Below are 72,089 nucleotides of genomic sequence, written 5' to 3'. Positions count from 1 at the left end.
CTGTATAACCCAGGGTATCTACACTAGTGTTGTGTTGTTCTTCGTACCCTATGCCATCCTGTCCCACGGAACCCAGGGCACCGGGGAACCCCTCGCTGACTACCAGACCTTTGCTGTTACCACGGCCACCGCCCTGGTGATCGTGGTCAGTGTGCAGGTGAGCGGGGGGAAGGACTGTAGTATCCACTTCCTGCAGGCAACATGTTTGAAGGTTTGCTACATATGATAAACTGGGTAGTTTGGGCCGTGTGTATATCAGACAATATACCACGGTATTACACAAAAAGACTTGTTTACTGTTCTAGTTATGTTGGTAACCAGTTTATAATAGCAATAAGGCACCTCAGGGGTTTGTGATAATGGCCAATATACCACGGCTAAGGGCTGTCTTATGCATGACGCAACGCAGAGTACAGGCTGGATACAGCTGTTAGTCATGGTATATCAGACCATATACCACAACCCCCCGAGGTGTCTTATTATTATTATATACGGTCTGATATACACCGGCCTTCTGTACAAACTGGGTGGTTAGAGCCCTGAATGCTGATTGGCTGACAGCCGTGGTATATCAGACCATATACCACAGGTATGATGAAACATGTATTTTTACTCTTCTAGTTACTCCGCATTGCTTCGTGCATAAGAACAGCTGTTAACCCTGGTATATTGGCCATGCATAGTACCACAGCCCCTCACGCCTTATTTCTTAAATCTCTCTGTGTGTGTGTGTGTGTGTGTGTGTGTGTGTGTGTGTGTGTGTGTGTGTGTGTGTGTGTGTGTGTGTGTGTGTGTCTGTGTGTGTGTGTGTGTGTGTGTGTGCGTGTGTCTGTGTGTGTGTGTGTGTGTGTGTGTGTGTGTGTGTGTGTGTGTGTGTGTCTGTGTGTGTGTGTGTGTGTGTGTGTGTGCGTGTGTCTGTGTGTGTGTGTGTGTGTGTGTGTGTGTGTGTGTGTGTGTGTGTGCGTGTGCGTGTGTGTGTGTGTGTGTGTGTGTGTGTGTGTGTGTGTGTGTGTGTGTGTGTGTGTGTGTGTGTGTCTCTGTGTGTGTGTGTGTGTGTGTGTGTGTGTGTGTGTGTGTGTGTGTGTGTGTGTGTGTGTGTGTGTGTGTGTGTGTGTGTGTGTGTGTGTGTGTGTGTGTGTGTGTGTGTGTGTGTGTGTGTGTGTGTGTGTGTGTGTGTGTCTGTGTGTGTGTGTGTGTGTGTGTGTGTCTGTGTGTGTGTGTGTGTGTCTGTGTGTCTGTGTGTGTGTGTGTGTGTGTGTGTGCGTGCGTGTGTGTGTGTGTGTGTGTGTGTGTGCAGATTGCTCTGGACACAGGCTACTGGACAGCCATCAACCATTTCTTTGTGTGGGGCTCTGTGGGCTCCTTCTTCACCATCATGTTGGCTATGCACAGCCAGACTCTATTCAGCATCTTTCCCAACCAGTTCCACTTCGTAGGCAGTGCCCAGAGCACACTGGTCCAGCCGCTGGTGTGGCTGACCATCGTCTTGGCCACAGTGATCTGCATCGTTCCAGTTCTGGCTTTCCGATTCCTCAAACTGGACCTGAAACCACAGCTCTCTGATACGGTGAGAACAATATGCTTCTGGCCACACTCACATCTCTCTGATACGGTGAGAACAATATGCTTCTGGCCACACTCACATCTCTCTGATACGGTGAGAACAATATGCTTCTGGCCACACTCACATCTCTCTGATACGGTGAGAACAATATGCTTCTGGTCACACTCACACACTTCACACACACTGTACATTCCTCCTTGATCCAACACATCCTAATCACTGATCCTACTCACTAACACATTGGATAGGTGAAAACAGAAGATAAACTCCAGATAGCATTCACCAATTGCCAGGCCGTCATTGTAAATAAGTATTTGTTGTTAGTTGACCTGTCTGGTAAAATAAAGGTCAAATAAAATAGTTATTCAGTCATGTGAAATCAGTGGAAGGGATGAAGAAAGGATGCTGGTTCATGACCACTTCTTTATGATCCTCTGTTCCTGTCTCAAAGTCTTTCAGTGCTCATCTACATCAATCTGGCCTTCAGTCTGACCTTCAGTCTGGCTTTCAGTCTGGCCTTTCAGTCTGGCCTTCAGTCAGACCTGTCTGACCTTCAGTCTGACCTTCAGTCTGACCTTCAGTCTGACCTTCAGTCTGGCCTTCAGTCTGGCCTTCACTCTGACCTTCAGTCTGGCCTTCAGTCTGACCTTCAGTCTGACCTTCAGTCTGGCCTTCAGTCTGGCCTTCACTCTGGCCTTCAGTCTGGCCTTCAGTCAGACCTTCAGTCTGACCTTCAGCTGACCTTCAGTCTGACCTTCAGTCTGACCTTCAGTCTGACCTTCAGCCCTTCAGTCTGGCCTTCAGTCTGGCCTTCACTCTGGCCTTCAGTCTGGCCTTCAGTCTGACCTTCAGTCTGGCCTTCACTCTGGCCTTCAGTCTGGCCTTCACTCTGGCCTTCAGTCTGTCAGCCATGACTCCTGTCTTCTCTCTATACTACTGTGATTCTGTCTGTTTGTCTCTTCATTGCTGTGACTGAAATCACACCAATGTCCCCTAACTCTACCAATGATTAACTGTTTGTGCGTATGCCAGCGCTCTCTGTATCCCATCACTTATCTTCTCTGTAAATATTGACTCTGAGTCTGTGAATATACCTTCATTCCCTCGAGAACAGCTGTCCCTATCACCTTATAATACGTGATTATCACTAGGGTTTAATATTGTCCGTAAACATTCTACACGTTCTACACATCCTTCCTGAGAAAATTGCAACCGTCCTGAAATACATCTGACATAATTATACCACAGATAGAACAATGAGACAGATATTTCACCGGATGTGTAAATGTGAAGCATCCGATTGCCATTCCCACTCACTACCAAATATGGTAGTGAGAGGAAGCCCAGTGGCTGACAGTGGGATAAGATGGAGGGAGATGGATTTTGGCCGACATTCTGCACATTTTCTCATCTGGGAAACATATGACCTCAATACAGTTTTCTGTCCCCAAAACTAAAATCTGTTATGAACAGAGTGGACTACATTTTGTAGATTTTAACCTTTGCCAAAGTTGTAAAAAAATTGCATTGTTTAGAAGGAATGCAAAGGCTAATTGAGTTATTGCACACGCTCACTCCACAAAGTAGGCGTTTCCTAATGGAAATATGCAGATGTATGCTAGAACGAGCTAATAGGATCTCGCTAGCTTGTGCTTGGCTCTGCCCACCATTTAGCTTGTTCTGCCCACTATGACTCATTTGTTTCATTTGGAAAGACAGGATGTGGTCTATTTTGGTTTAGTTATAAAAAATCTTTGATTATACCACTGTCAATTGAGAAACACGGACAGGAAACTAATGGTTTCTTGTTGTATTTGTCACAATTTACTCATCAAATCAAATTTTATTTGCACATACACATGGTTAGCAGATGTTAATGCGAGTGTAGCGAAATGCTTGTGCTTCTAGTTCCGACAATGCAGTAATAACCAACGAGTAATCTAACCTAACAATTTCACAACAACTACCTTATACACACAAGTGTAAAGGGATGAAAATTATGTACATAAAGATATATGAATGAGTGATGGTACAGAGCGGCATAGGCAAGATGCAGTAGATGGTATTGAGTACAGTATATACATATGAGATGAGTAATGTAGGGTATGTAAACAAAGTGGCATAGTTTAAAGTGGCTAGTGATACATGTATTACATAAAGATGCAGTAGATGATATAGAGTACAGTATATACATATACATATGAGATGAATAATGTAGGGTATGTAACATTATATTAGGTAGCATTGTTTAAAGTGGCTAGTGATATATTTTACATCATTTCCCATCAATTCCCATTATTAAAGTGGCTGGAGTTGAATCAGTATGTTGGCAGCAGCCACTCAATGTTAGTGGTGGCTGTTTAACAGTCTGATGGCCTTGAGATAGAAGATGTTTTTCAGTCTCTCTGTCCCTGCTTTGATGCACATGTATTGACCTCGCCTTCTGGATGAACAGGCAGTGGCTCGGGTAGTTGTTGTCCTTGATGATCTTTATGGCCTTCCTGTGACATCAGGTGGTCTAGGTGTCCTGGAGGACAGGTAGTTTGCCCCCGGTGATGCGTTGTGCAGACCTCACTACCCTCTGGGGAGCCTTACGGTTGTGGGCGGAGCAGTTGCCGTCCCAGGCGGTGATACAGCCCGACAGGATGCTCTCGATTGTGCATCTGTAAAAGTGTGAGTGCTTTTGGTGACAAGCTGAATTTCTTCAGCCTCCTGAGGTGCTGCTGCGCCTTCTTCACCACGCTGTCTGTGTGGGTGGACCAATTCAGTTTGTCCGTGATGTGTACGTCGAGGAACTTAAAACTTACTACCCTCTCCATTACTGTCCCGTCGATGTGGATAGGGGGTGCTCCCTCTGCTGTTTCCTGAAGTCCACGATCATCTCCTTTGTTTTGTTGACGTTGAGTGTGAGGTTATTTTCCTGACACCACACTCCGAGGGCCCTTACCTCCTCCCTGTAGGCCGTCTCGTCGTTGTTGGTAATCAAGCCTACCACTGTAGTGTCGTCTGCAAACTTGATGATTTGAGTTGGAGGCGTGCATGGCCAAGCAGTCGTGGGTGAACAGAGAGTACAGGAGAGGGCTCAGAACACACCCTTGTGGGGCCCCAGTGTTGAGGATCAGCGGGGTGGAGATGTTTTTACCTACCCTCACCACCTGAGGGCGGCCCGTCAGGAAGTCCAGTACCCAGTTGCACAGGGCGGGGTCGAAACCCAGGGTCTCAAGTTTGATGACGGGTTTGGAGGGTACTATGGTGTTAAATGCTGAGCTGTAGTCGATGAACAGCATTCTCACATAGGTATTCCTCTTGTCCAGATGGGTTAGGGCAGTGTGCAGTGAGGTTGTGATTGTGTCGTCTGTGGACCTATTGGGGCGGTAAGCAAATTGGAGTGTGTCTAGGGTTTCAGGTAGGGTGGAGGTGATATGGTCCTTGACTAGTCTCTCAAAGCACTTCATGATAACGGAAGTGAGTGCTACCGGGCGGTAGTCGTTTAGCTCAGTTACCTTAGCTTTCTTGGGAACAGGAACAATGGTGACCCTCTTGAAGCATGTGTGAACAGCAGACTGGAATAAGGATTGATTGAATATGTCCGTAAACACACCAGCCAGCTGGTCTGCGCATGCTCTGGGGATGGCGTCTGGGCCGGCAGCCTTGCGAGGGTTAACACGTTTAAATGTTTTACTCACCTCGGCTGCAATGAAGGAGAGACCGCAGGTTTTGGTAGCGGGCCGTGTCAGTGGCACTGTATTGTCCTCAAAGCGAGCAAAGAAGTTGTTTAGTCTGTCTGGGAGCAAGACATCCTGGTCCGCGAGACCTGAGCGCGGGAGCTTCCTGTTTTAGTCTCTGTCTATAGGCAGGGAGCAACAAAATGGATTCGTGGTCAGCTTTTCCGAAAGGAGGGCGGGGGAGGGCCTTATATGCGTCGTGGAAGTTAGAATAACAATGATACCGGGTTTTACCAGCCCTGGTTGCACTGTCGATATGCTGATAGAATTTAGGTAGTCTTGTTTTCAGATTAACCTTGTTAAAATCCCCAGCTACAATGAATGCAGCCTCAGGATATGTGGTTTCCAGTTTACATAGAGTCAAATAAAGTTAGTTCAGGGCCATCGATGTGTCTGCTTGGGTGGGAATATATGCGGCTGTGATTATAATCGAAGAGAATTCTCTTGGTAGATAATGAGGTCGACATTTGATTGTGAGGTATTCTAAGTCAGGTGAACAGGACTTGAGTTCCTGTATGTTGTTATGATCACACCACGTCTCGTTAATCATAAGGCATACCCCCCCGCCCCTCATCTTACCAGAAGATGCTTGCTTGTTTCTGTCGGCGCGATGCGTGAAGAAACCAGCTGGCTGTACCGACTCTGATAGCGTGTCTCAAGTGAGCCATGTTTCCGTGAAGCAAAGAACGTTACAGTCTCTGATGTCTCTCTGGAATGCTACCCTTGCTCGGATTTAATCAACCTTGTTGTCAAGAGACTGGTCATTGGCGAGTGGGATGCTCGGGAGCAGTGCGCGATGTGCCCATCTCCGGAGCCTGACCAGAAAACCGCTTCGTCGCCCCTGTTACGGCGTCGTTGTTTTGGTTCGCCGACTGGGATCCGATCCATTGTCCTGGGTGGTGGGCAAAACAGAGGATCCGCTTCGGGAAAGTCGTATTCCTGGTCGTAATGATGTTGAGTTGACGTTGCTCTTATATCCAGTAGTTCCTCCCGACTGTATGTAATAAAACCTAAGATTACCTGGGGTACCAATGTAAGAAATAATACGTAAAAAAAACAAAATACTGCATAGTTTCCTAGGAATGCGAATTGAGGCGGCTATCTCTGTCGGCGCCGGAAGTTGTCAACTCAAAGTTCTGTCAAAGTCACAACAAAATGTGTTGATGTAGCCTAAATGTAGCGTAAAATATGATATGGTTATTAGCCTACAGGCTAGTGAAAATGTTATTTGTTTTATCTTACCCATAACGTTGACTGAAAGATGCCTGCCAGCTTGTTGGCTCTTTTCACTCCCCCTGGACCTGGCTATCAGGCGGATTCAGAAGGTTGTGGTTTATGACCTGGACCTGGCTATCAGGGGGATTCAGAAGGTTGTGGTTTATGACCTGGACCTGGCTATCAGGGGGATTCAGAAGGTTGTGGTTAATGACCTGGACCTGGCTATCAGGGGGATTCAGAAGGTTGTGGTTTATGACCTGGACCTGGCTATCAGGGGGATTCAGAAGGTTGTGGTTTATGACCTGGACCTGGCTATCAGGGGGATTCAGAAGGTTGTGGTTTATGACCTGGACCTGGCTATCAGGGGGATTCAGAAGGTTGTGGTTTATGACCTGGACCTGGCTATCAGGGGATTCAGAAGGTTGTGGTTTATGACCTGGACCTGGCTATCAGGGGGATTCAGAAGGTTGTGGTTAATGACCTGGACCTGGCTATCAGGGGGATTCAGAAGGTTGTGGTTTATGACCTGGACCTGGCTATCAGGGGGATTCAGAAGGTTGGGTTTATGACCTGGACCTGGCTATCAGGGGGATTCAGAAGGTTGTGGTTTATGACCTGGACCTGGCTATCAGGGGGATTCAGAAGGTTGTGGTTTATGACCTGGACCTGGCTATCAGGGGGATTCAGAAGGTTGTGGTTTATGACCTGGACCTGGCTATCAGGGGGATTCAGAAGGTTGTGGTTTATGACCTGGACCTGGCTATCAGGGGGATTCAGAAGGTTGTGGTTTATGACCTGGACCTGGCTATCAGGGGGATTCAGAAGGTTGTGGTTTATGACCTGGACCTGGCTATCAGGGGGTTTCGAAGGTTGTGGTTTATGACCTGGACCTGGCTATCAGGGGGTTTCAGAAGGTTGTGGTTTATGACCTGGACCTGGCTATCAGGGGGATTCAGAAGGTTGTGGTTTATGACCTGGACCTGGCTATCAGGGGAATTCAGAAGGTTGTGGTTTATGACCTGGACCTGGCTATCAGGGGGTTTCAGAAGGTTGTGGTTTATGACCTGGACCTGGCTATCAGGGGGCCTGTCTACTCATTTTTGTTATTGTAACATCATGGAACAATGTTGCAAATGTCTATTTCGTCAAGAGCGTTTGTGGACACAATGTACCTACCATCTTGTTAACAGTGAGTATGGCTGGAGCTTTGTGAATGTGAGATGGAGATTGCCTTCAGTAACTGTGTCAACAGGCCGTGTGTAGCCTACACGTGATAGTCAGCAATGCAGTTTATGGAAGTCATGCATGTAAGTGATGTTTTCTATTGAGGACTATGTTGAGCAGGCCTATAAGCTAAATATGTTTGGCTGCTAGCGTTGTGATGACTGGTCTAATGTAGGTTGTGAAGCCAATGAGTCGTTATGTTCTGTTCATTTATGCAGCTATTGTTACGGCTTTCTTCCGTCGAAGGAGAGGCGGACCAAAATGCAGCGTGGTTATTTCGATACATCTTTTAATAAAAGATAAACACGAACAATACAAAACAATAAACACAACGTAAAAACCTAAACAGCCCTATCTGGTGCAAACAAACACAGAGACAGGAACAATCACCCACGAAACACTCAAAGAATATGGCTGCCTAAATATGGTTCCCAATCAGAGACAACGATAAACACCTGCCTCTGATTGAGAACCACTTCAGGCAACCATAGACTTTTCTAGACAACCCCACTATAACCACAATCCCAATACCTACAAAAAGCCCAAGACAAAACACACCACATAATTAACCCATGTCACATCCTGGCCTGACCAAAATAATAAAGAAAACACAAAATACTAAGACCAGGGTGTGACAGAACCCCCCCAAGGTGCGGACTCCTGGCCGCACACCTAAACCCATAGGGGAGGGTCCGGGTTAGCGTCTGTCCACGGTGGCGGCTCCGGCACGGGACGTGGACCCCACTCCAACAAAGTCTTAAGTCAACTTGCATCGCGTCCTTTGATTGGTGACCCTCACCGCCGACCTTGGCCTAGTAACCCTCACCAAGGGCCCCACTGGACTGAGGGGCAGCTCGGGACTGAGGGGTAGCTCGGGACTGAGGGGTAGCTCGGGACTGAGAGGAAGCTCAGCACTGAGAGGAAGCTCAGCACTAAGAGGAAGCTCAGCACTAAGAGGAAGCTCAGTACTGAGAGGAAGCTCAGGCAGGTTAATGGCACTGGCAGATCCAGGCTGACTGGTGGTTCTGGCAGATCCTGGCTGACTGGCGGCTCTGGCAGATCCTGGCAGACTGGCAGCACTGGCGGCTCCTTGCAGACTGGCAGCTCCTTGCAGACTGGCAGCTCTGGCGGCTCCTTGCAGACTGGCGGCTCCTTGCAGACTGGCGGCTCCTTGCAGACTGGCAGCTCCTTGCAGACTGGCAGCTCTGGCGGCTCCTTGCAGACTGGCACCTCTGGCGGCTCCTTGCAGCTCTGGCAGCTCCTTGCAGACTGGCAGCTCCTTGCAGACTGGCAGCTCTGGCGGCTCCTTGCAGACTGGCAGCTCCTTGCAGACTGGGACCTCTGGCGGCTCCTTGCAGCTCTGGCAGCTCCTTGCAGACTGGCAGCTCCTTGCAGACTGGCAGCTCTGGCGGCTCCTTGCAGACTGGCAGCTCCTTGCAGACTGGCAGCTCTGGCGGCTTTTCTAGACAACCCCACTATACCACAATCCCAATACCTACAAAAAGCCCAAGACAAAACACACCACATAATTAACCCATGTCACACCCTGGCCTGACCAAAATAATAAAGAAAACACAAAATACTTAGACCAGGGCGTGACAGCTATCGTGCATATTTAGTATTTTTGCATTAGTGCGGCATAATTTTTTTTGATTATTGGTCTACAGAACCCGTCAATATTTTTCTCCCAAAAAGGGAAAGGAGCTTGGTCAGGAAGTCCCAGGATACCGGTTACCAGTGTTAAACCCTACATATCCCTTTATACTAAGAAATAACACTCCTGTCTGTCCTCTCTACCCTCTACCTCTCCCTTTCCCCCCTCCCCATCTACCTCCCCTGCTCTCCCGCCCCCTCTACCTCCCCTGCTCTCACCCCTCCCTTGCCCTGACCCCTCTCCCCCCTCCAGGTGCGTTACACCCAGCTGGTGCGTCAGAAGACGAGGAAGCCAGCGGGTCGATGCATGGGAGGAGTCAGGGTCGGGGGCGTGCCTGAGGGTCGTCTGGGGGCGAGGGGCGGGTTCAGGAGGTCAGGATATGCCTTTGCCCACCAGGAGGGCTTTGGGGAGCTCATCACCTCTGGGAAGAACATGAGACTGTCCTCCCTGGCCCTGGCCAACTTTGCCTCCAGACACAGCTCCAGCTGGATAGACACCCTGCGCAAAAAGAAACACTCAAATACACATCCCCCGCAGAACGCCTCAGGAGAGAGCAGCCCGGCACCTAGCTATGTGTCGGGATCGGCTCCCCCCCTGTCTAATTCATCCTCTCTCCTGGGGGGGTCACAGGATACTCCCCTGGAGGAGGGAACACACACGCTGCCTGTCATACTCCCACAGGTGGCTTCTGGCCCTCCCACAAACACACCAGCGTTAGCTCCAGCCCATGTCCCCTCTGCTGACGCTCTCACTCCCACCTCTGTGAGGAGTCCTGGGGGAGACTTGGTTGGTGGCTGGAACCTTAGTCTGGGCGCTGTACAGGTGAGATACTGTCATCTTCTTTAATCTGTTTCTCACACACAACCTCACACACACACATAACCTCACACACACACACACAACCTCACACACACACAACCTCACACACAACCTGACACACACAACCTCACACAACAGTAACCGGGTATTCCACCTGTCCTGCAGGATGCTCTATTTGGTTGGAGGGGCATCGCCTATCGCACCAGCGGAACCAGCAGCCCGGGACCTCCCCCTGTTCCCAAGGAAACCAACCACACCATGTGAGACGGACAGACAGATGGACAGATGATAGAAAGAAGAAGGACAGGCTGTCATATCCCACTGGATTATCTTGGAATATGTGAAGAAATCCTGCATTTGGAAGTTTGGAATACTGAAGGTGGAATGTTTGGAATGGCACTCACCCTGGGTTAGGAAGAGATCCAAAGTGGCAGCCATTGTAGGCGGAAGGCATACACACCCATCAACACCCACTGGCATTTGTATGACACTGTCGTTGCAATAGTGTTGGTACATATATGTGTCCGTCTGAAAGATAGTGTGTGGTAGTTGTGATAGACGTGCTCAGACTACCCACAGCCCACTTCTCTGTCTTCTTCAACCAATGAGGCAGGCTGAAAGAAGCACTTCTTCATGCAAATGATGTAACCATCTGCTGAAGAGCTTGGTACCACAGGGTTCCGGACAGAAACCCCGCTCCAACAGCACCCCTGTGGTTCAGACATGACTATACTATTTATACAATGGATCATATGTCATAACATCATATCAGATTGGTTCAAAACAAAGTATTGAATTGAGTCTTTATGACAGAAGAGAGGTTCATTTGATCATCAGAAAGGTGGTGAATTGAGTCTTTATGACAGAAGAGAGGTTCATTTGATGGTCAGAAAGGTGGTGAATTGAGTCTTTATGACAGAAGAGAGGTTCATTTGATCATCAGAAAGGTGGGGAATTGAGATGAAATAGCAGAATGAGTGTTTTTTATGATCAGCTGCTGTTAGACATAGTACTCCATTACACCTGTCTGTATCCAGCTGTTAACCAATCATAAACATGTCTTTAATAGGCCAAGTAATGTTATCTACCTTCTCTAATAATGTATGACAGCGTGTAAACCAATGCAGTAGTGTAGAGCTGTCCCTCTAACCTGTACAGTCTGTATGAGGAATGTCTCTAGAACCTTATCAGTGGTCCTGGTCTTTGTATTCATGATTACATATTGCTGTGTCATCATGCCCAAAGGCTTAGTCAAACCAGACAGGCTGCACCATCCTACACTCTTATGGGTACATACTACTGTACATTCTCTATCCGTCTGCCTGACTGAAATGTTCACATACATAGTCCGTCTGTTGTTTTAGCCAATAACTTGGCAGGACACTGAGGGGTTCAGTCAGCCAACCAATGACTGAAGAATGCAGGATGTTGTCCTTGCTGGAATGTTGTAGTATATGTCATCATAAGTTCATGGGCAGAGTTTCTGTGTTCACTATAGTTCTCAGTGAGAACGCCATTTTAACCTTACAGGACACAGCAAGACTCCTCTTCGTCATGTTCTTCTTCATCCTCCTCCACTGCACCATATTGGTGACCTGCTGCTGGGCCCACAGACAGAACTACAGTTATATCTCTGACTCTGAGCCCCACCCGTACTGGGCTTAAGAGAGAGGAGATGGACTTCTAACAACAACCTGGGCCTCCATGTTGCTTTGGGGCGGACTGACTCTGAGGCGTTGTGAGAGACTATGGACAATAAGCCCTCTATGGCGTCCATGTTGCTTTGGGGCGGACGGAGGCTTGGGAGGGGTGGATCAGGGTTATTATTATTAAGCCTTAATAAATCCACAGTAATGATGATCAACCCAGTTCATCCCTCTACTAGGCATGTCATCATGTAACGCATTCCTTCTATACAGCAGGGGAAACAAACCCAGTCCTCCAGGGCCACTGGAATGATGCTCTCACTGTTGTACTCTACAGCATACAGCTTCTGGTTAGAAAGATGTAGGGTGAAACTAGGTGAGACAGCTGTTGTACTCTACAGCATACAGCTTCTGGTTAGAAAGATGTAGGGTGAAACTAGGTGAGACAGCTGTTGTACTCTACAGCATACAGCTTCTGGTTAGAAAGATGTAGGGTGAAACTAGGTGAGACAGCTGTTGTACTCTACAGCATACAGCTTCTGCTTCTGTTAGAAAGATGTAGGGTGAAACTAGGTGAGACAGCTGTTGTACTCTACAGCATACAGCTTCTGGTTAGAAAGATGTAGGGTGAAACTAGGTGAGACAGCTGTTGTACTCTACAGCATACAGCTTCTGGTTAGAAAGATGTAGGGTGAAACTAGGTGAGACAGCTGTTGTACTCTACAGCATACAGCTTCTGGTTAGAAAGATGTAGGGTGAAACTAGGTGAGACAGCTGTTGTACTCTACAGCATACAGATTCTGGTTAGAAAGATATAGGGTGAAACTAGGTGAGACAGCTGTTGTACTCTACAGCATACAGATTCTGGTTAGAAAGATATAGGGTGAAACTAGGTGAGACAGCTGTTGTACTCTACAGCATACAGCTTCTGGTTAGAAAGATATAGGGTGAAACTAGGTGAGACAGCTGTTGAACTCTACAGCAGTGGTATTCAAAGTCCAGGTTGTGAGTGAACTGCAGTTGGATCGCGGCAAAAGAAATATATATATTTTTCAAAAAATTAAGAGTACAGATTATAGTATGGGTCAACATAAAAACATTTTTGAGAAAGATAATTTGAAAAATAAAATGTATTTGTTTTCTTTTAATTTGATAAGAGATTAACATGTAATGAATTGAAGGTTATTTGTTGATGTAAAAATCTGAATTTATGTTATTTGTTTTGGGGTGGAATGGGGTCACAAAAAAATGTTGGGAAGAAAAATGGCTTCCCCGGAAATTGTTTCCGGAAAAAATGGGGTCCCAGCTGAACAAGTTTGAATACCACTGTTCTACAGCATACAGCCTCTGGTTAGAAAGATTATAGGGTGAAACCAGCACAACCAGTCTCTGCTGGACCTGTCTCTCCCTGCTGTAGAAGGCTCAAACCACCTGTAAGTCAGTGCAACACAATATCACACTCAATTTGTGCAAATATGTACAAAAAGTATTTCAGCAGATTTTGTGCGTTTTTATGTGGCTTAATTTGTGTGAAAATACAACATAAAATGCTCAAATATTGTTCCTACGTTTGCCCCCCAAAACTGTATTTTCCTATGAATTAAGTTGCACAAAAATGTGTCTTTTCACACGAATTAAGCCACACAAAAATTCACAAAAACACACAAAATATGCTTAAATACTTTTTGTACATATTTGCACGAGTTGAGTGTGAGATTGTGTTGCAACGTGTTATAAAGTGCTTGAATTGTGCCAGAACGCACTAGTACTGAGTATCGCACCTCAAATGTATTACTGTTTTGAGTTTTGGCACCTCTTACAGAGTTTTGCTTTAAAATATTGTGGCGTTCTGCCAGTGGCACATAATTATAAACAGTAGGGGCGCCCAAAATAAGTACTGTCACCTATTTCAGTCCACTTCAAGCACTGGTGTCATAGATAGATACAGCAGGTTGATGTTGCGTTTCAGTGAGAACGTTCAAGTTAAGAAAGTTACTCAAGTCTTTGTCAATCCAAAGAGGAAGTGTCAACTGAAATATAATTATTTACAGTTGACATCAAAGTATGATTTCGTTTGTAGTGTGAATGTACGGGGAATAATGTTTATAATAAGGGAAACAATCAATCTAACCTATTTATAGCACTTTTTACAGACGTTTGTCTCAATGTTCTTAACCGCAACCCGGGCCTTAACTCCATAACCTAAAGAACAAAACAAGGTGAACGTGGCCTTCGGAGAAGCAGGTTATTATTACTGACCATGTCATTAGGACCAGTCAAGATTACAACAAAATGTTTGCTCAATCTCCTGAAAAAGCAGTGTACTACGTAAACCTAGTGTTTGTTTTGTCACATACGCTCCCCAGCGCGCTGGCTCCACAAAAGTGCTTCTGGCCTTTCGCCCTTCAAACATGGACAGTTCTATCTGGAAAGGAGTTAGAAATCGGACATTGCGAAAGTACAGATAGTGTCGTGTCCATGTGTCAGAGAGTTCATGTTGTCTGACCAGAAGAAACTGAGATTTGGGGATATATTCTCTGTGTATCGCTGAATCGTTACATATTGCGGGATAAACTTGTAATGGTAATTTCCGATTGAGCCGACATGCAGCGTGTACGGTGAATACAGTCTCCGCTAAAGCGGGAACATTTACCTTGAATTTTCAATCACGCTGTAAAACTGAACGTCCGCGATACAGATTAAATAGAGTTTGTTGGGAGTGTGTGTCTGTGTGAGAGAGACTGGAGGTGGTCCATTTAGTTGATGCCTGGGGTGTAATTAGGCTATTAGGACACATTCATGTAGGTCCCTCCCCGTTACGTCGTTTGCAACGTTTCTGCAACAGATCTGGTGATGTCTTCGCTTCTGTTATTTTATTAAAACACAGAAGGTGGTCTGATCTATTTGAGTTATGTAAATCAACAGCTGCTCATAACGGCAGTCCAGACTCAGTCCAGCGGAGAGGTAGTCTGGAGAGCTTGTACGGGAACAGAGACAACTTGTATAACGTTTTTTTTCTGCGTTTCAAATGAGTGTTAATTGATGTCTGAAAGGGAGCAGCTTTATAATCTAGTCTACTGATACGGTGTGATTGGATTTACCGACACAAGAGAGATGTCTCGTATTAAAGAAGCGTAAAGATGCCATCGTGGATCAGGCTGGCGGTTCTCCTGTCTGCGCTGACAGTCCACTGCTTTCTGGACGGGACCTGTCCACGGAGAGGTAGGTTTATTTTATTACTGGATTATATCAAATATTTTCCAGAGATAGGGTACTAGGGGGTAACTAGGCACCCCTAAGAACAATGTCTAATTGCTGACACAAAAAAAGCTATGTTCTGGGGGGGGAATGGTATGTAGATGAAGGTCATGTTTAGGGGAATAAACTATAAATGGAAATTAATGGCTACAGTTTACACTTTATTTTTGTTATTTCATGAAACGTTGTTTCTAGAAAAGGGGCGTTTTTTAAGTACTAGACTACTGGCCCCAGGGGAAGCCAGTTACCTCGGTAGAAGATTGACAGAGGGTTTCACACAAGTGTGTTAAGAAATGATTTGGTAAGTAATAATCAAAAGCTAAGTTTAGTTGTCTTATGTTAGTTATTTAAACAAAATATGGGGGGGGGATTGTGTTGCACATATCACCATTAATATCCACACTATGAAGAGATTTGATGTAAAGTTCTATTTAACGCACCTGCACATTCATTTTCTTTATTGTTCCCTATCCATACCATCCATTATGTACAATTGCACAAAATATGATTTGAATAATGCAAGATTTTAAATCCCAGCAGTCTTTACAATGACATTCAGGAGCAAACGGTTTTCAATAGATGTTTTTAATTCATAAAACAAATATATTCATTGGAATGGAATATAACTAATAACATTAAATTACATTGGAATATAACATTTAATAACTTAACTAATTAACTCATTTTAACATTGATGTGGAAACTCTATTATGCTCTGCTGTGCACAATTCTAATTTGGACATAGGTCACAAATGAAGCTATCCTCAGTCAAATTGGAGCACAACTCATGAACTCCTGCACTGTCCCCACCTGTGACTGAAAACAGGGGGAGAGATGCCAATTGAAAAGCCTTCTCTTAAAAACGTACGGTGCATTCGGAAGGTATTCAGACCCCTTCCCTTTTCCCATGTTTTGTTATGTTACAGCCTTATTGTAAAATATATATATCTTTTAAATGTCCTTATGTTAAATGACAATCTATACATAACACTCCATATTGACAAATGAAAAACACGTTGTTAGACATTTTAGCAAATTGATTAAATATAAAAAACAGAAATATCTTATTTACATGTGTATACATACCCTTTGTTATGAGACTCGGAATTGAGCTCAGGTGCATTGTTTCCATTGATCATACTTGAGATGTTTCTACAACTTCATTGGAGACCATCTGTGTAGATTCCATTAATTGGACATGTTTTGGAAAGGCACAAACCTGTCTATATAAGGTCCCACAGTTGACAGTGCATGTCAGAGCAAAAACCAAGCCAAGAGGTTGAAGGAATTGTTAGTAGAGCTCCGAGACAAGACTGTGTCGAGGCACAGATCTGGGGAAGGGTAAAAAATGTAAAAAAATCTGCAGCATTAATGGTCCCCAAGAACACAGTGGCCTTCATCATTCTTAAATGGAAGAAGTTTGGAACCACCAAGACTCTTCCTAGAGCTGGCTGCCCAGCCAAACTGAACAATCAGGGGAGAAGTGCCTTTGTCAGGGAGGTGACCAAGAACCCGATGGTCACTCTGACAGAGCTCCAGAGTTCCTCTGTGGAGATGGGAGAACCTTCCAGAAGGACAACCATCTCTGCAGCACTCCAGCAATCAGGTCTTTATGGTAGAGTGGTCCAAATGGAATCCACTCCTCAGTAAAAGGCACATGACAGCCCGCTTGGGGTTTGTCAAAAGGCACCTAAAGGACTCTCAGACCATGAGAAACAAGATTCTCTGGTCTGATGAAACCAAGATTGAACTCTTTGGCCTGAATGCCAAACGTCATGTCTGGAGGAAACCTGGCACCATCCCTACAGTAAAACATGGTGGTGGCAGCATCTTGCTGTGTGGATCTTTTTCAGTGGCAGGGACTGAAAGACTAGTCAAGATCGAGGGAAAGATGAACGGAGCAAAGTACAGAGAGATCCCTGATGAAAACCTGCTCCAGAGCGCTCAGGATGTCCGACTGGGTGAAGGTTCATCTTCCAACAGGACAACGACCCTAAGCACACAGCCAAGAGAACGCAGGAGGGGCTTTGGGACGAGTCTCTGAATGTCTTTGAAAGGCCCACCCAGAGCCTGGACCCGATCCAACATCTCTGGAGAGACTTGAAAATAGCTGTGCAGCAACACTCCCCATCCAACCTGACAGAGCTTGAGAGGATCTGCAGAGAAGAATGGGAGAAACTCCCCAAATACATGTGTGCCAAGCTTGTAGTGTCATACCCAAGAAGACTCGAGACTGTAATCACAGCCAAAGGTGCTTCAACAAAGTACTGAGTAAATGGTCTGAATACTTACAGTTGAAGTCAGAAGTTTACATACACTTAGGTTGGAGTTATTAAAACTCGTTTTTCAACCACTCCACAAATTTCTTGTTAATAAACTATAGTTTTGGCAAGTCCGTATCGGACATCTACTTTGTGCATGACAAGTCATTTTTCCAACAATTGTTTACAGACAGATTATTTCACTGTATCACAATTCTAGTGGGTCAGAAATGTACATACACTAAGTTGATTGTGCCTTTAAACAGATTGGAAAATTCCAGAAAATGATGTCATGGTTTTAGAAGCTTCTGATAGGCTAATTGACATAATTTGAGTCAATTGGAGGTGTACCCGTGGATGTATTTCAAGGCCTACCTTCAAACCCAGTGCCTCTTTGCTTGACATCATGGAAAAATCAAATGAAATCAGCCAAGACCTCAGAAAAAACATTGTAGACCTCCACAAGTCTGGTTCAGCCTTGGGAGCAATTTCCAAACACCTGAAGGTACCACGTTCATCTGTACAAACAATAGTACGCAAGTATAAACACCATGGGACCACGCAACTGTCATACCGCTCAGGAAGGAGACGCGTTCTGTCTCTTAGAGAGGAATGTACTTTGGTGCTAAAAGTGAAAATCAATCCCAGAACAACAGCAAAGGACCTTGTGAAGATACTGGTGGAAACAGGTACAAAAGTATCTATATTCACAGTAAAATGAGTCCTATATCAACACAACCTGAAAGGCTGCTCAGCAAGGAAGAAGCCACTGCTCCAAAACCGCCATAAAAAAGCCAGACTACGGTTTGCAACTGCACATGGGGACAAAGATCGTACTTTTTGGAGAAATGTCCTCTGGTCTGATGAAACAAAAATAGAACTGTTTGGCCATAATGACCATCATTATGTTTGGATGAAAAAGTGGGAGGCTTGCAAGCGAAGAACACATCCAAACCGTGAAGCACGGGGGTGGCAGCATCATGTTGTGGGGGTGCTTTTCTGCAGGAGGGACTGGTGCACTTCACAAAATAGATGGCATCATGAGGCAGGGAAATTATGTGGATATATTGAAGCAACATCTCAAGACATCAGTTAAATCAGGTTAAAGCTTGGTCTCAAATGGACATCGACCCCAAGCATACTTCCAAAGTTGTGGCAAAATGGCTTAAGGACAACAAAGTCAAGGTATTGGAGTGGCCATCACAAAGCCCTGACCTCAATCCCATAGAAAATTTGTGGGCAGAACTGAAAAAGCGTGTGTGAGCAAGGAGACCTACAAACCTGACTCAGCTCCACCAGCTCTGTCAGGAGGAATGGGCCAAAATTCACCCAACTTATTGTGGGAAGCTTGTGGAAGGCTACCTGAAATGTTTGACCCAAGTGAAACAATGTAAAGGCAATGCCAACAAATACACTCAATTAGTATGTAAACTTCTGACCCACTGGGAATGTGATGAAAGAAATAAAAGCTGAAATAAATCATTATCTCTACTGTTATTCTGACATTTCACATTCTTTAAATAAACTGGTGATCCCAACTGACCTAAGATAGGGACTTTTTACTAGGATTACATATCAGGAATTGTGAAACTGAGTTTAAATGTATTTGTCTAAGGTGTATGTAAACTTCCGACTTCAGCTGTATGTAAACTTAATATTAAAATATATATATATGTATTTAGAAATTAGAAATTTTGCTTTGTCATTATGGGGTATTGTGTGTAGATTGAGGATTTTAATGTTTTAATCCATTTTAGAATAAGGCTGCAACGTAACAAAATGTGGAAAAAGTGAAGGGGTCTGAATACTTTCCGAATGCTCTGGATATCACTTGTAAATGATATACAAAACTATACTACTTTCTAAACATGAGACTATAAGTTTGAAAGTCCAGGGTCCTGGGAACAGTATTGGTATTAGGCCAACATTGTCAAGGCTGGAGCCAATCGTGTTTACTCAGACCCAAGGGTAAACTAACAAGCCACAGATTTGTCAAAACCCTTAAATAATTCTGTTTCTACAGGGTTTCCTTCACATTATCAGCTGGTGTCACCAGTTTGGCTTTTGCCGGTTTTTATAGAGAATCTCCCGTGTCTAGTGACAGCAGCTTTATGGAGGTTGGGGCCACAGACAGAGAGATTGTTATATTATTTGTTTATTTTTAGTAAAGAATGTTAATCAGTAAACATTTAGACAAATGTTTTGTAGCTCTGTGACGGAGCTTTAATGGTGGGAGAGGATAGGGGAGGAGATAAAAACAGAATAACAGAGAGAGGGTGGAGGCATAGAAGGAGGAGAGAAACAGAATAGCAGAGAGTGGGTGGAGGCATAGGAGGAGAGAAACAGAATAGCAGAGAGTGGGTGGAGGCATAGGAGGAGAGAAACAGAATAGCAGAGAGTGGGTGGAGGCATAGAAGGAGGAGAGAAACAGAATAGCAGGAGTGGGTGGAGGCATAGGAGGAGAGAAACAGAATAGCAGAGAGTGGGTGGAGGCATAGGAGGAGAGAAACAGAATAGCAGAGAGTGGGTGGAGGCATAGGAGGAGAGAAACAGAATAGCAGAGAGTGGGTGGAGGCATAGGAGGAGAGAAACAGAATAGCAGAGAGTGGGTGGAGGCATAGGAGGAGAGAAACAGAATAGCAGAGAGTGGGTGGAGGCATAGGAGGAGAGAAACAGAATAGCAGAGAGTGGGTGGAGGCATAGGAGGAGAGAAACAGAATAGCAGAGAGTGGGTTGAGGCATAGGAGGAGAGAAACAGAATAGCAGAGAGTGGGTGGAGGCATAGGAGGAGAGAAACAGAATAACAGACAGAGGGTGGAGGCATAGGAGGAGGAGAGAAACAGAATAACAGAGAGAGAGGGTGGAGGCATAGGAGGAGGAGAGAAACAGAATAACAGACAGTGAGAGAGAAAGAGTTTGTTAAAGAAGAGACAGGCTGAGAGAAGATAAATACTGAGAGGAGATAGAAGAGAGACTTCGAGAAAGGGAAAGAGAGAAAGAGGTGGGAAGAAGGGATGTGTTGAAAGAGGAAGTGAAAGAGGGGTTGGTGATCAGTTATGCAATGTGTTCTCTCAGTTTATCTGTACTGCCCAGTCAACCACAACCTATACCCCTCAACGTGTGTGGAGTGCATAGGAGGATATAACAGAATAACATCCAGTGCCTGCATGTGTGCCTGTGTCTCTGTACAGTACTGACTCATTGTGTGGAGGCTCTCTCCCTCCAGAAACCCTAACCAGGGTGCTGGTTTGTCCCCAGGCAGCGTTCTGGTCTTGGCCTGATAAATGGTGAGGTGGAGGTGAACGGGCTGGAGGTGATGGTTAACAGGGCCAAGCACAAGCACCACCGCTGGAAATGGAAAATACACCAGTGTCATTACAATGTGTTCTCCCACCACTGTCAGCACCACAACAAACACCACATCTAACGGAACCACTGTCAGCACCACAACAAACACCTGTCTAACAGAACCATTGTCAGCACCACAACAAACACCACATCCCAGAACCACTGTCAGCACCACAACAGTTCTGGTCTTGGCATCTAACGGAACCACTGGCACCACATCTAACGGAACCACTGTCAGCACCACAACAGACACCACATCTAACGGAACCACTGTCAGCACCACAACAGACACCACTGTCAACACCACTGTCAAACACCACATCTAACGGAACCACTGTCAGCACCACAACAGACACCAAATCTAACAGAACCACTGTCAGCACCACTGTCAGCACCACAACAGACACCAAATCTAATGGAACTACTGTCAGCACCACAACAAACACCACATCTAATGGAACTACAGTCAGCACCACAACAGACACCACATCTAATGGAACTACAGTCAGTGCTATAAAAGACGGTAGTGATAATGGAACTACAGTCAGTGCTATAAAAACAGTAGCGATAATGGAACTACAGTCAGTGCAATAAAAGACGGTAGTGATAATGGAACTACAGTCAGTGCTATAAAAGACGGTAGTGATAATGGAACTACAGTCAGTGCTATAAAAGACGGTAGTGATAATGGAACTACAGTCAGTGCTATAAAAGACAGTAGTGATAATGGAACTACAGTCAGTGCAATAAAAGACGGTAGTGATAATGGAAGAGACACATTTTCTACTGGAAAGGACACTATTGTCCTTACCGTAACAGACACTCCTGTCACAGATGATACCGGGACAGACAGTAAGAAGAAAACCGTCATCAGGAACACTCGTGCAGGAAACCACACTCTTACTGTGAGAGAAGTTAACAAAGGGAATGTGGAAGATGTAACAGAGGAGGAGCACAAAGGAGGAGGAGAGCAGAGGGATACAGGGCGGAGTCTTTACACTGTCAATCAACCAGGACATACAGATACACAGAAACTATTTCCTCTTACTGGGACATCGCTCCAACCAACCAGAGACAGCGGAGTGGGAGGGGCTGACACTGAGCTGCCCTCTAATCGGTGGACTGATGCGATGGACAGTGAGGATGACTATGAGGAAGAGGAGGAGGGAGGGAGGATGGTGAGGAGGCTGAGAGGGAGGTCTCAGTGGAGACTGAACGGGAGGCCGCTGAGAGGAGGAGAGGAAAGAGGAGGAGTAGTGGTGTTAGGGAGGAGAGGCGCCACTCTGACCCTGCCCTCCCTGGCGGTGGGTGACTCTGGGAACTACAGCTGCCACCGCGGGGGCAAACTGGTCTCCTCTCTGAGGGTGAGCGTGGCAGGTGAGTTATACTGATGGCATCTCTCTGTCTAACCTCATCACCTCTGGTCATTGAAGCTGACAACCATACTGTATGTGTTCTGTGAAGTGTGAATCAGCAGCAGACATTCATGGTCACATAAGAACAACGGACAAACATTCTGGATTTTCCCCTGGAATGTCTTTCAGTTCCCCCAGAGAGGCCTAAGCTGTCCTGCTATAAGAGGTCACCCAGCAGTAAGATCCGCTGTGATTGGACAGCCAGTCAACCGGTGACTCCTGTCCCTCAGTGCTACCTCCTCCTACGGAAAGGGTGAGAGCACACATCTTCTTTTCCTTCTTTCTCATCACCCTCTTCTTCCTCATCTTATCACCTTCTTTCTTCTCTTCCTCATCACTCTTCTTCCTCCACTTCCTCATCACCCTCTTCTTTCTCCTCTTCCTCATTCATTTGTGTTAAATGACTTACTATCATACAGATGATGCCAACAGAACAGTGTGGGTGGAATACTAACTCTCTCTCTCTCTCTCTCTCAGTCTATCAGGGTCATTCTCTCGTGTCAACTGTTCCTACTCCGCCCTGCTGTCTCGGTGTTGGTGTGCTATAGGTCATCAAGAGAAGGAGAGTAGAGAGCCACACCTGGCCTACCTGTGTGTCACCAACACTGCTGGCAACACCACCAGCCCTCTCCTAGACTTTACACCTCTGGACATTAGTGAGTGTGTGTGCGTAAGGTCTGTGTGTGTGTGTGTGATATGAGTTGCTGTCCCCAGTCCACCTGACCGTGCTGCTGCTCGAGTTTCAACTGTTCTGCCTTATTATTATACGACCATGCTGGTCATTTATGAACATTTGAACATCTTGGCCATGTTCTGTTATAATCTCCACCCGGCACAGCCAGAAGAGGACTGGCCACCCCACATAGCCTGGTTCCTCTCTAGGTTTCTTCCTAGGTTTTGGCCTTTCTAGGGAGTTTTTCCTAGCCACCGTGCTTCTACACCTGCATTGCTTGCTGTTTGGGGTTTTAGGCTGGGTTTCTGTACAGCACTTTGAGATATCAGCTGATGTACGAAGGGCTACATAAATAAATTTGATTTGATGAGTGCGTGCATGCAGGCATGTGTGTGTGTGATGTGAGTATAGGTTTGTGTGCATGCTTAACAGACCACTCAATAAGACACCTTGCTAACATTCTCCTCCTCTCCCACTCTCTCCCTCCCTCTCTCACCTTTTCCCCCTCCCTCCCTGTGTGTAGTTAATCCAGACCCCCCCAGCTCAGTGGTGGTGAGGGGTGTGGAGGGGCAGGAGAGGAGACTGAGGGTGGGCTGGGCTGTTCCTCACTCCTGGAAAGAGAGAGACCGCTATCACGAGCTGCTTTATGAGCTCAGATACCACACCATGCCACACGGAACACAGGTGTGTGGCTTCGCATGCGTGTGTTGGTGTGTCTGTGTGTTTGTGTAATGACCCATGTTGTTCATCTAGCCTGCTCTGTTCTGGGTGTTGGTGTAATGACCCATGTTGTTCATCTAGCCTGCTCTGTTCTGGGTGTTGGTGACCCATGTTCATCTAGCCTGCTCCGTTCTGGGTGTTGGTATAATGACCCATGTTGTTCATCTAGCCTGCTCTGTTCTGGGTGTTGGTATAATGACCCATGTTCATCTAGCCTGCTCTGTTCTGGGTTCTGGGCCTGTTGTTCTGGGTGTTGGTATAATGACCCATGTTGTTCATCTAGCCTGCTCTGTTCTGGGTGTTGGTATAATGACCCATGTTGTTCATCTAGCCTGCTCTGTTCTGGGTGTTGGTATAATGACCCATGTTGTTCATCTAGCCTGTTCTGTTCTGGGTGTCGGTGTAATGACCCATGTTCATCTAGCCTGCTCTGTTCTGGGTGTTGGTATAATGACACATGTTGTTCATCTAGCCTGTTCTGTTCTGGGTGTTGGTGTAAAGACCCATGTTGTTAATCTAGCCTGCTCCGTTCTGGGTGTTGGTGTAATGACACATGTTGTTCATCTAGCCTGCTCTGTTCTGGGTGTTGGTATAATGCCTGCTCTGTTCTGGGTGTTGGTGTAATGACCCATGTTGTTCCTAGCCTGCTCTGTTCTGGGTGTTGGTGTAATGACCCATGTTGTTCATCTAGCCTGTTGTTCTGTTCTGGGTGTTGTTCATCTAGCCTGCTCTGTTCTGGGTGTTGGTGTAATGACCCATGTTCATCTAGCCTGCTCTGTTCTGGGTGTTGGTATAATGACACATGTTGTTCATCTAGCCTGTTCTGTTCTGGGTGTTGGTGTAAAGACCCATGTTGTTAATCTAGCCTGCTCCGTTCTGGGTGTTGGTGTAATGACACATGTTGTTCATCTAGCCTGCTCTGTTCTGGGTGTTGGTGTAATGACACATGTTGTTCATCTAGCCTGCTCTGTTCTGGGTGTTGGTGTAATGACCCATGTTGTTCATCTAGCCTGCTCTGTTCTGGGTGTTGGTGTAATGACCCATGTTGTTCATCTAGCCCGCTCTGTTCTGGGTGTTGGTGTAATGACCCATGTTGTTCATCTAGCCTGCTCTGTTCTGGGTGTTGGTGTAATGACACATGTTGTTCATCTAGCCTGCTCTGTTCTGGGTGTTGGTGTAATGACCCATGTTGTTCATCTAGCCTGCTCTGTTCTGGGTGTTGGTATAATGACCCATGTTGTTCATCTAGCCTGCTCTGTTCTGGGTGTTGGTGTAATGACCCATGTTGTTCATCTAGCCTGCTCTGTTCTGGCTCAAACAGACATTACTTTTTCTATTTCGTCATCTGTGTGTGTTTTTACTATCATTGAGGTGACCAGAAGTCCTCACAAGGTTAGTAAAACAAGGACAATTCAAGGAAAAAGGAAGAAATGCTATTTTAGGCCGAGGGGTTAGATTTATGGTTAGGGTTATAATTAGGGTTAGGGGGTTTGCGGTTAAGGTTAGGTTTAGGGTGTTAGGGAAAATAGTATGTTAAATGTGAATAAGGATAGTAAAACAAAAGTGTTGGTGTGTGTGTGTGCATGTAGATAAAAGGGACCACCACAGCCCGGTTCTACACTATAACAGATGCGTTGCCAGGAGTACAGTACCTGATCCAACTCAGAGCTAAGGAAGAGTTTGATGGCCACTGGAGTGAATGGAGCACGGCTGTCTACGCCAACACCTGGACAGGTAACACACACACAGACACACACACACACCAGATCTGTACGTGCTTAATTCAACTCTTCCATAATATCATCCAGGACCAGGCTAACGAGAACCATCCAGCCCATAGACAAAGGTAGTCATGACAACCCCTCCCTGTTCCTTCCTTTCTGCTCTGGTCTCTAGTCTTAACAGATACTTAACAGATGCTTCACAGCTTACCTGTCAACTCCCTTACCCTTCAACGGGTCCTGTTCATGTACCCAGCCAGACACACACTCCTCTACACTAGTGGAAGTATTAGCCAGTTAGCTGTGTATGTGTGGTTCATGGTGAATGTCCTTTATTACAGCCCCTGTGCCAACTGCGTTCAGCGATCTTTCTACTGTTATGGTAAGAAACACACACACAGTGCTCCTAGTTGTTAAATCTCTCTGTGACATCTTTCTTTCTCACATTGTCTCATTCTGTCTCTCCAGCAGGACTACACAGACGACACAGACTCTGGCTCTGGTATGACAGAAGAGACATCAGGTTAGTGGGACAGAGAGCTACTGTATGTCGATTGGTTGAAGCTACAGTGTGTTTGTGTTAGAGTTAAGTGGGATATTTCAATGTCAGAAATCCCCCTCCCTTACAGAAGGCCATAACAGGAAGCTAATGTCATAACCTCATCAACTGAACGTGCTTCAGGAAACACAGAACCTGGGCCAACTCATCTCACCCCATTCTTTAAGTTTCACACAAATACTGTACACACACACGCACACACACACACACACACGTCAGTATAATAGTGTAAAGTTTATTAATATCATGACCTTTCACCCGCACTCCCCTCCTTTCTCCTCCCTCTCTTTTTCTCCCTCCCCCTCTTTTTCTCCCTCCCTCTCGCCCACCCCCTCTCTCCCAACCCCTCTGTTTTCCCCTCTCCCTCTCAGTCGCTGAGTCTAGGGGTGGTGTAGAGGTGTGGCCTCATGTATTGTGGGTGGTTGCTTCCTGTGTGCTGCTGTCAATCACTCTGTTGTCCACCTACCTCTACAGGTAAACCACCCCCCTCTGTTCTTCACCTCCACTCTGATCCTCCCATCCTCACTAGATAACACCCTGTCCTGTACATATCTATGGTTATCATGATTAACCATCAGTTAATTAACTAGCTGTTAAATTTTGTCATCTACAGAAACAAGCACAACACCATTTATCTAAATACCTTCCCCTCTCTCTTCCTCCCTTTCTCTGCTCACACTGCCTTTCCTCCCTCCTTTCTCTTTCCTACACCCTCTGTCCCCGCCCTCTCTCTTCCTCCCTTTCTCTGCTCACACTGCCTTTCCTCCCTCCTTTCTCTTTCCTACACCCTCTGTCCCCGCCCTCTCTCTTCCTCCCTTTCTCTGCTCACACTGCCTTTCCTCCCTCCTTTCTCTTTCCTACACCCTCTGTCCCCGCCCTCTCTCTTCCTCCCTTTCTCTGCTCACACTGCCTTTCCTCCCTCCTCACACCCTCTGTCCCCGCCCTCTTCTTCCTCCCTTTCTCTGCTCACACTGCCTTTCCTCCCTCCTTTCTCTTTCCTACACCCTCTGTCCCCGCCCTCTCTCTTCCTCCCTTTCTCTGCTCACACTGCCTTTCCTCCCTCCTCTCCTTTCCTCCCCTCTGTCCCCGCCCTCTCTCTTCCTCCCTTTCTCTGCTCACACTGCCTTTCCTCCCTCCTCTCTCTTTCCTACACCCTCTGTCCCCGCCCTCTCTCTTCCTCCCTTTCTCTGCTCACACTGCCTTTCCTCCCTCCTCTCTCTTTCCTACACCCTCTGTCCCCGCCCTCTCTCTTCCTCCCTTTCTCTGCTCACACTGCCTTTCCTCCCTCCTTCTCTTTCCTACACCCTCTGTCCCCGCCCTCTCTCTTCCTCCCTTTCTCTGCTCACACTGCCTTTCCTCCCTCCTTCTTTCCTGTCCCCGCCCTCTCTCTTCCTCCCTTTCTCTGCTCACACTGCCTTTCCTCCCTCCTCTCTCTTTCCTACACCCTCTGTCCCCGCCCTCTCTCTTCCTCCCTTTCTCTGCTCACACTGCCTTTCCTCCCTCCTTTCTCTTTCCTACACCCTCTGTCCCCGCCCTCTCTCTCTCTCTCTCTCAGACACAGGGAGAGGTTCATGTCTAAACTGTGGAGGTTGAGTCCCGTCTCCTCCTCTCCTGCTTGCCCCTCCCCCCCAGTCGCAGCCCTGCCTACCCAGGAAGGACATGCCCTCGTGAACTTTGACCACCCAATCTACGGGGAACCTGTCCCACAGGAAGAAGAGAGGAAGGAGGAGGATGAAGAGGAGGAAGAAGAGGAGAAGGGGGAAGTTATTCGCTTTAACAACACAAGCTATTTTCTGGTCCAGAGCAAATGATATGCCTGCTCTTAAAACAAACCCCTTAACCTCTATCCCAGGCCCTTACCGCTAGCCCCCTGTTCCCCTAGTCCAGGCTGGAGAAGCCCTGTTATTTCACTGTTTGGATGTGTGCAGTATTTTGTTCTCATTGGGGAAAATGAGCCAGTAGAGTAATGATGTAAATATTACTTGTGTGTCTATACAAAAAGTATTGGGTTTTTGTAAATCATTTTGTCGGAATTAAATAAATAGTTTTGAATACAAACTTGTGTAAAGAGTTTATTTAGAAAATGCTGTTCTGAGTGTATAATCACATTTGTAGTGAAGGAAATGTATTTGTGCCCAGCAGGTGATGGTAGTCGTCTATAAATGTGTTGTACACAACAACTAGGATATTTTTATAGTAGGTGTCGGGGTGGGGGGCAAGTTCTGGTAGGGTGTCGGGGAAGTGGGGGGGGCAGGTTAAAGAAGGATTCTTAAGCCTTGAGAAAATTGAGTCATGGATTGTGTGTGTGTGTCATTCAGTGTGAATGGGCAAAACAAAAGATTTAAGTGCTTTTGAACGGGATATGGTAGGAGGTGTCGGGAAGTGTGGGGGGGGTTCAACTAAATATTAAAGTGTTCTTAATGTTTTTTCCACTCAGTGTAAAGTCTTGTTGTTAAAAACTAAAACAGGGGCTCTCAACCAGGGGTGCTAGGACCACTAGGGGTAATTACCTATCCACAGGGGGTTCTTAAGAAGATTCATGAGACCATAGGCCTACTGCCTAAACACACACGACAGGGTACTTCAGGAATACTGTGGGCAGAGCTACATGTAGTTAGTGGTAGTGTAACCAAGGTACTCTGGGCAGAGCTAAATGTCGCTGGTGATTGTAATCAAAAGTTTGAGAACCACAGCACTAAAACATCACCTTTCCACTAGGTGGCGGTAAAGATTCATTATTACAGTGAGTTCTGCTCTGTAGTACGTTAGTAGCACAGGTCATTTAGGTTCCTGGGGCTTCAATAATCTCCTGGTTAGCTCCTTATTTGTAGTCCGTTATTAATGATATTACTCTATGTATTTCATACTAAGATAGTTTTGGTTTCATGTATCAGCGGGTATATATACACACCGAGTACAACACATTAGGAACACCTGCTCTTTCCATGACATACACTGACCAGCTGGATCCAGCTGAAAGCTATGATCCTGTATTGATGTCACTTGTTAAATCCACTTCAATGTGTGTCAGGTTTAAGAAGGAGTTTTAAGCCTTGAGACAATTGAGACGTGGCTTGTGTAGGCTAATTGAGACGTGGCTTGTGTAGGCCAATTGAGACGTGGCTTGTGTAGGCCAATTGAGACGTGGCTTGTGTAGGCCAATTGAGACGTGGCTTGTGTAGGCCAATTGAGACGTGGCTTGTGTAGGCCAATTGAGACGTGGCTTGTGTAGGCCAATTGAGACGTGGCTTGTGTAGGCCAATTGAGACGTGGCTTGTGTAGGCCAATTGAGACGTGGCTTGTGTAGGCCAATTGAGACGTGGCTTGTGTAGGCCAATTGAGACGTGGCTTGTGTAGGCCAATTGAGACGTGGCTTGTGTAGGCCAATTGAGACGTGGCTTGTGTAGGCCAATTGAGACGTGGCTTGTGTAGGCCAATTGAGACGTGGCTTGTGTAGGCCAATTGAGACGTGGCTTGTGTAGGCTAATTGAGGCGTGGCTTGTGTAGGCTAATTGAGGCATGGCTTGTGTAGACTAATTGAGACATGGCTTGTGTATATGTGCCATTCAGAGGGTGATTTAAGTGCCTTTGAATGGAGTATGGTAATAGCTGCAGGGCTCACCGGTTTGAGTGTGTCAAGAGCTGCAACGTTGCTGGGTTTTTCATGCTCAACAGCTTCCTGTGTGTGTCAGGAATGGTCCAGCACCCAAAGGACATCCAGCCAACTTGAAACAACTGTGGGAAGCATTGGAGTCAACATGGACCAGCAACCCTGTGGAACGAGTCCATGCACCAATGAATTGAGGATGTTCTGAGGGCAAAAGGCGGGGGTGCAGCTCTATATGAGGAAGTTGTTCCTAATGTTTTGTACACTCAGTATATACAGTATATCATATCATGGTGGGTAGACCAACATTAGTCCCAGAGAAAGACATACACCTTATTTCCAGCAAGGGTGGCCCTGATCCTCATAGACGTAGAGTAGTCCAAACTGTGTATGATTCACATGGTGGCCCTGATCCTCATAGACGTAGAGTAGTCCAAACTGTGTATGATTCACATGGTGGCCCTGATCCTCATAGACATAGAGTAGTCCAAACTGTGTATGATTCACATGGTGGCACTGATCCTCATAGACATAGTCCAAACTGTAGTTCCAAACTGTATGATTCACATGGTGGCACTGATCCTCATAGACGTAGAGTAGTCCAAACTGTATGATTCACATGGTGGCCCTGATCCTCATAGACATAGAGTAGTCCAAACTGTATGATTCACATGGTGGCCCTGATCCTCATAGACGTAGAGTAGTCCAAACTGTATGATTCACATGGTGGCCCTGATCCTCATAGACGTAGAGTAGTCCAAACTGTATGATTCACATGGTGGCACTGATCCTCATAGACGTAGAGTTGTCCAAACTGTGTATGATTCACATGGTGGCACTGATCCTCATAGAAGTAGAAACTGTAGTCCAAACTGTGTATGATTCACATGGTGGCCCCAAACTGTATGATTCATCCTCATGGTGGCAGACCAAACTGTGTATGATTCACATGGTGGCACTGATCCTCATAGACGTAGAGTTGTCCAAACTGTGTATGATTCACATGGTGGCACTGATCCTCATAGAAGTAGAGTAGTCCAAACTGTGTATGATTCACATGGTGGCCCTGATCCTCATAGACGTAGAGTTGTCCAAACTGTGTATGATTCACATGGTGGCACCGATCCTCATAGAAGTAGAGTAGTCCAAACTGTGTATGATTCACATGGTGGCACTGATTCTCATAGACGTAAATCAAATGTTATTTGTCACAAACACATGTTTAGCAGATGTTATTGTGGGTGTAGCTAAATGTTTGTGTTCCTAGTTCCAACAGTGCTGTAATATCTAACACAACACACACAAGCTAAAATTAAAATAATGGAATTAAGGAATATATAAATATTAGGATGAGTGATGTCAGAGTGGCACACTAAAATACAGTAGAAAAGAATATAGTACATAAATATGAGATGAGTAAAGCAAAAATCTGTAAACATTATCAGAGTGACTAGTGCTACAGGCGTCACTACAGATCCGGGTTCGACCAGGAGACCCATGAAGCGGCGCACAACTGGCCTATCGTCATCCAGGTTAGAGGAGGGTTTTGTCCTTGTCCCATCGCGCTCTAGCGACTCCTGTGGGGGAACAGGCGCATGAACGCTGACACGGCCGACAGTTGTACGGTGTTTCCTCCGACACATTGGTGTGGCTGGCTTCCGGGTTAAGTGAGCAGTGAGGCTTGGCAGGGTCATGTTTCAGAGGTCCAAGAGACTCTCGACCATCGCCTCTCCCGAGTCCGTACGGGAGTTGCAGCGATGGGACAGGACTGTAACTGCTAAGAGACTCTCGACCTTCGCCTCTCCCGAGTCCGTACGGGAGTTGCAGCGATGGGACAGGACTGTAACTGCTAAGAGACTCTCGACCATCGCCTCTCCCGAGTCCGTACGGGAGTTGCAGCGATGGGACAGGACTGTAACTGCTAAGAGACTCTCGACCTTCGCCTCTCCCGAGTCCGTACGGGAGTTGCAGCGATGGGACAGGACTGTAACTGCTAAGAGACTCTCGACCATCGCCTCTCCCGAGTCCGTACGGGAGTTGCAGCGATGAGACAGGACTGTAACTGCTAAGAGACTCTCGACCATCGCCTCTCCCGAGTCCGTACGGGAGTTGCAGCGATGGGACAGGACTGTAACTGCTAAGAGACTCTCGACCATCGCCTCTCCCGAGTCCGTACGGGAGTTGCAGCAATGGGACAGGACTGTAACTGCTAAGAGACTCTCGACCTTCGCCTCTCCCGAGTCCATACGGGAGTTGCAGCGATGGGACAGGACTGTAACTGCTAAGAGACTCTCGACCATCGCCTCTCCCGAGTCCGTACGGGAGTTGCAGCGATGAGACAGGACTGTAACTGCTAAGAGATATCGACCTTCGCCTCAATTATTCCCGAGTCCGTAACATAGGGAGTTGCAGCGATGCGACAGGACTGTAACTGCTAAGAGACTCCCGACCATTTAAAACGCCTCTCCCGAGTCCATTTACGGGAGTTGCAGCGATGAGACAGGACTGTAACTGCTAAGAGACTGTGAAACCAAAGAAAAAGACCTTCGCCTCTCCCGAGTCCATACGGGAGTTGCAGCGATGTTTATCTGGATCCTGCCACATTGCTAGGACAGGACTGTAACTGCTAAGAGACTCTCGACCTTCGCCTGTCCCGAGTCCGTATTTATTGCAGCGATGAGACAGGACTGTAACTGCTTTAAGAGACTCTTCGACCTTCGCCTCTAACTGTCCGTAGTCTTTGAGTTGCAGCGTGCGACAGGACTGTAACTGCTAAGAGACTTCCCGACCATGCCTCTTCCCTGAGTCCGTTACGGGAGTTGCAGCGATGAGACAGGACTGTAACTGCTAAGAGACTCTGACCTCTGGCCTCTTCCACAGTCCGACACACTGGAGAGTTGCAGCTAACCTTGGACAGGACTGTAACTTAGCATTTAGAGACCATTCCTACTGACCATATAGAAACAGCCTCTCCCGAGTCCATGAAGGGAGTTGCAGCGATGAGACAGGACTGTAACTGCTAAGAGACTCTCGACCTTCAGCCTCTCCCGAGTCCATACGGGAGTTGCAGCGATGGGACAGGACTGTAACTGCTAAGAGACTCTTGACCTTCGCCTCTCCCGAGTCCATACGGGAGTTGCAGCGATGGGACAGGACTGTAACTGCTAAGAGACTCTCGACCTTCGCCTCTCCCGAGTCCGTACGGGAGTTGCAGCGATGGGACAGGACTGTAACTGCTAAGAGACTCTCGACCTTCGCCTCTCCCGAGTCCGTACGGGAGTTGCAGCGATGGGACAGGACTGTAAACTGCCAATTGGATATCACAAAATTGGGGAGAAAAGGGGTAAACAATACAATTATTCACATGGTCCAACTAACATAGAGGAGGAACAGTGGTACCTCTTAAGAATGTTTGAGATGCTCATTGTTGCCCCTCCCATTTAAAACACACACACCTGAAATAGTTCATTTATGGCAGACACGTTCTTCTTCGTTAGAAGGAAGGATGTGTTTTTTATGAAGAACATGTGAAACCAAAGAAAAAGCCTTTACCCACCCTGGATTTTTGATGTTATGTTTATCTGATCCTGCCACATTGCTAGGCAACAGTGACTTTCATCACTATTCCATACATCTGCTGCGTAAGGGGAGGTGGACTCAGTCAGATATTTATTGTCAGATATTGTCCGATATTTATTGTCAGATATTTATTGTGCATTGTGTAATAGATTTATCACATGCAACCGGTTCCAGTTTTCAAATATAACTGTCTCTAGTCTTTGATTCCTGACTGCTGTGCTCCAGGCCTACTCCTGCCAGTACCATTCCCCTGGCCTGTCTCTTCTCCTGTCGTCCCTGCCTTACTACATTAGAGTCTAGGAGTGAGCATTGACATGGCATGGGCACAACTTACCTGACACTCTGGGTGGTGTTCCACAGTCCTGACACACTGTGAGAGGACACTAACCTTGGATCAGGTCTTATTTTAGGGTCATTTAGTAACCATTCCTACTGAGGTTTGTTTATATAGAAACAGCCTGTGTGTGAGTATGAAGGGGAAGTATTTCTCTGAGCTCAGTCCACAACCAGACATGTTTGTTTTTGCTGTTTTTACTATCATGAGGCACACGCCCACACTAGCTGCTGCAATATCATGCCTCCAGAGAGAGGGAAAAGATTATGGAGCTTCAAACTTTAGTAGCCTACGTTACAACTTGAGGCCTGCTATACTTTCCCTTGGGTTAGTCACTTCATACATCACACACACCGAAGAAACTTGACTACGAGTCAGGGTTGCCAGGTCTAACTAAAATGTCTAGCACAATGACCACTCAAAACCCACCCAAAAGGACTGAAAACTAGCCCATATTTTTTTGTTCACAGCAATTGGAGTTGCCTCATGTATACAATAAACCATTTTTCCATAATGTTATCGAGCCAATTAAGAAGAAATATTGCCATAACATTAGATTTTTGGGGGGATTTCCATCAACATAATAATTATTAAAAACTGTGACATGACGGGATAAACTAATTTGAATATGTAGAAAGGGAAAATAAAATTTGACCTTATTAAACTCGCCAGATACTTTTCCATCAATGGATATCAATATAACTTGTTTGACTGCTATGACTAAGCAATAATGCATGAGGGGGGTATGGTATATGGCCAATATACCACAGCTAAGGGCTGTTCTTGAAACCTCTTTGGGCTAGGGGGCAGTATTTTCACGTCCGGATGAAAAGCATGCCCAAAGTAAACTGCCTGCTACTCAGGCCCAGAAGCTAGGGTATGCATATTATTAGTAGATTTGGATAGAAAACACTGAAGTTTCTAAAACTGTTTGAATAATGTCTGTGAGTATAACAGAACTGATTTGGCAGGCAAAACCCCGAGCACAATCCATCCAGGGAAAAAATGTTGAGGTCAATCTGTTTTCCATTGTTTTCTATGGTAAGCCCTTTTTAATAGGAATCTGCTTGCAGTTCCTATGGCTTCCACTAGATGTCAACAGTCTTTAGAAATTGGTTGATGTTTTTCTTTTGAGAAATGAAGAAGTAGCCCTGTTATTTCCAAGTGTCACTCAGATGGACTCAAGTCTTTTGGTGCGCACGACCTGGAACACGCTTCACTTTGTTTTCGTCCGGTATTGAACACAGTATATCCCATCTTAAATGTTATAGATTATTTAAGTTTTAAAATACCTAAGGTTGGATTAGGAACGTTGTTTAAAATGTGTGGACCAAGTTTACAGGTAACTTATTAGATACTTTGTAGTCATGTTGGGCGAGTTGGAACCGGTGTATTTTCTGAATCAAAAGCGCCAAATAAATTGACATTTTGGGGATATAAAGAAGGAGTTTATTGAACAAAAGAACCATTTGTGATGTTTAAGGGACATTTTGGAGTGCCAACAGAAGAAGATCTTCAAAGTTAAGGCATGAATTATATCGTTATTTCTGACTTTTGTGTCGCACCTGGCTGGTTGAAATATGATTTATGTGTTTGTATGTGGAGCGCTGTCCTCAGATAATCGCATGGTCTGCTTTCGCCGGAAAGCCTTTTTGAAATCTGACACCACGGCTGGATTAACAAGAAGCTAAGCTTTATTTTGATGTATTACACATGTATGTTTAGTGAATTGTTATTATGACTATTTCTGTTTTTGAATTTTAAACCCAGTTTATAACTGTAAATAAATCCCTTTTGCGCATGTGCATAACTATAGATAAATCCGACAGGATAGTTTGAGTGATGAAATTTGAACAGAGGATCTCGAAATCTCTGAGCAAGAAACACTTGGACAAGCTCAAAAAAACGAATGTTAGGCTATTTTATGGCAATTGTGCCATTATTATGCCCCGTGTGTTAACACTACAAACAGTTATAAATGGCTCATTTCAATAGGCATAGGCCACAGACTAAGATCTGGGTTTAAGATTGTAATTCAACTTTGTCATGGTTCTCTTAGATGCAGGTAGCCTATAAACACAAATGCTTCGTTTGTAAATTATGACTTAGTGTTGGAGTGTGCCCCTGGTAATCTGTAAATAAAAAAACAAGTAAACATTGCCATCTGGTTTGTTTAATATAGGGAATTTGAAATTATTTATACTTTTCTTTCAATACTTAAGGATCAAAAGTAAATGTAATTGCTAAATTATTAAAACCAAATACTTTTACTTTTACTCAAGTAGTATTTTACTAGGTAACTTTCACTTTTACTTTAGCAATTTTCTATTAAACTTAACTTTTACTCAAGTATGACAATTGGGTAATTTTTCCACCACTGTACATTCGTGGTGCAACATAGAACTCGCAATCTGCAACCAATACATTTTTACCTGCGACATGTTTGTGAAAATAACGAACATGGCAACTCTACTATGAGTTGTATTTCAGTTATGACGCAGACCATATTCAATCGCATGATATCATTCATGTCACCCCACCGTGAAAAATCGACCACAACACCGCCTACCAAGGGGCTGTTAGGCTCGATTCTTCACGGCTGACGTCACATACCTAAACTACATCGCCGTCTCGGTTAGTTAAAACTTCTTATGGCTGGGGGCAGTATTGAGTAGCTTGGATGAATAAGGTGCCCAGAGTAAACTGCCTGATACTCAGTCCCAGAAGCTAAAATATGCATATTATTAGTAGATTTGGATAGAAAACACTCTGAAGTTTCTAAAACTGTTTGAATGATGTCTGTTAGTATAACAGAACTCACATGAACTCAGAACTCACATTAGCCAGCAGCATACCGCCCTGCAAACCACTGCTGGCTTGCTTCTGAAGCTAAATAGGGTTGGTCCTGGTCAGTTCCTGGATGGGAGACCAGATGCTGCTGGAAGTGGTGTTGGAGGGCCAGTAGGAGGCACTCTTTCCTCTGGTCTAAAAAAATATCCCACTGCCCTGTGTAGGGTGCCGTCTTTCGGATGGGACGTTAAACGGGTGTCCTAACTCTCCGAGGTCATTAAAGATCTCATGACACTTATTGTAAGAGTAGGGGTGTTAACCCCGTTGTCCTGGCTAAATTCCCAATTTGGCCCTCAAACCATCATGGTCACCTAATAATCCCCAGTTTACAATTGGCTCATTCATCCCCCTCCTCTCCCCTGTAACTATTCCCCAGGTCGTTGCTGCAAATGAGAACGTGTTCTCAGTCAACTTACCTGGTAAAATAACAGATCAATTTAAAATAAATAAATAAATAAAATAAATATGGCAGGCAAAAACCTGGGAAAAAATCCAAACAGGAAGTGGGAAATCTGATGTTTGTAGGTTTGCCTATCCAATATACAGTGTCTTTGGGGTCATATTGCGCTTCCACTAGATGTCAACAGTCTTTAGAACCTTGTTTGATGCTTCTACTGTGAAGAAGGAGAGTTCTGAGTCAGGTGTCTGGCATGAGCTGACACATGCGCTCCCGTGAGAGCGACCTTTGTTCCATCGTATTTCTGAAGACAAAGGAATTCTCCGGTTGAAACATTATTGAAGATTCATGTTAAAAACATCCTAAGGATTGATTCTCTACATCGTTTGACATGTTTCTATGAACTGTAATGGAATTTTTTTACTTTTCATCTGACCTGCGCGTCATCCATTTGGATTATGGAACTAAACGCGCGAACAATAATTAGGTATTTGGACATAAATTATGGATGGTAATCAAACAAAACAAACATTTATTGTGGAACAGGGATTCCTGGGAGTTCATTCTGATGAAGATCATCAAAGGTAAGTGAATATTTATAATACAATTTCTGACTTCTGTTGACTCCACAACATGGCGGATATCTGTATGGCTTGTTTGGGCTCTGAGCGCTGTACTCAGATTATAGCATGGTGTTCTTTTTCCGTAAAGTTTTCTTGAAATCTGACACAGCAGTTGCATTAAGGAGAGGTTTATCTAAAGTTCCATGTATAATACTTGTATCTTTTATCAATGTTTATTATGAGTATTTCTGTAAATTGATGTGGCTCTGCAAAATCACCAGATGTTTTGGAGGCAAAACATTACTGAACATAACGCACCAATGTAAACTACGATTTTTGGATATAAATATGAACTTTATCGAACAAAACATATATGCATTGTGTAACATGAAGTCCTATGAATGTCATCTGATAAAGATCATCAAAGGTTAGTGATTCATTTTCATCTCCATTTCTGCTTTTTGTGACTCCTCTCTTTGGCTGGAAAAAATGGCTGTGTTTTTCTGTGACTAGGTACCGACCGAACATAATCGTTTGGTGTGCTTTCGTCGTAAAGCCTTTTTGAAATCAGACACTGTGGCTGGATTTACAATAAGTTTATCTTTAAAATGGTGTAAAATACTTGTATGTTTGAGGAATTTTAATTATGAGATTTCTGTTGTTTGATTTTGGCGCCCTGCACTTTCACTGGCAGTTGTCAAGTCGATCCCGTTAACGGGGTCTCAGCCGTAAGAAGTTGAAGGATACAGGGGAAGGGGTACACTATACAGGATACAGCAGAAGGGGTACACTATACAGGATACAGGGTAAGGGGTGCACTATACAGGATACAGGAGAAGGGGTACACTACAGGATACAGGGGAAGGGGTACACTATACAGGATACAGGAGAAGGGGTACACTATACAGGATACAGGAGAAGGGTACACTATACACTATACAGGAGAAGGGTACACTATACAGGATACAGGAGAAGGGGTACACTATACAGGAAGGGGTACACTATACAGGAATAGTGGGGTCATTTCGTACACTATGTTCTGTAGGGTTGAAGTAAACATCCACACCTGGTACAGAGCCCCTCTAATAAGATACATCAAATCAAATCAAATCAAATTTATTTATATAGCCCTTCGTAATCAGCTGATATCTCAAAGTGCTGTACAGAAACCCATAAAACCCCAAACAGGATATGCAGGGGAAGGGTACGGTGGCAGGAAAACTCCCTAGAAAGGCCAAAACCTAGGAAGAAACTATAGGAACCAGGATACAGGGGAAGGCCAGTCCTCTTCTGGCTGTGCCGGGTGGAGATTATAACAGAACATGGCCAAGATGTTCACTAAATGACCAGGGTCGAAGGGAACAGTTGAACTGGACAGCAGCACAGTCAGGTGGAAGTTGAAACTGGGCAGAATAGGTGGACTGGGGACCATTTGTCAGGTAGTCCTGGGGCATGGTCCTAGCCATGAAACTGAAAACATGTGTTCATGTTCTGTCCTGGAGCTGGTCCTGGGCTGTTGTAAAACATCCACACCTGGTTGTTCCTAGTCAAACTGAGCCCCTCTCTGCAGCATAAATAAGATACACTGATGATGGTGTTAAACATCCTGACTGTTCTGTGACTGAGGTTAGAAACAGTTTGACCCTTCTGTGACCCTTGTGTGACCGTGGTGTGTGTGTGTGTTTGAGGGAAAGAGGTGAGAACACTCTGTTTCTTTGACCTAGCGACAGAACCTTGTTATGGCAGTGCCAGATACTGTGGATGTGGAGAATCTGAAAGAACCAGTTTTGGAGTGTGTACCTGTCACACACACACACACGTATGAAAACACGCAACTATACGTAAATATCCATACATTTAATTGCCCTTATACCTAAAAACAAACAACAATGAAATTAAATACCCACATAATTAGCAAATCCTGTTTATTTTCCCCCATTAAAAACACTCTTACATATCTGTCTAGGTTAGAACTGTTGCTGTTAAAATACAAGAAATCATTTTAAATCTGAACTGGAATAAACTGATTGATCACATCACACAGATGTATAACAGAACATACACACAGGCGCAGCTTTTGATAGTGCAAAGTAATAGTACAGATTTAAAATGACTGTAGAAAGTATTGTTGAAAAAAAGGTGTAGGGTGTAACTGTTGCTGTTAAAATACAAGAAATATTTATGATGTAGACCAGAAAACAAACACACACAGTCCTAATGAGAGTTGTGTAGCTGGTTGAACTTTTCAACAAGTTGGTCTATTCTGGGCTCAGTTTTTGACAGTGCAACCCTGAGGTCATCATGGAGTCTTTTTCTGTACTTGTTTTTTTTAAGTACGCCAGAGTTGAGAACCCTGACTCACATGCTGTAGGTATGTGGTGCCAAACTGTATCAGAACATCTACCGCTTCCTGCTGTAGATGAGCGACCCAGAACTGTGTGGGTGTTTGCCTCAAAAAGCATCTTGCTTCAATCAGTTTATCCTGAATGAAAATGATTTAACAGCAACAGTGCCAACTTGTTTGTAACAATAATTTCTACAGTAATATGTACAGTAGGCCTGATCATGTTTCATCTTAATATGTACTGTTACTTAGGGTAGGGTTGCACTTATCAGTAGGCTAGCTAGCTTTGGCTAACGTTAGCTAACGATTAGCTGGGGATTGTTTGAAAGAGAAACTCACATCTACTATTATGAGCGATAGTGCACCCTTAATTGTTTATCATCACCTGTTAGAAAATTACAACAATGCCTTGCTAGATTACTTCTTTTTCCACCTTCGAAGCACTGTTTCCTGAAGCATTTTCCCCTGTTCTGAAATAAATCACTGGGTTTAACGTCATGCTGTGGATGTTTGGTCAGGCCGTGTCGTTTCAATTTCGTTTCAATCCCGCACTAAACACATTGCAGGCGCTCCTCGTTATTTCTCGAAGTTTGTAGGAAACCAAGAGAGCGAAACTGTATCGCTGTATGACCTCGGTCAGAATTTCTGACTGGCTTGAGTCCATTTCACGACAGCGGTGAGTTTGTAGGTCGCAGAGTGATCTTCAATAAATCTGCAGAACAAACTATCTGGTAAACCGTGAAGCACACGGACATCTCCCCCACTCGCGCAGCTGCCAAACTGAGCAGAGGCACCGCTGATAAGCAGAGAGCGCAGTTGCACTTGGCCATATCAATTATAGCAATGAATAAAATAATTATACATTTACTCTGACACGTCGCGACCCACCATTAACAGGTCCAAGAAAGGCAAGTTGAACAAGTTCTCATTTACAATTGCGACCTGGCCAAGATGAAGCAAAGCAGTTCGACACATACAACAACACAGAGTTACACATGAAGTAAAACAAACATACAGTTGTTACGGATACAGTTATCCTGTGTGTGTGTGTGTGTGTGTGTTTCTTTTCTCTCCTTCTCCCCTCACAGGTGAAAATCATCACTCCCCAATCAGTCAACAATCAATCATCAATCAGAAGACACACCTCCTCCTATTTCCTACCCTATCACAGTTCCTTCCCCATGGTTTAAAAACCCCATCATTTGTTTGCTCTAGAGCTCAATCTCTCTGTAAATGCCATGTCTGTAGGTCTCTGTGTTTCACTCTCGCGTTGTGTCTTAACCTCTCTTGTTTGAGCACTTTATCATCACCTGTGAGTATTGTTTTTTGGTTATGGTGTTTGTTTGTTGCTGGTGGGAAAAGGGGGAAACCAAGACAAGTCGCCCATGGGCATACACTACCCGTAGGTGAACTTTGTTAAATACACTAGTTAGAACTGGGCGGACCACCCACTAATTTTGGTTAGTTAGCTGTTGTTAAAGTAGGCTAGTCTAGCTTAGGGGTGTTTTTGTATATTTATTGTTTCTTTCCTTGGGTCCAGCTCAGCCCCTTTTCCTGCTCCTTTTCCTGCTTACCGTGTGTTTATAAATAAACCTGGAGTTTGACGGTAGATTTCTGTTGTCGTGGTTATTTCGTTCACACTTCTACTTTGTCACAATAATAATTTGCATGAGTTATGTTACCGGTCTCATTACCATCCCCCCCTAGACTGTCGGGCCAAAAGGGATTCGTAACACAGTCAATAATACAGTAGAAAAATAAGTATGTACAATGTGAGCAAATGAGGTGAGATAAGGGAGGTAAAGGCCATGGTGGCGACGTAAATACAATATAGCAAGTATAACACTGGAATGGTAGATTTGCAGTGGACGAATGTGCAAAGTAGAGATAAATAAAGGGGTACAAAGGAGCAAAATAAATACAGTAGGGGGAGAGGTAGTTGTTTGGGCTAAATTATAGATGGGCTATGTACAGGTGCAGTAATCTGTGAGCTGCTCTGACAGCTGGTGTTTAAAGCTAGTGAGGGAGAAGTGTTTCAGAGATTTTTGTAGTTCGTTCCAGTCATTGGCAGCAGAGAACTGGAAGGAGAGGCAGGCGGCCAAAGGAAGAATTGGTTTTGGGGGTGACCAGAGAGCTATAGATATATCTGCTGGAGCGCGTGCTACAGGTGGGTGCTGCTATGGTGACCAGCGAGCTGAGAGAAGGGGGGACTTTACCTAGCAGGGTCTGAGTAGCTTGTCATTTTAATCATGTGTGGTATAAACAAATAGTATTGTAACGTCTCCAGTCATATAAAATGATGTAGAATTACAGGAAAGGCCCTTTTTTTTAAAAATTGGAACCACAAACTCCTAAGTCTTCAGGACTGAGCCCCGAATGCTATGGAACTCTGGAGTCGGCCCCGGCCTGCCGGATAACGAATTCAGCATGACAATTCAACATGAGAAAGGCTAAATACTTGTCTATGTTGAAGGGACACAATTAACATGACTAGATACATTTCTATGAGAATGAAGGACATTGGCATTATATAAGCATCTGATCGAACGACCGATTAAATTGATCAAATTAAATAGTAAACTCACGTGCTTGAATGTGTGCTAGGCTGAAGAGTCCTCTAAACTGAATAAAACGGCAGCTTTAATTTGTCTGGAATGCTTTTGGGTCTCAAATGCAGCGTACGGCAACTTCTATTCAACTTGTTTGCTCAATGCGTATCCTGTCTTCCAAGGTCAGAAGTTCATACATGAATGAACGTGCGGAAAAGTGTCTCTTGATACGCTATGACTCCGCCCTCAGCATAAAGACACATGTTACTTTCATTCATTAAATCAAAATATTATTTTGTGCCAAAACACCATATCCGCTTTATGAAAACTAACGGTCGCAGTGTGCACTGCACTCTGCATGTGACACAAGCAGTTTAAATCACTTGTTGTGGAGCAACACAATCTCACATTCAGTTCGTGCATGTATGTACATAATGGACAATTTGGCCAGCCACAATTTTATGTATTGGCTTTTAATTGTTTTTTCGGACAAAAGCCGTAATTACCGGCTAAGGGAAACTCTGTCGCATTTTCCCATCAAAGTTGTGTTTCCATCAAATTGACTTGTTGCAGATAAAAGTCTGCGTGTAAATACGTAGTGCACATACACGTTTTATTTGAGGTTCAATTCCCATTTACTGAATAAAAAATACAAGTTAAATGAGTTTCCATGCGTTTTCAACTCTAGGCCTACTGATGGGTTTGTCACATAATAATGTAGCGAAATTACCCACTCTGGTATTGGCAGGTGCGCTCTATCCAACAGCGTGCTGATACAGTGCAGGTATAGCCTACTACATGATGAGGTTATTATGGACACAAGTTAAAGATTATTTGTATTTGTGAAATGTCAAGCATCGATCATTGTCACCAGACTAAGGCCCTTCATCAACCTCATAGCTGTGCACTTTCACCACCCTGTGAAGTTCATCATTTCTTTCATCTGTAGCCTAATAAACTGCATGCTTTCCCATGTTGCTGTGACGTTTTTTTATCCGACATGTAGACTACTTTACTCGCATTAGAAGGTTGGATGGAAACATGGTTAATGTCAAGCCATTCTGAGGATGGTGGAATTATATTTTGGATGAATGTGCGGATGCCTACAGGAGACTTTTGAAGTTGCCTAATCAGATTAGAACTGGTTGTGACTGGTTGTGTTAATTACACATATAAAAGGTAATACATTTTAAAAGTTAAAGGATAAATATTTAGGCTATATTGAAGCTCTATGTTCTAGGTGCAGAGTGGAGGCAGTGTTAAGCTTTCCTGAAAAACTGGGCCTGCCGGGAGCATATGTGGTCACATTATTATAGGACCACTTGGGAGAATGATCTGAAACAGCTTATTCAGTATCAGAATAAAAAATACAGCCAGACTGGCCTGGTACTGTGCCTTTCTAGAACTTATAAACTGTCAGAGTAGACCCACAACTGATCCAAATGGAATGAAATGAAACTTTCAAATCACAGGACTTTTTCACTGCAGCCTAGAGTATAATTTTGTACTCATTTGAAAACAGTAATGAAATGATTCATTGCATTGTGGTGTTGTAGGCTACTATAGTCTAGGTAATAACTGTATTGTCCCTAAACAAGATCAATAGGGGAGCTTTTTGATCTGTGTTTCATGTCTTCCCTGTTCTTTCATGTGTAATGATGCACCTGGCCTGTCAGCTGCATATCAGCTATTCCTATTTGTTCTTGTCTAGGGTAGTCTAGTGGTTAAAGTGTTGGACTAGTAACCGAAAGGTTGCAAGTTCAAATCCCTGAGCTGACAAGGTACAAATCTTTTGTTCTGCCCCTGAACAGGCAGTTAACCCACTGTTCCTAGGCAGTCATTGAAAATAAGAATTTGTTCTTAACTTACTTGCCTAGTTAAAAAAAATAAAAAATTCATATTGGATATTGATGTAGCTTTGAATGCTTTTATGTGTGGTATGATTGCTACAGTAGTTAGCCTATTGCAGACCTGGACAAACGATCCGCCTAACACTATTGTCACTATGAATGGTGGATAGAGGGCAGGATAGATCTTTAGGCTGGTAGACTATACTGACCTGTGCTATAGTAAAAGTTAACACACTAAAAAGCATAGTGCATAAGGGAAGTACCAAAACACCTTCATATAGAGGAGGCGCATGCAAACAAATGCTTTACATTTGGCTAGGATGGAAGAAATGATTTAGTAAAACCTGCAATAGAACAAATGTTAACCAGGAACATTGGAACCCCAGTATATTGCGATATGTCCCTATTCCTTCAATAAATCACTTTGGGATCACAAATTTGTCACGGACAGTGGTTAACAGTCAGCAACTCAGCTAGAATTGGGCATTTGGATTTGCCTATAGGACTGAACAAAATAATAGGCCTCTACATTTGATTTAGGCTACATTATTGCATGCTAAATGTTTCTGATCAGTGATAGATGACTCACCTCCTGTCACGTCCTGACCATTTTTATGTCTCTATTTTAATTTGGTCAGGGCGTGAGTTGGGGTGGGCATTTATGTTTTTGTTCTATGTGTTATAGTTCTGTGTTTGGCCTGGTATGGTTCCCAATCAGAGGCAGCTGTCTATTGTTGTCTCTGATTGAGAACCATACTTAGGCAGCCTGTTTTCCCACTATGGTTTGTGGGTAGTTGTTTTCTGTGTTTCACCATACAGAGCTGTTTAGATTTTCATTGTTTCACTTTGGTTATTTTGTATTCAGTGTTCAGTTATATTTTATTAAAATGGACACTTACCACGCTGCGTCCGATCTTTCATACTCCTCATCAGATGAAGAAGATCGTTACACCTCCACTTATTTATCCAGCGAACCTGGTCTCAGAGCATTTTGTATTCTGTATGTAAACGTGAAACACTCCATTTAGTATGATATGTTACGAATTACAATTTGTATTATATGTTACAAATTTGCAAAATGTACAATATGTTACTAATTTGAGAGGGGATGGGTGTGCCATTCAATATTCATTACCAGACCAGAAAGGTAGATCATACCACAGTATACAGCATCTCCATCCAGTACAAGGCATATGGGCAGACATGACAAACACCTTTAGAAACTCATGTACTGATAAGAAAGGCAATACTCCTGCCAGCTCACTATTGAAGTAGCCAAATGCTTCTGCTGTAGAGTGTGAGAGATGAGGCTTGAGGGTTTGACACTCACTGACATTTTTAACTGTTTTTGATTCCATGAAGAAGATGATTTTTCGGCTATTAACAGATACAGTCTTGCCTCTAGCCTCGTCCCTTCAACCTGTCACACTGATCTCAGACCTTCCATTCTCCTGAGGAACTCAGCTCAAACAGATTCTTGTCCTTTCTGCCTCTGATCTCAGACCTTCCACTCTCCTGAGGAACTCAGCTCAAATAGATTCCTGTCCTTTCTGCTTTGCATCTGATCTCAGACCTTCCATTCTCCTGAGGAACTCAGCTCAAACAGATTCTTGTCCTTTCTGCCTTGCCTCTGATCTCAGACATTCCACTCTCCTGAGGAACTCAGCTCAAACAGATTCTTGTCCTTTCTGCCTCTGATCTCAGACCTTCCATTCTCCTGAGGAACTCAGCTCAAACAGATTCTTGTCCTTTCTGCCTTGCCTCTGATCTCATGTGGACAAACTACGTAAACAGCATCTAACCAAATTACAGGCGTTGTGTTAGTAAGAAATTAGTTCTGGGTTAACAAAGATTACCTTGTGCACGTCACAGCCGGTGTATGAGTATGAATGAAGGGGAATTATGTCTGAACTGAGGGGCTGAGTTCATGTTGCACAAAGAACTAACTGAGGAAAAGGTTTTAACTCATCATCGTGACATCGATCCCAAGAGTGGGAGAAAACGACTAAACAGATAGTCTGCAATTACATCTAGTGTTGACACAGCAGTAAGTAGCTAACGTTACACAAGACTTGGCCGAGCCAGAACAGCTCATAGTGTAGTGCGAGGCAGCATCTTGTACAACCCCCAGGACACAAGTCTATCACAGTGCCTTACCCACACTCTATCTCCTTAATGCCGAATTCTAATCAGAGATGCATCAAGGCCCATTTTTACAGTCTTTGGTATGATTCAGCCATGGACTCAACTCACAGCCTTCCAATCTCAGGGCAGACACTCTAACCACAAGGCCACTGAGCAGTGTTTGTTAACTACCACTGATACTGTGCAGGGTTTTGTTGTTGCAGCCTGGTCTCAGAGCAAAATGTATTAGGAAGGTTGTTTTGCTTTGTGTTGTTTGTCTACTACTGTCATTATGGGAGTGCAATACTGTGGTTTGGATAGTATGTTCTGTTTTCATTTTATCTGTTGGAGTCTGGAAATAGGAAGGACATTTAGGTCTATATCGAAGGATATTGGGACAGTGTGGGAAATATGTACCTTTCTGGGTCAGAAAGATGAGACCAGACACCTGTCAAGGAATGGACCTGATATCATCCAGTGTAAGAAGAGCTGGAACATACAACCATGTGGTGTTGACACACGGCATTTGTTCTCCCAAGAGCTGTGATGTGGTATTGTATTGTATTGTGTTGAGCTGCTGTGGTTGCCCTCTCTGTGTTGAGAGTTGAGTATTGCTACATTAGCATGGGTGATGCTGCTGCTTTGTGCAGTGCTGTTAGTGTAGCCTGTTTGCTGTTGTGTTTTATCAACACTCAGTGACTACCCCACTGACAGCCTTATATGGCTCTGATATGAACTATCATGTTAGTGACAATGAAATGAGGAAGTGGGCAGAATCATTTACTCAAGATCGTTCGATTAAGACGGTCAGACATAATGGACCAATCCAATGTTGACCAACCACTCTGGTTGTAGGAGCAGCTCTGTCATGCGGATGGTGTCAATTAAGTTGATTTGTGTGTTCTGTAAGTAACCTTACCTACAGTATATCAAGAAGTATAGAATAGCTTTTAGGCCAATGGTAGGTGTGCTGTTTAAAAAGTGTTTTGGCCCAATCATCCTATGTAGCCTTTTTTACTCATGTTCCACCGTCTTGCAATGTTGAGGTTTGGGAGGATTATGGGAAAACAGTCGCCTTAATCCATCATGCAATCATGTTTTATATTGTAATGCATCACGTTTTATCATGTAATGGGATCATGTTTTATATTGTAATGGGATCACGTTTTATATTGTAATGCATCATGTTTTATATTGTAATGCATCATGTTTTATATTGTAATGGGATCACGTTTTATATTGTAATGCATCATGTTTTATATTGTAATGCATCATGTTTTATCATGTAATGGGATCACGTTTTATATTGTAATGCATCATGTTTTATATTGTAATGCATCATGTTTTATATTGTAATGCATCATGTTTTATATTGTAATGCATCATGTTTTATATTGTAATGCATCATGTTTTATATTGTAATGGGATCACGTTTTATATTGTAATGCATCATGTTTTATATTGTAATGCATCACGTTTTATATTGTAATGGGATCACGTTTTATATTGTAATGCATCATGTTTTATATTGTAATGCATCACGTTTTATATTGTAATGGGATCACGTTTTATATTGTAATGGGATCACGTTTTATATTGTAATGGGATCACGTTTTATATTGTAATGGGATCACGTTTTATATTGTAATGGGATCACGTTTTATATTGTAATGGGATCACGTTTTATATTGTAATGGGATCACGTTTTATATTGTAATGCATCATGTTTTATATTGTAATGGGATCACGTTTTATATTGTAAGGGATCACGTTTTATATTGTAATGCATCATGTTTTATATTGTAATGCATCATGTTTTATATTGTAATGCATCATGTTTTATATTGTAATGCATCATGTTTTATATTGTAATGCATCATGTTTTATATTGTAATGCATCATGTTTTATATTGTAATGGGATCATTTTATATTGTAATGCATCATGTTTTATATTGTAATGGGATCATGTTTTATATTGTAATGCATCATCATGTTTTATATTGTAATGCATCATGTTTTATATTGTAATGCATCATGTTTTATATTGTAATGCATCATGTTTTATATTGTAATGCATCATTTTATTTTATATTGTAATGCATCATGTTTTATATTGTAATGCATCATGTTTTATATTGTAATGCATCATGTTTTATATTGTAATGCATCATGTTTTATATTGTAATGGGATCACGTTTTATATTGTAATGGGATCACGTTTTATATTGTAATGGGATCACGTTTTATATTGTAATGGGATCACGTTTTATATTGTAATGGGATCACGTTTTATATTGTAATGGGATCACGTTTTATATTGTAATGCATCATGTTTTATATTGTAATGCATCATGTTTTATATTGTAATGCATCATGTTTTATATTGTAATGCATCATGTTTTATATTGTAATGCATCATGTTTTATATTGTAATGCATCATGTTTTATATTGCATAATGCATTTTATATTGTTTTATATTTATATTGTAATGCATCATTTTATATTGTAATGCATCATGTTTTATATTGTAATGGGATCATGTTTTATATTGTAATGGGATCATTTTATATTGTTTTTGTAATGCATCATGTTTTATATCATGTTTTATATTGTAATGCATCATGTTTTATATTGTAATGCATCATGTTTTATCATGTAATGGGATCACGTTTTATATTGTAATGGGATCACGTTTTATATTGTAATGGGATCACGTTTTATATTGTAATGGGATCATGTTTTATATTGTAATGCATCATGTTTTATATTGTAATGGGATCACGTTTTATATTGTAATGGGATCACGTTTTATATTGTAATGGGATCATGTTTTATATTGTAATGGGATCACGTTTTATATTGTAATGCATCATGTTTTATATTGTAATGGGATCACGTTTTATATGGGATCACGTAATGTAATGGATCACGTTTTTTTATATTGTAATGGGATCACGTTTTATATTGTAATGGGATCATGTTTTATATTGTAATGGGATCACGTTTTATATTGTAATGGGATCATCACGTTTTATATTGTAATGGGTTTTATATTGTATCATCATGTTTTATATTGTAATGGGATCACGTTTTATATTGTAATGGGATCACGTTTTATATTGTAATGGGATCACGTTTTATATTGTAATGGGATCACGTTTTATATTGTAATGCATCATGTTTTATATTGTAATGGGATCACGTTTTATATTGTAATGGGATCACGTTTTATATTGTAATGGGATCATGTTTTATATTGTAATGGGATCACGTTTTATATTGTAATGCATCATGTTTTATATTGTAATGCATCATGTTTTATATTGTAATGGGATCACGTTTTATATTGTAATGGGATCACGTTTTATATTGTAATGGGATCACGTTTTATATTGTAATGGGATCACGTTTTATATTGTAATGCATCATGTTTTATATTGTAATGGGATCATGTTTTATATTGTAATGGGATCACGTTTTATATTGTAATGCATCATGTTTTATATTGTAATGGGATCATGTTTTATATTGTAATGGGATCATGTTTTATATTGTAATGGGATCATGTTTTATATTGTAATGGGATCATGTTTTATATTGTAATGGGATCATGTTTTATATTGTAATGGGATCACGTTTTATATTGTAATGGGATCACGTTTTATATTGTAATGGGATCATGTTTTATATTGTAATGGGATCACGTTTTATATTGTAATGCATCATGTTTTATCACGTTTTATATTGTAATGGGATCATCATGTTTTATATTTTTTATATGGGATCACGTTTTATATTGTAATGGGATCATGTTTTATATTGTAATGGGATGGTAATGATCACGTTTTATATTGTAATGGGATCATTTTTATATTGTAATGGGATCATGTTTTATATTGTAATGGGATCATTGTAATGGGATCACGTTTTATATTGTAATGGGATCACGTTTTATATTGTAATGGGATCACGTTTTATATTGTAATGGGATCACGTTTTATATTGTAATGGGATCACGTTTTATATTGTAATGCATCATGTTTTATATTGTAATGCATCATGTTTTATATTGTAATGCATCATGTTTTATATTGTAATGCATCATGTTTTATATTGTAATGCATCATGTTTTATATTGTAATGCATCATGTTTTATATTGTAATGCATCATGTTTTATATTGTAATGCATCATGTTTTATATTGTAATGCATCATGTTTTATATTGTAATGCATCATGTTTTATATTGTAATGCATCATGTTTTATATTGTAATGGGATCACGTTTTATATTGTATCATCACGTTTTATATTGTAATGCATCACGTTTTATATTGTAATGTTTCATTTTATATGTAATGGGATCACGTTTTATATTGTAATGGGATCACGTTTTTATATTGTAATGGGATCACGGTAATGGGATCATGTTTTATATTGTAATGGATCACGTTTTATATTGTAATGCATCATGTTTTATATTGTAATGCATCATGTTTTATATTGTAATGCATCATTTTTATATTGTAATGCATCATGTTTTATATTGTAATGCATCATGTTTTATATTGTAATGCATCATCATGTTTTATATTGTAATGCATCATGTTTTATATTGTAATGCATCATGTTTTATATTGTAATGGGATCACGTTTTATATTGTAATGCATCATGTTTTATATTGTAATGCATCATGTTTTATATTGTAATGCATCATGTTTTATATTGTAATGCATCATGTTTTATATTGTAATGCATCATGTTTTATATTGTAATGCATCATGTTTTATATTGTAATGCATCATGTTTTATATTGTAATGCATCATGTTTTATATTGTAATGGGATCACGTTTTATATTGTAATGGGATCACGTTTTATATTGTAATGGGATCACGTTTTATATTGTAATGGGATCATGTTTTATATTGTAATGCATCATGTTTTATATTGTAATGCGATCACGTTTTATATTGTAATGGATCACGTTTTATATCACGTTTTATATTGGATCACGTTTTATATTGTAATGCATCATGTTTTATATTGTAATGGGATCATCACGTTTTATATTGTTTTTTATATTGTAATGGGATCACGTTTTATATTGTAATGGGATCATCGTTTTATATTGTAATGCATCATGTTTTATATTGTAATGCATCACGTTTTATATTGTAATGGGATCATCGTTTTATATTGTAATGGGATCATCATGTTTTATATTGTAATGGGATCATGTTTTATATTGTAATGCATCATGTTTTATATTGTAATGCATCATGTTTTATATTGTAATGGGATCACGTTTTATATTGTAATGGGATCATCACGTTTTATATTGTAATGGGATCACGTTTTATATTGTAATGGGATCACGTTTTATATTGTATGGGATTGTTTTATATTGCATCATGTTTTATCATGTAATGGGATCACGTTTTATGGGTGTTTGTGGACAGATATCTGTTATACACTCCTGTAATATAGCATACCTGCTTTAAATGTCGGTCTCTCTATCTCTCTGATTCTACAATCCATGCTATGTGTCCAAAGTTAAAATTGAGTTCCCTTGCTTTCACAGTGGTGTCTCAGCTGGGTAGCTGTGTCAGTGTCCAGACCGTTGGCTGTAACACTGTACATGCCTACTGTACAATGACCTATCAACTCTCAGAGCCCCTGCCATGATCGCCCTCAACCTGTGTAACACAGTGGTTGGATGCAGATGTGAGTGACCATATGATTGCTTATTAGGAGGCTACATCTGTATAGCTGGGATCAACATGGTCACCAGCCCTGATTCAACTAATCAAGGTATTGATGATCAGTTGAGTAGTTGAATCGGGTACATTTCTGTAGCTATCCTGGACCAGGGTCAGTGACCAGCGAGTTATGCAAAGCTGTGTCAACACAGAGGAACACCATTTTGTGATTTGTATTTTATTTAGGGCACTGTTCTCACTAACAGCAAAGAGATTGACAAAGATCGTGTTGTGGTTCAGACCAGTCAATCTATCATATGCTGCATGGACAGACTGAAGTACTGGAATACACACATAATACAACGGTGTGTAGAATATGTTTACCCTCCACTACAACCCTGTTGTTACTGTATGGCTACTGTTTGTGTTGGGACAACATGAAAATCAAATCAAAGTTTATTTGTCACGTGCGCCGAATACAACAGGTGTAAACCTGACAGTGAAATGCTTACTTACAGGCTCTAACCAATGGTTTGGAGAAAAAAAGGGTGTGTGTGTGTGTGTGTGTGTGTGTAAAGAAATAAAACAACAGTAAAAAGACATTTGTAAAAAGAGTAGCAAGGCTATATACAGACACCTGTTAGTCAGGCTTATTGAGGTAGTATGTACATGTAGGTATCGTTAAAGTGACTATGCTAATATGATGAACCGAGAGTAGCAGAAGCGTAAAAAGAGGGGGAGGCGGGTGGTGGGACACAATGCAGATAGCCCGGTTAGCCAATGTGCGGGAGCACTGGTTGGTCGGGCCAATTGAGGTAGTATGTACATGAATGTATAGTTAAAGTGGCTATGCATATAAGATAAACAGAGTAGCAGCAGCATAAAAGAGGAGTGGGGGGGCACACAATGCAAATAGTCTGGGTAACCATTTGGTTACCTGTTCAGGAGTCTTATGGCTTGGGGGTAAAAACTGTTGAGAAGCCTTTTTGGCACTCCGGTACCGTTTGCCATGCGGTAGTAGAGAGAACAGTCTATGACTGGGGTGGCTGGGATCTTTGACAATTTTTAGGGCCTTCCACTGACACCGCCTGGTGTAGAGGTCCTGGATGGCAGGCAGCTTTGCCCCAGTGATGTACTGGGCCGTACGCACTACTCTCTGAAGTGCCTTGCAGTTGGAGGCTGAGCAATTGCCGTACCAGGCAGTGATGCAACCGGTCAGGATGCTCTCGATGTTGCAGCTGTAGAACATTTTGAGGATCTCAGGATCCATGCCAAATCTTTTTAGTTTCCTTGGGGGGGAATATGCTTTGTCGTGCCCTCTTCACTACTGTCTTGGTGTGTTTGGACCAATCTAGTTTGTTGTTGATGTGGACACCAAGGAATTTGAAGCTCTCAACCTGCTCCACTACAGCCCTGTCGATGAGAATGGGGACGTGCTCCTTTTCCTGTAGTCCACAATCATCTCCTTAGTCTTGGTTACGTTGAGGGATAGGTTGTTATTCTGGCACCACCTGGCCAAAAATAAGATCATGATTATGGATTACATTTGCATACACATGCTGTAGCTGTCACTAGGTCTTAAAGTGTTTTATAAAGGAAAGCTCACATCATGCAACACCTGTGTGTAGCACTCACTATTTGGGTAATGCACAGTAGCCATTTTGTGCCAATAGTCACCACATTTTAACACAGGCTATCAATGTCATGAGCACATAGAAAATACAGTAGCAGCTGGATTCATCACCATTTTAGGCCAGAGAGTGCAGACATGCCCAGACATGTTCAGGATGCCTCGTGACTATTTCCTCTCTGCCTTCTGTTAACAATTTTTTTCTTCATCTCTTATGGCTGTCATTTCATAAAGCAGAGTGTCTTAGTGAGTGTGAGTCCATATTACAGTGTTATTGTCAAATCACCAGTAGCAAAGTAGACTTAGTCTTTCTAAAAACAATGCAGTGAAACCATGCTGAGATGTTCTCACCAGTAATGAGAATCCTCATCAGACACTTACATTATCTTACCCCCTTCATGTTCACACTGCTCTATAGTTGTGGAAGTACCTAAATACTCATCCCCCACACACAGAATGCTCAGAGACACAATGAGCCAGTCTGCAACCTTGAATGGCCCATTTAGTGAGCTACCTTATGAGACTTCATTATACTGAATGTCTAGCTCTTTCAGAACAGTTAGGCTGATTTCCTCTGTGTATCTGTTTACAGTAGTAGTAGTGGCAGTAGTAGTGGTGGTAGTGGTAGTAATAGTAGTAGAATCTATTAGTTACTCAACTGTAAACAAAGTGAATGTACATTTGAATGTAAGTCGACTAATATGCTTTCAAGTTAGTTACTAATGTTCTTACTGTATTGTTCTATGTAATTACACCAATAACCTGAAACCCCATGTAATTACATGACATATGTGCAACTGTGTGTGTGTGTGTGTGTGTGTGTGTGTGTGTGTGTGTGTGTGTGTGTGTGTGAGGTAGTCTCAAGGCCTGCTGGGTTTTTCTACCAACTTGAACAGTGTGTCTTTTGAACTTCTCTAGGTAACTGTATTGTGAAGCCATTTGACCAGGAACCCATTGAACTAGATGATTATGACTCACAGTAGCTTGAGACATGCAGAGCGATCTTGGTATTGTTGCTATGGCTCCAGTAAGTTTAACTTTTTCATCAAATGTTATTTTATACTTGAGATTCTTCAAAGTAGCCACCCTTTGCCTTGATGACAGCTTTGCACACTCTTGGCATTCTGTGTCATGTGTGCATGCCAAAATTGTGCAATAGGGCTGGAGGAGATGATTGATTAGAGGAAGTGGAGAGGAGAGAGGGTTGAACTGCCGGTTTTAGTCACCCTGATTGAAGGTGACGTAATATCCTATAGTTTCGGTCACCATAAAATAATCGAGACGTGGCCTGATAGCTACATCATTGGCTGAACGCGATAGAGGCTCGTGTACAGTAGTGTAGTTATTGGCTATCCGATTGGCCGGGGGCGTGGTTATCGCAGCAGAAAGTCCTAAAAAGCAGGGTTGACGTTTGAAAGCTGTTCATTCGCAGCGGAACGCAGTGAACAGAAATCTGTTTTACATCCATTTTAATGACTACACAACAAAGAGGAATTCTGGCGAAATGGTGTCAATCTTCGCTGTGCATGGTGAGGACTGGATACATTCCTCGCATTCATAGGTAGAGATCTGTGACATGATATATCATTTATCATTTTTAACCATATTGTAATGAAACAGGCAGGAAGCATGTCTCGAACCCTCAATCTTCTAGCCCGAAGTACAGCGAGCTTATCGATTGTACCCCAAAAGCACACTCAAGCGGCTGAGTCGATTTCCGCGCTTATAAACCCAGGGTCGTTACAATATGTTTAAGCTACATGCCGAAATTGTTTATTTGCAAAGACATTGTTAATGAAGTAGCCTTAAAGTGAAGCTCCAAAGGTTTTGTATAATTCCAGCCAGTAGTTTTGAAAGTTGTGCTCACGTCTGTAGAGGTCTTCTTGGGTCCCGAAAATGAGACCCGAACCGAATTGGACCAGCAAACTTTCCACTCGACCATAACAGGACCTGGTAATTTCAAAAATAAAATCAGTACCCTACCCGATTTGGATCTGATGTGGACCGGATCCGACCTGAAACAGGTCTGAGGTGAGAGCGGGTCAGGGCCAGGTAGGGTCGGGTCTGTAGGACCCAAATGGATCCAAAATATTAAATAGGAAGTTTTATTGCCGTGCAAGACAGCAACATTGTTTTGACTTGTCTGGTTGGGAAGTTTCACATGTGCATTTTCTGTTGTATCCTTCTATTGAAATGTTTGTTCAACAGAAATAAGGAAAACATTTCCTGAAATCACCTATAGTGATTGCAATATGAAAATACTCCGCTGTAGACCACAAACATAACTCCTGATTAAATTGGGTAGCTGATATTCAGAGCTTAAATAGCCAAATGGATTAGTCACAGGAATCAGGACTTAGACACCCAATGTAACAGCCTGTTTTACAAACGGTGGGCCTAACACATGGACGGTCATTCATAACATTCCATTGCAGACTGCCACGGTAGGCCAAATGATCTAAAACTACATGTTATGATAGAGGAATTAACAGTCAATTCTATAGTAACAACTGTGTTAGAAATTCCTGTAGTCAGCATGCCAATTGCACGCTCCCTCAAATGTTGACATCTGTGGCATTGTGTGACAAAACCGCATGTTTTACAGGGGCCTTTTATTGTCCCCAGCACAATGTGCACCTGTGTAATGGTCATGCTGTTTAATCAGCTTCTTGATATGCCACACCTGTCAGGTGGAAGGATTATCTTGGCAAAGGAGAAATGCTCACTTAAAGGGATGTAAACAAATTTGTGCACAACAGATAAATAAGCTTTTTGTGCATATGGGAAATTTCTGGGATATTTTATTTCAGCCCATGAAACATGGGACCAACACTTTACATGTTGTGTTTATATTTATTTTGTTTTTAATAACTTCTGATTTTTCAGTGAGTGCTGCAGTACCCTTAGCACTGCTACTTTTCGCGGCTATGTACACAGTAGGAAAGCCCCGAAACGTGAAGGCCATGCTATTGCAAAATAGACTCTATAAACGGGATCATATAAACCATGCAACGTCCAGAGTTGGAGCTCATTTTCTTTTCTCTCACAGTGGTGTTTCTGCTGACTAGATGTGCCAGCTTCCTGTCCATGCACTGTAACTGTTCTCAAGCTCCCAATGGTACAACAACCTATCACCTCTCAGAACCCCCGCCTTCAATGAATTGTGAAACAGAGTGGGCATATCCAAATGTGAGTGACAGCAGAAATAACCCAATCATTCAGAAGCAGGGTTAGGGTCCATTTCAATTGAAGTCAGTCAAATGCATGAAGTGGTTTGAATTTTTTTCCAAAAATTGAAAAGCTTTTTACATAACTTCTCCTTTTTCAACTTATTGAGAAGTCATTGAAAATAGATGCCCTTTTTAAATTATTGAATTGGAATTTCAGTTTACTTCCTGAATTGGCTGACTTCAATTTGATTTAAACCCCAACCCTGTTCAGAAGACTAGTGCATCTGTCATCATTAGGGAACAAGTTGTTACTGCCCAGGAGAAACTCTGTCTGTGTTTTTGTTTAGGGATCCACGCTGACCTTTAAAGGTGAAACAAATGCAAATCAGGTTCTGGGTCTGACCAGACAGTCCATCACTACCACAGTCTGTCTGGGCAGCCTGAAGTATACGGTGGACTGTGTAAAGCCTCAGGTACTATATTAAGTACTAATATTGCCTTTGAATTTGGTTGTCACCTCTTCTCTGTGTAAGTGAGAAGTAAGGTCAGACATTCAGAAAGATAGAGGGGAGCACATCACATGAAAGTGCTGGCAATGGATCAATGCTTGGCTGGAGTTGTAAATGTCACCAGTGGATCAATGCATGGCTGGACTTGTAAAGGTCTAGACTACATCACTTCATGGTCTCTTATTGTCACCTCCTCTCTGTTGTCTTTCAGGTGGTGAATAAAGTAGAATGTGAGTATAACCCCACCTCCAACTGAAAACAACTAGATTATACACACCGACACACACAGAGACACCGACACACACAGAGACTCCGAGACATGCAAATGCACACACACACTGTGGTTTCCATTCATCAGTATAGTAACTGAATAAAAATCACACAGGAACTGAAGAGTCATACGGTGTTGGAGCATGTGAGGGTGGAGTATGAGTCCAAATCAAAGCAATGAGCACGTAGGGCACTTCTCGAATGCGTACTCCGTTTGAACATATTTTGAAGCAAGCTTCAACAAAGTATCCATTGAAATCAAGGGCAGACATTATTTTTTATTTTTTTAACCTGGCAAGTCAGTTAAGAACAAATTCTTATTTACAATGACCGCCTACTGGGGAGCAGTCGGTTAACTGCCTTGTTCAGGGGAAGAATGGCAGATTTTTACTTTGTCAGCTCAGGGATTCAATCCAGCAACCTTTCGGTAACTGGCCCAATGCTCTAACCACTAGGCTACCTGCCACCCCAGGTAGCCTTGTTATGTGAGCTGAAGCTATAGAAAATAAATTCAGACTAATTAAATGTTTCCCATTCACATGTCATATATTGCCTGACTGCAATATATTGATACGTTAATAAATACAGTGAACTCAAAGTATTGGGACAGTGACAATTTTTGTCTGCACTTTAACCGCATAGTCATTGTATCGTTTCAAATCCTAAGTGCTGGAGTACAGAGCCAAAACAACACAACCTGTGTCACTGTCCCAATACGTTTAGAGCTCACTGTACATGCTGGGTTAATTTTGTCATGTTTACCTGCCTACAATGCCCACTAGTGTGTAGATCACAAGCCCATAATAAGTCAATAGGGCTAACTGGCTAGCTACTACTCTTACTGCTAACTAGCTAGCTACACACGATGAATTGACATCTACTTTGCATACCATTACTTTTAGGACATGTTTACCTGTTAAACTATCTGGTTAGCTAGATTATTACAATTCACACATAGCTAGCTGAGAGTTATGAAGTAAAATGTTTGCTTTGTGTCTATCTTGTTTCGTCTCTATTGTTTCCATTGTCTTTGCTGGAAGATGGTTCATTGAATGGGGAGGTGCAGCGTGCGAAAATACAGTAGGGGGAGTGCTGCTGAAATGTAATGTTTTATGCCTTCTCCACACTCGTCCTCACAAGACTTACTCAAGAGAACATCCTCGGAGAATGCACTTGAAGAATGAGTGTGGAGCACGGTAGTATGCATATTGAGAAACACCCAGAGACTTAGCAGACAGACCCTGCAGCTGAGTTAACAGTTAATCAGTGATTATTGGAGATTCAGTGATTATTGTCAATCACCTCTGTCATTACCTCTCCTATATCTGTCTGTTCCTCCGCTCTGTTCCCTGTCTGCTGCATTGATTGTCGTCTGTCTTTGTTACCCAGTTCTGACACTGTTCCTGTCCTGTTGCCTGTCCGTTCCAAATTTAAATGTCAACTCCCCGTACCTGCTTCTCTTCTCCAGTGTCATTCCTTACAGTAGTAGGCCTACTGTAGCTTAAGGATTTTTTTACCCTATAATTAATTATTTTTAAGTACCTGCATTGAGCCTGTTTACTATATCATACCAAAGTTGCTGAACAAGTTACAAGTTACTGATCATCCCCTTGTGTTTCTTAGGTAACTGCACCATGGAACCTAGCAGCCCCTCTAATCCTGACCACATCAAGGATGTCAGACCAGGTGACAGTGTTAAGTCATAGTTGGAATCAGGATGTGTTTTAGGCACCCAGTCCTGAGAATCAATGTGTACAATGAGTGTACAAAACATTAATGACACCTGCTCTTTCCATGACATGAACTGAAAGCTATGATCACTTATTGATGCCACTTGTTAAATCCACTTCAATCAGAGTAGATTAAGGGTTTTCATGCTCAAATCAAATCAAATTTATTTATATAGCCCTTCGTACATCAGCTGATATCTCAGTGCTGTACAGAAACCCAGCCTAAAACCCCAAACAGCAAGCAATGCAGGTGTAGAAGCAACAGTTTCCCATGTGTCTCAAGAATGGTTCATCAACCAAAGGACATCCAGCCAACTTGACACAACCATGGGAAGCATTGGAGTCAACATGGGCCAGCATCCCTGTGGAACGCTTTCGCCCGTGCCCCGACGAATTGATGCTGTTCTGAGAGCAATATTACTAATGTTTTGTACACTCCATGTATATGTCTACCACCATGAGTCAAGACCGAAAGACGGAGACCTCTATATGACTTCTGAATTACTGCCATTTTGGATTTCAGTGTTTCTGTCAACTTACCCCTCCTACTATTTACCCTAGCTATGTCCCCATGTTCATTCGCTCTCTCAATTCAATCTAATTTCAATTTAAGGGCTCTATTGGCATGGGAAACATATGTTTACATTGTCAAAGCAAGTGAAATAGATAATAAACAAAAGTGAAATTAACAATCCAAAAATGAACAGTAAACATTACACACAAGTTCTGAAAGAATGACATTTCAAATGTCATTGTCTATATACAGTGTTGTAACGATGTGCAAATATCTCCATCCCCCACCGACTCTTCTCATCACTGTAAAACAATTGTCTTTATAATGGCTTGTAGGTCTTCCTGTTATGGCTGGTTGATTCCTTTGGTAGTTCATCAGGTGTGTTTATCTACTCTAAAAGGATAATTTTTAACCTCCGACTCAGAAGGAGTGTTTTATTTATTTAACCTTTATTTAACTAGGCAAGTCAGTTAAGAACAAATTCTTATTTTCAATGACGGCCTAGGAACAGTGGGTTAACTGCCTGTTCAGGGGCAGAACGAGAGATTTGTACCTTGTCAGCTCGGGGGTTTGAACTTGCAACTTTCCGGTTACTAGTCCAACGCTCTAACCACTAGGCTACCCTGCCGCCCTAAGTGTTAGTTACTGTAACGGCAGATTAAAAATCAAATCAAATGTTATTTGTCACATGAGCCGAATACAACAGGTGAAATTATTACTTACAAGCCCTTAACCAACAATGCAATTTTAACACTTATTTTACTTAAGTAAAAAATAGTTCAGTTTAAAAATAAAGAAATAATAATTAAAGAGCAGCAGTAAAATAACAGTAGCGAGGCTATATACAAGTTGTTACGATAATAATCAATGTGGAGGCTATATACAGGGTGTTACGGTACAGAGTCAATGTGGAGGTTATGTACAGGGGGTATCAGTACAGAGTTGATGTGCGGGGGCACCAGTTAGTCGAGGTAATTGAAGTAATATGTACATGTAGTTAGAGTTAAAAGTGACTATGCATAGATAATAAGAGCAGGGGGGTTAACCGCGGTGTCCTGGCTAAATTCCCAATCCGGCTCTCAAACCATCACGTTCACCTAATAATCCCCAGTTTACAATTGGCTCATTCATCCCCCTCCTCTCCCCTGTAACTATTCCCCAGGTCGTTGCTGTAAATGAGAATGTGTTTTCAGTCAATTTACCTGGTAAAATAACGGATAAATTAAAAAAAATAATAATAATAAACCGAGAGTAGCAGCAATGTAAAAGAGAAGAGGAGGGGGGGGGGGGCAATGCAAATAGTCTGGGTAGCCATTTGATTAGCTGTTCAGGAGTCTTGTGGCTTGGGGGTAGAAGCTGTTAAGAAGCTTTTTGAACTTGGCGCACCGGTACCGCTTGCTGTGCGACAATCTGTCAAAGTGGTTTAGTGAAATAGTACAATGAAGATGAATTGTATAAACTTGACTTGAATGGACTGACATGCTCCACTGCTGCCCTGCCCAACAGTCCTGTGGAGTAGCTGAATGTGGAGAGGCACTCAGGCTAAATCAACTCAGATCATACAGTGCATTCGGAATGTATTCCAACCCCTTCACATTTTGTTAAGTTACAGCCTTATTCTAAAATGGATTAAATCATTTTTTCTCCTCATCAATCTACACTCAATAGCCCATAATGACAAAGCAAAAACAGGTTTGTAGATTTCTTAGCAAATTTCTCACAAAAATATTCAGACCATTTACTCAGAACTTTTTTGGCAGTCTTCTTTGATATGATGCTACAAGCTTGGCACACCTTTTGAGGAGTTTCTCCCATTCTTCTCTGCTGATACACTCAAGCTCTGTCAGATTGGATGGGGAGTGTCGCTGCACAGCTATTTTGGGGTATTTAGTCAGCCACCAATTGTGCAAGTTCTCCCACTTAAAAAGATGAGAGAGGCCTGTAATTTTCATCATAAGTACACTTCAACTATGACAGACAAAATTAGGAAAAAAAATCTAGAAAATCACATTTGTAGGATTTTTAATGAATTTATTTGCAAATTATGGTGAAAAATAAGTATTTGGTCACATACAAGCAAGATTTCTGGCTCTCACAGACCTGTAACTTCTTCTATAAGAGGCTCCTCTGTCCTCCACTCGTTACCTGTATTAATGGCACCTGTTTGAACTTGTTATCAGTATAAAAGACACCTGTCCACAACCTCAAACAGTCACACTCCAAACTCCACTATGGCCAAGACCAAAGAGCTGTCAAAGGACACCAGAAACAAAATTGTAGACCTGCACCAGGCTGGGAAGACTGAATCTGCAATGGGTAAGCAGCTTGGTTTGAAGAAATCAACTGTGGGAGCAATTATTAGGAAATGGAAGACATACAAGACCACTGATAATCTCCCTCGATCTGGGGCTCCACGCAAGATTTCACCCCGTGGGGTCAAAATGATCACAAGAACGGTGAGCAAAAATCCCAGAACCACACGGGGGGATGTAGTGAATGACCTGCAGAGAGCTGAGACCAAAGTAACAAAGCCTACCATCAGTAACACACTACGCCGCCAGGGACTCAAATCCCGCAGTGCCAGACGTGTCCCCCTGCTTAAGCCAGTACATGTCCAGGCCCGTCTGACGTTTGCTAGAGAGCATTTGGATGATCCAGAAGAAGATTGGGAGAATGTCATATGGTCAGATGAAACCAAAATATAACTTTTTTGGTAAAAACTCAACTCGTCGTGTTTGGAGGACAAAGAATGCTGAGTTGCATCCAAAGAGCACCATACCTACTGTGAAGCATGGGGGTGGAAACATCATGCTTTGGGGCTGTTTTTCTGCAAAGGGACCAGGACGTCTGATCCGTGTCAAGAAATGAATGAATGGGGCCATGTATCGTGAGATTTTGAGTGAAAACCTCCTTTCCTTTCAGCATGACAATGATCCCAAACACACCGCCCGGGCAACGGAGTGGCTTCATAAGAAGCATTTCAAGGTCCTGGAGTGGCCTAGCCAGTCTCCAGATCTCAACCCCATAGAAAATCTTTGGCGGGAGTTGAAAGTCCGTGTTGCCCAGCAACAGTCCCAAAACATCACAGCTCTAGAGGAGATCTGCATGGAGGAATGGGACAAAATACCAGCAACAGTGTGTGAAAACCTTGTGAAGACTTACAGAAAACGTTTGACCTCTGTCATTGCCAACAAAGGGTATATAACAAAGTATTGAGAAACTTCTGTTATTGACCAAATACTTATTTTCCACCAGGGGTCTCAATACTTTCCGAATGCACTTTATATCAACACTGATAGTCAAATCTCATTCTGAAATGGATTTGGGTGTTATCTGAATGCTCATGTTGAAGACTGGGTTTGTAACAGGGTCATCTGTGAGCCACAAGACTTTGTTAGTCTACTGATCTCACGCCTATCATTAGCTTCTTCCTTTACTCAGCCTCTCTCTCTTTCCCACACAGATGAAAGGTACCACACACTGGCCTGGGTTCCTGTGGGATGTTTTGCTGTAGTCATCATACTGTTATTTGCTGGAGAGAGGTGTGTATGGGGGGGGTGGTCCAAAGTTTTTTTGTTTAGTCAAGGTTACTGAGACATTGTAGGTCACTGAATGTATATAAATGATTATTTTGTGAATTTGTACGTGTTGCTTAAGACATCTGTTTGGTATTTCAGTTACAGATGTGTTGACAGGAGCAAGAATAGGACCGAACGAACCTCAGTTAATGTGGACAACGCAGAAGAAACCAAAGTGTGAATGTGTGTACGTGGGTCTGGGGGTATGTTTTGTGCCCGTGTGTGTGTTTTGTGGTGCGTGGGTGGGTGCGCGCGGGTGTGTGTGTGTTGTGCCCGTGTGTGTGTTTTGTGTGTTTTGTGTGTGTGTTGTGCCTGTGTGTGTGTTTTGTGGTGCGTGGGTGGGTGCGCGCGGGTGTGTGTGTGTGTTGTGCCTGTGTGTGTGTTTTGTGGTGCGTGGGTGGGTGCGCGGGGTGTGTGTGTGTGTGTTGTGCCTGTGTGTGTGTTTTGTGGTACGTGGGTGGGTGCACGCGGGGTGTGTGTGTGTTGTGCCCGTGTGTGTGTGTTGTGCCCGTGTGTGTGTGTTTTGTGGTGCGCGGGGTGTGTGTTGTGCCCGTGTGTTTTGTGGTGCGTGGGTGGGTGCGCACGGGGGTGTGTGTGTTGTGCCCGTGTGTGTGTGTGTGTTTTTGTGGTGCGTGGGTGGGTGGGTGGGTGCGCGGGGGTGGGTGTGTGTTGTGCCCGTGTGTGTGTTTTGTGGTGCGTGGGTGGGTGCACGTGGGGGTGTGAGTGTGGTTGTTCTTGGTGTTTTTAGCTGCCCAACTGTTTTTAAAAGTGTATTTTAATTTTTAAAGCATTGTAATGGGCAAGTGGCTTGAGATAGTCTAGTATTACATTCTGAGACAGTTTTAGTGCAGCAGTGGGTCTCTTGCTGTGGAAGCTAGATTCCCATAGCTGCACTTTTAGTCTACGATAAGTGACCAGGCATATTAACACACATACATACAAATGTACAGTATACAAACTCATATTACTATGTTGGGGGGAAATGACTCATCTGTGGTCTGTTGAGTAATAGTGTCACCTGGTAGTGGAGACGGTGTGATACTATTTGTGTTTCTAGTTACTGTAAAGATGGGTGAAAGATTTCTGTATCAGACAGCACACGAACATGACATTCCTTTCCCCCTCTCTTTCACTAGTTCCTAACAGTTCATACCAGTTCACTTCCTGTCGTATGCTGCAACAGATATAGTTCCTTTCCCTCCCTCCCAGTTATACCAGGGAAGTCCCTGTGTGATTTTATGAATGGCTTGATATTGAACCAGAGAGGATGTGACATCAGTTCCCAGCCACACCTACTCACACCACTCTGCCTAGACATTGTCTGTTAAACAATTATTATTATAATACTTCATTATATATCTAGTAATATAAACATAATATACATTTTGTACATAGTAGAACATGAAATATGATTATGATATGTATTACCGTTTTCCGGTAAGTCACTGAGGAAGTGACTCATGGATCCAATGTCATGCTTTTAATAGATTAAATTGACCCATAGACACGGATTTAAAGTTTCCCCCTAATGAAGTAGTGTCCGGGAAGCTGATCCTAGATCTGTGCCTATGGGCTCGTCTGACCCAGATCAGATTTTAGTGTTGTCTTTAGGTCAGCTAATGCTTATAGTGAGTGATGTAGGACTGGCATCTTTCCACATCTTATATTGGTGTATATTCTATGTGAGCGCAAATCAAATAGCCAGATTCCAAACTGCTACCTTGCTGCTATCCTTAGGAGCTTGTTGACTTCCCTTTGTGAATCTGAAAGGACAACTACAAGTGGAAGGTTAAGGGTGTGTTAGACCTGCAGGAGAAGTTCAAATGGGGCTAGAGAATCATAACTGCTGTTGTAGAAATACTGACAGGATATATAACACATTATTAGGCTTCTAATCATTTTTTAAAGAAAATTACTTATTTTTGTTACATTACATAATGAATGATACTGACTGTATTTGTTAATATGATTTTATTTTTATTGAATCATTACTCATGTGTTTAACACTTATTTATGTTTGCTTTGCTAACCTGCTCAACAACTTGTATGAAAACATCCTGCTTATTCATCTCTGTGTCTTGTTGGTTTAATCTGTTTTCCCTTGATTGAATTCATTTGTAACAGTACTGTACTCCACTCAGACTGTTATTTAGATATATTTTAAGAGCCATTCTTTAAATGTATACCCTGGTGTATTAACTTGGTTTCTGTGTATTACCTGACCCCGGTATGTACTGGCTTACTGCCAAAGCTGGGTGTAAGACAACGATAGAGATGTAGGGAAATTCTGGGGACAGCCATGGCTTTCCCTCTCTATCTGTCTCTCTCTCTTGCTCTCTCTCTGTCTCTCTCTTTCTGTGTGTGTTTGATTGATGTTGACACCATACAGTATTACATTTGTCTAACAAGTCAATCTCTCCTTAACACTCCAACTACTTCACAGTGATATAATGTAGTCTAGTGATTGACTTCAGGAAACACATTTACTGCTGTATAACCTCTCTTCCTCCTGGCTCTTAGCTGTTGATAAGCAAATGCTTGTGTAGGTTGTGGTTAGGTTTAGAATAAGGGTTAGGGTTATGGCTGGGATGAGGTTAGGATGAGGGTGAAGGCTAGGGTTAGTGGATAGTTGGTTTAAATATTGTTGACAGTTATTGAACATCTACAAGCCATCTACTTGAGACTATCCCAATAAAGTGTAAACCAAATAATTGGGGTAATTGTTGAATAACCTGTGGTTAACCTAAAGTGGGTCACGGGGCTGAAGTGGTGCCACCTTTCAATCCAGTCAGCCTAGATGAGTTGTCTTCATCTGTATTTCAATACAGTTACATGATTTCTCAGAATTCCTGATGATTCTAAAGACAGATCTGATCATATCACCTCTACCTTACCTGACACCATAGACCCACTTCAATTTGCTTACCGCCCCAATAGAGGCACAGACTATGCAATCTCCACTGCACTGCACACTGCCTCATCCTGGACAAGAGGAATACCTATGTAAGAATGCTGTTCACTCACTATAGCTTAGCATTCAACATCATAGTACCCTCCAAGCTCATCATTAAGCTTGGGGCACTGGGTCTGAACCCCGCCCTGTGCAACTGGGTCTTTCACGTGGTGAAGGTAGGATACAACACCGCCACTTCGCTGATCCTCAACACAGGGGCCGCACAAGGGTGCATGCTCAGCCCCCTCCTGTACTCCCTGTTCACCCGTGACTGCATGGCCACGCACGCCTCAAACTCAATCAGCAAGTTTGCAGATGACACAACAGTAGTAGGCCTGATTACCAACAATGACGAGACCGCTTACAGGGAGGTTATGGCCCTGGGAGTGTGGTGCCAGGAAAATAACCTCTCACTCCATGTGAACAAAACAAAGGAGCTGATCGTGGACTTCAGGAAACAGCAGAGGGCCACGCCCCTAACCACATCGACGGGACCGCAGTGGAGCAGGTGGAAAGATGCAAGTTCCTCAGTGTACACATCACGGACAATCTGAAATGGTCCACCCACACAGACAGTGGTGAAGAAGGGGCAACAGCGCCTCTTCAACCTCAGGAGGCTGAAGAAATTTGGCTTGGCCCCAAAAACCTTCACAAACTTTTACAGATGGACAATTGAGAGCATTCTATCGGGCTGTATCACCGCCTGGTACAGCAACTGCACCGCCCGCAATCACAGGGCTCTCCAGAGGTTGGTGCGGTCTGCCCAACGCATCACCGGGGGCAAACTACTTGTTCTCCAGGACACCAACAGCACCTGATGTCACAGGAAGGCGAAAAAGATCATCAAGAACATCAACCACAGGTTGAGTACATGTGCATCAAAGCTGGGGCCATCAGACTGTTAAATAGCCAACACTAGCCGGCCACTCCAACATTGCTCATCCTAATATTTCTATATTTCTTAATTCCATTCTTTTACTTTTAGATTTGTGTGTAATGTTGTGTATTGTTAGATACTACTGCACTGTTGGAGCTAGAAACACAGGCATTTTCCAAACGCCCGCAATAACATCTGCTAAATATGTGTATGTGACCCATAATATTTTATTTGATGTCCCCACTGAGTCATAGAAATATGATGGTAAGTGTTTGATACAGGTCCCAGCTGAGGAAGAACAATGTTCTCTCTGTGGTATATACTGAGCCTACACTCCTTCAATGAAGACCAGACAGAGGCTGTAGACTGAAGGGTTTTTACTATTGAGACCATGTCAAGGCAAGGCCAACAACAATTGCTTCATCATAATTCCATGACATCATATTCCTGCATGCAGACCACATTTGATGATGAGGATCCTCACACAGTTGTGATTGGTTGAGCTGGTATTGGGTGATGTGGTGCTGTGGTCTCTAGTTACTATTCTTTAGAGAGTTAAACTGAACACTGCTGGATAACAGATAAACACAACCTACCATCTATAAACTGCAATCATAAACTCACTTTCCACTTCCAGCAAAACAAGTGGGAAAAAATGGTGAAGGAGGAGCTAATGGGGAATCCCCTGAAGCACAGATGTAATTGGTCGAGTTGGTGTGAGGTGATTTGATCCTTTAAGTTTGTTAGGAGCTGCTTGTGAAACTGACACACAGACTAGAATAACATACTCCAAACAAAACAGACATACAAGCAAAATATTAATGTAAAACTGTCTGGAAATCAATTGGGGTAGTTGCTGAATAACCTAGATTTTGCATGACATTTTGTGATTTATAAAGTAAAGATTTGTGATTGGGTGTAGATATACTATATAAACACCTTTTCTCATATTTTAATAAACTTGCCAGCTTGTTGATGTGGTTTCTGCTTATCCAACTTCCTGTTCAGCTTAGCTAGCGGACTAGGAAACTTAGCAGTGCATGGAACACAAGTAGTGACTTGACGCTTTTTACTCATATTTACGGCCACATGCTCTGCCACAGTTACACAAACACAAACACACATACCACACACACACACAGTCGTAGGCACAGAAGGAGCACAGCATACCAGGGCAGTGTGTCACTACACTCCACATTAAAGAAACACAGGCCCCCTCTGATACACAGTTGTGATTGGTTAACCTGGTATATGGTGATCACCAATACAGTCCTGAGGTCACTATATTTTATCTTCCCCAGTGAGCTAAACAACCTGGAAAGGAGTGCAGATAAACACATTCAAACATCATAGCTAAAATAACTTGACGGTGAGTCATTGTCAAAAAAATTTTGGTCAAACAAGACTCCCTATGCCCAAGTGTTACAAGTGTGATCAGTAGGTTAATATTTCATTTTTCTTGGTGTACCTCACGTACTATAGTGTCCCTGTTTTTGCATTCCTCCTCTTCTCTCTCCTCCGTGTCCATGGTAACCTGCTGAATAACATACACATTTCAATACCCCCCCCAACCCTCCTTAAAGGCTGCACATTCAGTCTATAACCCTGGTTATTTGCCCTGATAGCTCACACAAGTCTGTTATCCACAGCTATATGCTCACTGTTTCCAAAGTCTCTGACAATGTGAAAGTTGTGAATATAATGTTTTAGATCAGGGATTTCCAACCCTGTTCATGGAGAGCTACTGTCTGGTAGGTTTTCACTCCAAATCTAATCTACCTGATTCTAATAATTATCTGCTTGATGAACTGAATCACTTTTTTATTAACCTTTATTTAACTAGGCAAGTCATTTAAGAACAAATTCTTATTTACAATGACGGCCTACACCGGCCAAACCTGGACGACACTGGGCCAATTGTGCGCTGCCCTATGGGACTCCCAATCACAGCCGGTTGTGATACAGCCTGGAATCAAACCAGGGTGTCTGCAGTGACGCCTCAAGCAATGAGATGCAGTGCCTTAGACAGCTGCAACACTCAGGAGCCCACTGAGGTTGGAGTGAAAAGGAAAACTGTTTATTTTGTTTGGTTAATAGAGTGTCAGAAATGTTTACGTGCCACAGAGGGTGGTTTTGCTTTGGACATATTTGTGTTGTCAGAGCTTATTTGCTTGACATGCTTGAAGATGCTTCTCTTAATATGTAGTAGTAGAAATATGTTATCCCAAAGGGGAACTGGTTTAGTTGCATTGCTGTTTATTTAATCATTCCCTGGAGGTTTAGTTAATATTTTATTACAACTTGTCAGACACTCCTAACCCTCCTCATAGGCTACCCTGTCAGGCTATAACCTGTTTATTTGCCCTGATATCTAACAGTAGTCTGTTGTCCACAGCTATCTGCTCATTGTTTTCCAAGGTTTCTGGCAAAGTTAAAGTTATGAATCTAATGTTTTAGATTATACTAGTGGAGAGTGTTTATTCTTCTTTAGTAGTTCTTATTCATTTAGATCAGACTGTAGGTGAGGTGTCATGTTTCAGACTGGTGTCAGAGAGGGACAGCATTGTGATCCAGAGGTCTGGTGTGGGGTGGGGTTCTTAATCATAATGTACACGCTCATTGTATTTTATTATTTATGGTGTTGAGGGTAATGTTTCTGGTTGCTGTTGCGGAGTATCTTCAACACTTATTGGTTATCTAAAGCAGGGCAGGACACTTTTGTTACAGTCCAGCTTTATGGTAAAACACTGATTCAAACTAATCATGGTCTAAATTAAAGCCCATTAACAGTCAGTTGATTAGTTTAATCAGTTGTGTTATAGATCGTTTACCTAAACAGCCCATATATGCTACAGCTCAGCGTTCAACACCATAGTGCCCACAAATCTCATCACTAAGCTAAGGACCCTGGGACTGAACACCTCCCTCTGCAACTGGATCCTGGACTTCCTGATGGGCCAACCTCAGGTGGTAAGGGTAGGTAACAACACATTTGCCACCCTGATCCTCAACACGGGGGCCCCTCAGGGGTGCGTGTTTAGTCCCCTCCTGTACTCCCTGTTCACCCACGACTGCGTGGCCAAGCACGACTCCAACACCATCATTAAGTTTGCTGACAACACAACAGTGGTAGGCCTGATCACTGACATCGATGAGACAGCCTATAGGGAGGAGGTCAGAGACCTTGCAGAATGGTGCCAGGACAACAACCTCTCCCTCAACGTGAGCAAGACAAAGGAGATGATCGTGGACTACAGGAAAATTAGGGTTGAACATGCCCCCATTCACATCGACAAGGCTGTAGTGGAGCAGGTCGAGAGTTTCATGTTCCTTGGTGTCTACATCACCAACAAGCTATCATGGTCCAAACACACCAAGAAAGTTGTGAAGAGGGCACCCCTTTCCCCCTCAGGAGACTGAAAAGATTTGGCATGGGTCCCCAGATCCTCAATATATCCACATAATTTTCCTTCCTCATGAAGCTATCTATTTTGTGAAGTGCACCCATCTCTCCTGCAGCAAAGCACCCCCACAGCATGATGCTGCCACCCGTGCTTCACGGTTGGGATGGTGTTCTTTGGCTTGCAAGCCTCCCCCTTTTTCCTCCAAACATAACGATGGTCATTATGGCTAAACAGTTCAATTTCTGTTTCATCAGACCAGAGGACATTTCCCCAAAAAGTACGATCTTTGTCCCCATGTGCAGTTGCAAACCGTAGTCTGACTTTTTTATGTCAGTTTTGGAGCAGTGGCTTCTTCCTTGCTGAGCAGTCTTTCAGTTTATGTCGATATAGGACTCGTTTTACTGTGGATACAGATTATTTTGTACCTGTTTCCTTCAGCATCTTCACAAGGTCCTTTGCTGTTGTTCTGGGATTGATTTTCACTTTTCGCACCAAAGTATGTTCATCTCTAGGAGTTCAGAACGTGTCTCCTTCCTAGTTTGTTAACAAGAAATTTGTTGAGTGGTTGATAAACAAGTTTTAATGACTCCAACCTAAGTGTCCTGGATGGCAGGAAGCTTGGTCCCAGTGATGTACATCTCAAGACATCAGTCTGGAACTTAAAGCTTGGTCGCAAATGGGTCTTCCAAATGGACAATGACCCCAAGCATACATCCAAAGTTGTGGAAAAATGGCTTAAGGACAACAAGGTCAAGGTATTGGAGTGGCCATCACAAAGCCCTGACCTCAATCCCATAGACAATTTGTGGGCAGAACTGAAAAAGCGTGACTCAGTTACACCAGCTCTGTCAGGAGGAATGGGCCAAAATTCACCAAAACTTGTGGAAGGCTACCTGAAACATTTGACCCAAGTTAAACAATTTAAAGGCAATGCTACCAAATATTAAGTGAGTATATGTAAACTTCTGACCCACTGGGAATGTGATGAAAGAAATAAAAGCTGAAATAAATAATTCTCTCTACTATTATTCTGACATTTCACATTCTTAAAATAAAGTGGTGATCCTAACTGACCTTAAACAGGGAATTTTTACTAGGATTAAATGTCAGGAATTGTGGAAAAACTGAGTTTAAATGAATTTGGCTAAGGTGTATGTAAACTTCCAAATTTAACTGAATATACTAGGCAGTGTCAGAGGAAGACCCAAAAAATTGTCAAAGACTCTAGTCACCCAAGTCATAGACTGTTCTCTCTGCTACCGCACGGCAAGTGGTCCCGGAGCGCCAAGTCTCGGTCCAAAAGGCTCCTTAACAGCTTCTACCCCCGAATCATAAGACTGCTGAACAATTCATCAAATGGCCGACCAGACTATTTTCTAAACTGCATTGTTGGTTGAGGGCTTGTATTCGGCACATGTGACAAATACAATTTGATTTGGAGTCAGGAAGGTAAACAGGAAAGGTAGTTGGTTGAGAGGGTAGGAGAACTAGCCTAAGGTACCTTAGCAGTTACACCGGCAGCCCCCGGTGGCAACAAATTAATAAAACCAAAAGCTTACCTTGACTTGGAAGAGTTCCAGTGTTGGATAGCCATAGCCACCTAGCTAGCATAGCATTGCTCTCTGTTTAAGCTGGGTAGCTAGCTCTTTCTCTCTCTCTCTCTCTCTATCGTTTCTCCATTTTAGAGTAATGTCATTCTCTTTTTGAGTCAAGACGGGTCACTCAACCGAGACTGCTCTTCTCTGGGTCA

The 72,089-nt window shown here is 42.9% G+C and overlaps 2 protein-coding genes across 6 annotated transcripts in view; both read left to right on the top strand.

The window, feature by feature from the left end:
* Positions 1 to 12,068, top strand: part of LOC112235374 (phospholipid-transporting ATPase ID) — an 81,467-nt gene extending 69,399 nt beyond the window's left edge. For 4 of the 5 annotated variants that reach the window (XM_042319359.1, XM_042319360.1, XM_042319358.1 and 1 more), the window contains 4 exons: positions 1 to 157; positions 1,298 to 1,567; positions 9,638 to 10,207; positions 10,370 to 12,068. The exon at positions 1 to 157 is cut by the window's left edge and continues 89 nt beyond it. In XM_042319359.1, the coding sequence (XP_042175293.1) occupies positions 1 to 157; positions 1,298 to 1,567; positions 9,638 to 10,207; positions 10,370 to 10,468 (1,096 nt within the window). In that variant the 3' untranslated portion in view covers positions 10,469 to 12,068. The remainder of the gene's footprint in view (positions 158 to 1,297; positions 1,568 to 9,637; positions 10,208 to 10,369) is intronic. The other variant, XR_006083069.1, reaches the window with a different exon arrangement.
* A 1,477-nt stretch (positions 12,069 to 13,545) lies between these two features.
* il6r (interleukin 6 receptor) lies at positions 13,546 to 27,863 on the top strand. The gene is given in 16 exon segments (XM_042319356.1): positions 13,546 to 15,076; positions 17,825 to 17,834; positions 20,609 to 20,647; positions 20,650 to 20,705; positions 20,707 to 20,823; positions 20,929 to 21,031; positions 21,033 to 21,273; positions 21,276 to 22,094; positions 22,262 to 22,385; positions 22,610 to 22,788; positions 23,329 to 23,489; positions 25,115 to 25,259; positions 25,588 to 25,628; positions 25,715 to 25,769; positions 26,177 to 26,279; positions 27,361 to 27,863. Coding segments are annotated over 16 exon segments (2,535 nt in total). The 5' UTR covers positions 13,546 to 14,990; the 3' UTR covers positions 27,617 to 27,863.
* The last annotated feature ends 44,226 nt before the right edge of the window (positions 27,864 to 72,089 follow it).

Source organism: Oncorhynchus tshawytscha, unplaced genomic scaffold (genome assembly GCF_018296145.1).
Source record: "Oncorhynchus tshawytscha isolate Ot180627B unplaced genomic scaffold, Otsh_v2.0 Un_scaffold_17_pilon_pilon, whole genome shotgun sequence".
Lineage (NCBI taxonomy): Eukaryota > Metazoa > Chordata > Actinopteri > Salmoniformes > Salmonidae > Oncorhynchus > Oncorhynchus tshawytscha.
The sequence above is the reverse complement of the archived record's forward strand: the minus strand, read 5'-3'. Positions and strand labels throughout refer to the sequence as shown.